The sequence below is a fragment of the Perna viridis genome, chromosome 6 (assembly GCF_037379345.1).
Source record: "Perna viridis isolate PV_CMFRI_1.1 ecotype Kerala chromosome 6, ASM3737934v1, whole genome shotgun sequence".
Taxonomy (NCBI): domain Eukaryota; kingdom Metazoa; phylum Mollusca; class Bivalvia; order Mytilida; family Mytilidae; genus Perna; species Perna viridis.
The window spans coordinates 9,061,485-9,122,773 of NC_142450.1; the positions used below are offsets into that span (position 1 = coordinate 9,061,485).

Here is a 61,289-nt window from a genome sequence, read left to right on the forward strand (position 1 = left end):
AAAATGCATATTTTGAAGGATTTTTGTAGTGTATTCCTCTCATGGCAAAGTTAACAAGATCTTCAAGTAGTTTAAAGCTATTTCAAGAAACTTTTCATTTTGCCATGGCTTCAACTTAAGGCTAAAAACCACTAATTCCACTTTCCATAGGCTTCTATGCTAATTTCACAATATTCAATGGCTTCTCTGGACTTTACCTTAACTTTAACCTGCAGAGGACTATATATCAGCATAATTCTACATATGTCAGCTCACAATCCTCAGAATGGCATGTGGGGTTAGCAGACTTGCAGTGCAGTACTGGTCACCGGAAGTGAAGGGTCTATAAATAGCATAGGAAATCCCAGTGTTTTCACAAGATAGGGGTATATTTAAAAATCATTATGGAGATTAGGCTTCACATCACAAGAAGCAAAATGCACCTATAAAATGTACAGAAATGTTTTTCCTTTCAGAAACTGTTTAAATTTTTTAAATAAGATGAGAACTTTTTTCACAGCACTATGAGGAACAGGGGTAATTTCTGCGTAGGACTATTTTTGCGTACGTTCCAAATGCTCATTGGTTGAATTGGTGGTCTGTAACCTAAATTAAGGCTAAAAACCACTAATTCCACTTTCCATAGGCTTCTATGCTAATTTCACAATATTCAATGGCTTCTCTGGACTTTACCTTAACTTTAACCTGCAGAGGACTATATATCAGCATAATTCTACATATGTCAGCTCACAATCCTCAGAATGGCATGTGGGGTTAGCAGACTTGCAGTGCAGTACTGGTCACCGGAAGTGAAGGGTCTATAAATAGCATAGGAAATCCCAATGTTTTCACAAGATAGGGGTATATTTAAAAATCATTATGGAGATTAGGCTTCACATCACAAGAAGCAAAATGCACCTATAAAATGTACAGAAATGTTTTTCCTTTCAGAAACTGTTTAAATTTTTTAAATAAGATGAGAACTTTTTTCACAGCACTATGAGGAACAGGGGTAATTTCTGCGTAGGACTATTTTTGCGTACGTTCCAAATGCTCATTGGTTGAATTGGTGGTCTGTAACCTAAAGAGTCACTTTTTGTCTTAGAAAAAATAAATAACTATACAGGTATCTTCCTACACACATACTGAATGCATTTGCAAAGTTTCAGTGAAATGTGACAAGCACTTTTTTAAATATTTGATTTTTAAATATAGGGTAACCAAGTTGTGCGAGCAAAAAAGTGACAATATTCTACCATACTTAAATGCATTAAATATTTGCAAAGAACTTTTTCTGACTTTTCAAATAAAAAATATCAATCACAACTTGTTTCTTAACAATATTAATGAAGAAATAGTTTTAAAAGTAATCATTTTCTGAGAAATTGGTCTATTTTTAAAAATTTATTTCTGACATGCCTCCCCCTTTTTCTTGATCACATGTCAAAAATCCTAAATCTTTAAATTTTCACAAAAGGTGATATATTTGGCTTTAAATTTGTAAATACAGTGTTTTCACATTAAAACATGACCAGTAAAGGGCACCTAAAGCAAAAAAAGTACTCAATAATGGATTTTCCATGTTGCCATAGGGGAATGCTGATATGGCCTTAACCGCGGGAATGAAAGTGAGTTTTTCCTCATTTCTAACCTAATTTTTGCCCAAATCTACACAAAACTTGATTTCAAGTGCTTATTGCCACCATATTTAGGTAAATATAGCCCTCAAAGTTTAATATTTGATATTTTTACTAAATTTTCTACATTTTTTACAAGATAGGACATAAAAATCAGCCAAAAAGACCAATTTTCCATAATTTGGACCTATAACTTAAAAAAATGCATATTTTGAAGGATTTTTGTAGTGTATTCCTCTCATGGCAAAGTTAACAAGATCTTCAAGTAGTTTAAAGCTATTTCAAGAAACTTTTCATTTTGCCATGGCTTCAACTTAAGGCTAAAAACCACTAATTCCACTTTCCATAGGCTTCTATGCTAATTTCACAATATTCAATGGCTTCTCTGGACTTTACCTTAACTTTAACCTGCAGAGGACTATATATCAGCATAATTCTACATATGTCAGCTCACAATCCTCAGAATGGCATGTGGGGTTAGCAGACTTGCAGTGCAGTACTGGTCACCGGAAGTGAAGGGTCTATAAATAGCATAGGAAATCCCAGTGTTTTCACAAGATAGGGGTATATTTAAAAATCATTATGGAGATTAGGCTTCACATCACAAGAAGCAAAATGCACCTATAAAATGTACAGAAATGTTTTTCCTTTCAGAAACTGTTTAAATTTTTTAAATAAGATGAGAACTTTTTTCACAGCACTATGAGGAACAGGGGTAATTTCTGCGTAGGACTATTTTTGCGTACGTTCCAAATGCTCATTGGTTGAATTGGTGGTCTGTAACCTAAAGAGTCACTTTTTGTCTTAGAAAAAATAAATAACTATACAGGTATCTTCCTACACACATACTGAATGCATTTGCAAAGTTTCAGTGAAATGTGACAAGCACTTTTTTAAATATTTGATTTTTAAATATAGGGTAACCAAGTTGTGCGAGCAAAAAAGTGACAATATTCTACCATACTTAAATGCATTAAATATTTGCAAAGAACTTTTTCTGACTTTTCAAATAAAAAATATCAATCACAACTTGTTTCTTAACAATATTAATGAAGAAATAGTTTTAAAAGTAATCATTTTCTGAGAAATTGGTCTATTTTTTAAAATTTATTTCTGACATGCCTCCCCCTTTTTCTTGATCACATGTCAAAAATCCTAAATCTTTAAATTTTCACAAAAGGTGATATATTTGGCTTTAAATTTGTAAATACAGTGTTTTCACATTAAAACATGACCAGTAAAGGGCACCTAAAGCAAAAAAAGTACTCAATAATGGATTTTCCATGTTGCCATAGGGCAATGCTGATATGGCCTTAACCGCGGGAATGAAAGTGAGTTTTTCCTCATTTCTAACCTAATTTTTGCCCAAATCTACACAAAACTTGATTTCAAGTGCTTATTGCCACCATATTTAGGTAAATATAGCCCTCAAAGTTTAATATTTGATATTTTTACTAAATTTTCTACATTTTTTACAAGATAGGACATAAAAATCAGCCAAAAAGACCAATTTTCCATAATTTGGACCTATAACTTAAAAAAATGCATATTTTGAAGGATTTTTGTAGTGTATTCCTCTCATGGCAAAGTTAACAAGATCTTCAAGTAGTTTAAAGCTATTTCAAGAAACTTTTCATTTTGCCATGGCTTCAACTTAAGGCTAAAAACCACTAATTCCACTTTCCATAGGCTTCTATGCTAATTTCACAATATTCAATGGCTTCTCTGGACTTTACCTTAACTTTAACCTGCAGAGGACTATATATCAGCATAATTCTACATATGTCAGCTCACAATCCTCAGAATGGCATGTGGGGTTAGCAGACTTGCAGTGCAGTACTGGTCACCGGAAGTGAAGGGTCTATAAATAGCATAGGAAATCCCAGTGTTTTCACAAGATAGGGGTATATTTAAAAATCATTATGGAGATTAGGCTTCACATCACAAGAAGCAAAATGCACCTATAAAATGTACAGAAATGTTTTTCCTTTCAGAAACTGTTTAAATTTTTTAAATAAGATGAGAACTTTTTTCACAGCACTATGAGGAACAGGGGTAATTTCTGCGTAGGACTATTTTTGCGTACGTTCCAAATGCTCATTGGTTGAATTGGTGGTCTGTAACCTAAATTAAGGCTAAAAACCACTAATTCCACTTTCCATAGGCTTCTATGCTAATTTCACAATATTCAATGGCTTCTCTGGACTTTACCTTAACTTTAACCTGCAGAGGACTATATATCAGCATAATTCTACATATGTCAGCTCACAATCCTCAGAATGGCATGTGGGGTTAGCAGACTTGCAGTGCAGTACTGGTCACCGGAAGTGAAGGGTCTATAAATAGCATAGGAAATCCCAATGTTTTCACAAGATAGGGGTATATTTAAAAATCATTATGGAGATTAGGCTTCACATCACAAGAAGCAAAATGCACCTATAAAATGTACAGAAATGTTTTTCCTTTCAGAAACTGTTTAAATTTTTTAAATAAGATGAGAACTTTTTTCACAGCACTATGAGGAACAGGGGTAATTTCTGCGTAGGACTATTTTTGCGTACGTTCCAAATGCTCATTGGTTGAATTGGTGGTCTGTAACCTAAAGAGTCACTTTTTGTCTTAGAAAAAATAAATAACTATACAGGTATCTTCCTACACACATACTGAATGCATTTGCAAAGTTTCAGTGAAATGTGACAAGCACTTTTTTAAATATTTGATTTTTAAATATAGGGTAACCAAGTTGTGCGAGCAAAAAAGTGACAATATTCTACCATACTTAAATGCATTAAATATTTGCAAAGAACTTTTTCTGACTTTTCAAATAAAAAATATCAATCACAACTTGTTTCTTAACAATATTAATGAAGAAATAGTTTTAAAAGTAATCATTTTCTGAGAAATTGGTCTATTTTTAAAAATTTATTTCTGACATGCCTCCCCCTTTTTCTTGATCACATGTCAAAAATCCTAAATCTTTAAATTTTCACAAAAGGTGATATATTTGGCTTTAAATTTGTAAATACAGTGTTTTCACATTAAAACATGACCAGTAAAGGGCACCTAAAGCAAAAAAAGTACTCAATAATGGATTTTCCATGTTGCCATAGGGCAATGCTGATATGGCCTTAACCGCGGGAATGAAAGTGAGTTTTTCCTCATTTCTAACCTAATTTTTGCCCAAATCTACACAAAACTTGATTTCAAGTGCTTATTGCCACCATATTTAGGTAAATATAGCCCTCAAAGTTTAATATTTGATATTTTTACTAAATTTTCTACATTTTTTACAAGATAGGACATAAAAATCAGCCAAAAAGACCAATTTTCCATAATTTGGACCTATAACTTAAAAAAATGCATATTTTGAAGGATTTTTGTAGTGTATTCCTCTCATGGCAAAGTTAACAAGATCTTCAAGTAGTTTAAAGCTATTTCAAGAAACTTTTCATTTTGCCATGGCTTCAACTTAAGGCTAAAAACCACTAATTCCACTTTCCATAGGCTTCTATGCTAATTTCACAATATTCAATGGCTTCTCTGGACTTTACCTTAACTTTAACCTGCAGAGGACTATATATCAGCATAATTCTACATATGTCAGCTCACAATCCTCAGAATGGCATGTGGGGTTAGCAGACTTGCAGTGCAGTACTGGTCACCGGAAGTGAAGGGTCTATAAATAGCATAGGAAATCCCAGTGTTTTCACAAGATAGGGGTATATTTAAAAATCATTATGGAGATTAGGCTTCACATCACAAGAAGCAAAATGCACCTATAAAATGTACAGAAATGTTTTTCCTTTCAGAAACTGTTTAAATTTTTTAAATAAGATGAGAACTTTTTTCACAGCACTATGAGGAACAGGGGTAATTTCTGCGTAGGACTATTTTTGCGTACGTTCCAAATGCTCATTGGTTGAATTGGTGGTCTGTAACCTAAATTAAGGCTAAAAACCACTAATTCCACTTTCCATAGGCTTCTATGCTAATTTCACAATATTCAATGGCTTCTCTGGACTTTACCTTAACTTTAACCTGCAGAGGACTATATATCAGCATAATTCTACATATGTCAGCTCACAATCCTCAGAATGGCATGTGGGGTTAGCAGACTTGCAGTGCAGTACTGGTCACCGGAAGTGAAGGGTCTATAAATAGCATAGGAAATCCCAGTGTTTTCACAAGATAGGGGTATATTTAAAAATCATTATGGAGATTAGGCTTCACATCACAAGAAGCAAAATGCACCTATAAAATGTACAGAAATGTTTTTCCTTTCAGAAACTGTTTAAATTTTTTAAATAAGATGAGAACTTTTTTCACAGCACTATGAGGAACAGGGGTAATTTCTGCGTAGGACTATTTTTGCGTACGTTCCAAATGCTCATTGGTTGAATTGGTGGTCTGTAACCTAAATTAAGGCTAAAAACCACTAATTCCACTTTCCATAGGCTTCTATGCTAATTTCACAATATTCAATGGCTTCTCTGGACTTTACCTTAACTTTAACCTGCAGAGGACTATATATCAGCATAATTCTACATATGTCAGCTCACAATCCTCAGAATGGCATGTGGGGTTAGCAGACTTGCAGTGCAGTACTGGTCACCGGAAGTGAAGGGTCTATAAATAGCATAGGAAATCCCAGTGTTTTCACAAGATAGGGGTATATTTAAAAATCATTATGGAGATTAGGCTTCACATCACAAGAAGCAAAATGCACCTATAAAATGTACAGAAATGTTTTTCCTTTCAGAAACTGTTTAAATTTTTTAAATAAGATGAGAACTTTTTTCACAGCACTATGAGGAACAGGGGTAATTTCTGCGTAGGACTATTTTTGCGTACGTTCCAAATGCTCATTGGTTGAATTGGTGGTCTGTAACCTAAATTAAGGCTAAAAACCACTAATTCCACTTTCCATAGGCTTCTATGCTAATTTCACAATATTCAATGGCTTCTCTGGACTTTACCTTAACTTTAACCTGCAGAGGACTATATATCAGCATAATTCTACATATGTCAGCTCACAATCCTCAGAATGGCATGTGGGGTTAGCAGACTTGCAGTGCAGTACTGGTCACCGGAAGTGAAGGGTCTATAAATAGCATAGGAAATCTCAGTGTTTTCACAAGATAGGGGTATATTTAAAAATCATTATGGAGATTAGGCTTCACATCACAAGAAGCAAAATGCACCTATAAAATGTACAGAAATGTTTTTCCTTTCAGAAACTGTTTAAATTTTTTAAATAAGATGAGAACTTTTTTCACAGCACTATGAGGAACAGGGGTAATTTCTGCGTAGGACTATTTTTGCGTACGTTCCAAATGCTCATTGGTTGAATTGGTGGTCTGTAACCTAAATTAAGGCTAAAAACCACTAATTCCACTTTCCATAGGCTTCTATGCTAATTTCACAATATTCAATGGCTTCTCTGGACTTTACCTTAACTTTAACCTGCAGAGGACTATATATCAGCATAATTCTACATATGTCAGCTCACAATCCTCAGAATGGCATGTGGGGTTAGCAGACTTGCAGTGCAGTACTGGTCACCGGAAGTGAAGGGTCTATAAATAGCATAGGAAATCCCAGTGTTTTCACAAGATAGGGGTATATTTAAAAATCATTATGGAGATTAGGCTTCACATCACAAGAAGCAAAATGCACCTATAAAATGTACAGAAATGTTTTTCCTTTCAGAAACTGTTTAAATTTTTTAAATAAGATGAGAACTTTTTTCACAGCACTATGAGGAACAGGGGTAATTTCTGCGTAGGACTATTTTTGCGTACGTTCCAAATGCTCATTGGTTGAATTGGTGGTCTGTAACCTAAATTAAGGCTAAAAACCACTAATTCCACTTTCCATAGGCTTCTATGCTAATTTCACAATATTCAATGGCTTCTCTGGACTTTACCTTAACTTTAACCTGCAGAGGACTATATATCAGCATAATTCTACATATGTCAGCTCACAATCCTCAGAATGGCATGTGGGGTTAGCAGACTTGCAGTGCAGTACTGGTCACCGGAAGTGAAGGGTCTATAAATAGCATAGGAAATCCCAGTGTTTTCACAAGATAGGGGTATATTTAAAAATCATTATGGAGATTAGGCTTCACATCACAAGAAGCAAAATGCACCTATAAAATGTACAGAAATGTTTTTCCTTTCAGAAACTGTTTAAATTTTTTAAATAAGATGAGAACTTTTTTCACAGCACTATGAGGAACAGGGGTAATTTCTGCGTAGGACTATTTTTGCGTACGTTCCAAATGCTCATTGGTTGAATTGGTGGTCTGTAACCTAAATTAAGGCTAAAAACCACTAATTCCACTTTCCATAGGCTTCTATGCTAATTTCACAATATTCAATGGCTTCTCTGGACTTTACCTTAACTTTAACCTGCAGAGGACTATATATCAGCATAATTCTACATATGTCAGCTCACAATCCTCAGAATGGCATGTGGGGTTAGCAGACTTGCAGTGCAGTACTGGTCACCGGAAGTGAAGGGTCTATAAATAGCATAGGAAATCCCAGTGTTTTCACAAGATAGGGGTATATTTAAAAATCATTATGGAGATTAGGCTTCACATCACAAGAAGCAAAATGCACCTATAAAATGTACAGAAATGTTTTTCCTTTCAGAAACTGTTTAAATTTTTTAAATAAGATGAGAACTTTTTTCACAGCACTATGAGGAACAGGGGTAATTTCTGCGTAGGACTATTTTTGCGTACGTTCCAAATGCTCATTGGTTGAATTGGTGGTCTGTAACCTAAATTAAGGCTAAAAACCACTAATTCCACTTTCCATAGGCTTCTATGCTAATTTCACAATATTCAATGGCTTCTCTGGACTTTACCTTAACTTTAACCTGCAGAGGACTATATATCAGCATAATTCTACATATGTCAGCTCACAATCCTCAGAATGGCATGTGGGGTTAGCAGACTTGCAGTGCAGTACTGGTCACCGGAAGTGAAGGGTCTATAAATAGCATAGGAAATCTCAGTGTTTTCACAAGATAGGGGTATATTTAAAAATCATTATGGAGATTAGGCTTCACATCACAAGAAGCAAAATGCACCTATAAAATGTACAGAAATGTTTTTCCTTTCAGAAACTGTTTAAATTTTTTAAATAAGATGAGAACTTTTTTCACAGCACTATGAGGAACAGGGGTAATTTCTGCGTAGGACTATTTTTGCGTACGTTCCAAATGCTCATTGGTTGAATTGGTGGTCTGTAACCTAAATTAAGGCTAAAAACCACTAATTCCACTTTCCATAGGCTTCTATGCTAATTTCACAATATTCAATGGCTTCTCTGGACTTTACCTTAACTTTAACCTGCAGAGGACTATATATCAGCATAATTCTACATATGTCAGCTCACAATCCTCAGAATGGCATGTGGGGTTAGCAGACTTGCAGTGCAGTACTGGTCACCGGAAGTGAAGGGTCTATAAATAGCATAGGAAATCCCAGTGTTTTCACAAGATAGGGGTATATTTAAAAATCATTATGGAGATTAGGCTTCACATCACAAGAAGCAAAATGCACCTATAAAATGTACAGAAATGTTTTTCCTTTCAGAAACTGTTTAAATTTTTTAAATAAGATGAGAACTTTTTTCACAGCACTATGAGGAACAGGGGTAATTTCTGCGTAGGACTATTTTTGCGTACGTTCCAAATGCTCATTGGTTGAATTGGTGGTCTGTAACCTAAATTAAGGCTAAAAACCACTAATTCCACTTTCCATAGGCTTCTATGCTAATTTCACAATATTCAATGGCTTCTCTGGACTTTACCTTAACTTTAACCTGCAGAGGACTATATATCAGCATAATTCTACATATGTCAGCTCACAATCCTCAGAATGGCATGTGGGGTTAGCAGACTTGCAGTGCAGTACTGGTCACCGGAAGTGAAGGGTCTATAAATAGCATAGGAAATCCCAGTGTTTTCACAAGATAGGGGTATATTTAAAAATCATTATGGAGATTAGGCTTCACATCACAAGAAGCAAAATGCACCTATAAAATGTACAGAAATGTTTTTCCTTTCAGAAACTGTTTAAATTTTTTAAATAAGATGAGAACTTTTTTCACAGCACTATGAGGAACAGGGGTAATTTCTGCGTAGGACTATTTTTGCGTACGTTCCAAATGCTCATTGGTTGAATTGGTGGTCTGTAACCTAAATTAAGGCTAAAAACCACTAATTCCACTTTCCATAGGCTTCTATGCTAATTTCACAATATTCAATGGCTTCTCTGGACTTTACCTTAACTTTAACCTGCAGAGGACTATATATCAGCATAATTCTACATATGTCAGCTCACAATCCTCAGAATGGCATGTGGGGTTAGCAGACTTGCAGTGCAGTACTGGTCACCGGAAGTGAAGGGTCTATAAATAGCATAGGAAATCCCAGTGTTTTCACAAGATAGGGGTATATTTAAAAATCATTATGGAGATTAGGCTTCACATCACAAGAAGCAAAATGCACCTATAAAATGTACAGAAATGTTTTTCCTTTCAGAAACTGTTTAAATTTTTTAAATAAGATGAGAACTTTTTTCACAGCACTATGAGGAACAGGGGTAATTTCTGCGTAGGACTATTTTTGCGTACGTTCCAAATGCTCATTGGTTGAATTGGTGGTCTGTAACCTAAATTAAGGCTAAAAACCACTAATTCCACTTTCCATAGGCTTCTATGCTAATTTCACAATATTCAATGGCTTCTCTGGACTTTACCTTAACTTTAACCTGCAGAGGACTATATATCAGCATAATTCTACATATGTCAGCTCACAATCCTCAGAATGGCATGTGGGGTTAGCAGACTTGCAGTGCAGTACTGGTCACCGGAAGTGAAGGGTCTATAAATAGCATAGGAAATCCCAGTGTTTTCACAAGATAGGGGTATATTTAAAAATCATTATGGAGATTAGGCTTCACATCACAAGAAGCAAAATGCACCTATAAAATGTACAGAAATGTTTTTCCTTTCAGAAACTGTTTAAATTTTTTAAATAAGATGAGAACTTTTTTCACAGCACTATGAGGAACAGGGGTAATTTCTGCGTAGGACTATTTTTGCGTACGTTCCAAATGCTCATTGGTTGAATTGGTGGTCTGTAACCTAAATTAAGGCTAAAAACCACTAATTCCACTTTCCATAGGCTTCTATGCTAATTTCACAATATTCAATGGCTTCTCTGGACTTTACCTTAACTTTAACCTGCAGAGGACTATATATCAGCATAATTCTACATATGTCAGCTCACAATCCTCAGAATGGCATGTGGGGTTAGCAGACTTGCAGTGCAGTACTGGTCACCGGAAGTGAAGGGTCTATAAATAGCATAGGAAATCCCAGTGTTTTCACAAGATAGGGGTATATTTAAAAATCATTATGGAGATTAGGCTTCACATCACAAGAAGCAAAATGCACCTATAAAATGTACAGAAATGTTTTTCCTTTCAGAAACTGTTTAAATTTTTTAAATAAGATGAGAACTTTTTTCACAGCACTATGAGGAACAGGGGTAATTTCTGCGTAGGACTATTTTTGCGTACGTTCCAAATGCTCATTGGTTGAATTGGTGGTCTGTAACCTAAATTAAGGCTAAAAACCACTAATTCCACTTTCCATAGGCTTCTATGCTAATTTCACAATATTCAATGGCTTCTCTGGACTTTACCTTAACTTTAACCTGCAGAGGACTATATATCAGCATAATTCTACATATGTCAGCTCACAATCCTCAGAATGGCATGTGGGGTTAGCAGACTTGCAGTGCAGTACTGGTCACCGGAAGTGAAGGGTCTATAAATAGCATAGGAAATCCCAGTGTTTTCACAAGATAGGGGTATATTTAAAAATCATTATGGAGATTAGGCTTCACATCACAAGAAGCAAAATGCACCTATAAAATGTACAGAAATGTTTTTCCTTTCAGAAACTGTTTAAATTTTTTAAATAAGATGAGAACTTTTTTCACAGCACTATGAGGAACAGGGGTAATTTCTGCGTAGGACTATTTTTGCGTACGTTCCAAATGCTCATTGGTTGAATTGGTGGTCTGTAACCTAAATTAAGGCTAAAAACCACTAATTCCACTTTCCATAGGCTTCTATGCTAATTTCACAATATTCAATGGCTTCTCTGGACTTTACCTTAACTTTAACCTGCAGAGGACTATATATCAGCATAATTCTACATATGTCAGCTCACAATCCTCAGAATGGCATGTGGGGTTAGCAGACTTGCAGTGCAGTACTGGTCACCGGAAGTGAAGGGTCTATAAATAGCATAGGAAATCCCAGTGTTTTCACAAGATAGGGGTATATTTAAAAATCATTATGGAGATTAGGCTTCACATCACAAGAAGCAAAATGCACCTATAAAATGTACAGAAATGTTTTTCCTTTCAGAAACTGTTTAAATTTTTTAAATAAGATGAGAACTTTTTTCACAGCACTATGAGGAACAGGGGTAATTTCTGCGTAGGACTATTTTTGCGTACGTTCCAAATGCTCATTGGTTGAATTGGTGGTCTGTAACCTAAATTAAGGCTAAAAACCACTAATTCCACTTTCCATAGGCTTCTATGCTAATTTCACAATATTCAATGGCTTCTCTGGACTTTACCTTAACTTTAACCTGCAGAGGACTATATATCAGCATAATTCTACATATGTCAGCTCACAATCCTCAGAATGGCATGTGGGGTTAGCAGACTTGCAGTGCAGTACTGGTCACCGGAAGTGAAGGGTCTATAAATAGCATAGGAAATCCCAGTGTTTTCACAAGATAGGGGTATATTTAAAAATCATTATGGAGATTAGGCTTCACATCACAAGAAGCAAAATGCACCTATAAAATGTACAGAAATGTTTTTCCTTTCAGAAACTGTTTAAATTTTTTAAATAAGATGAGAACTTTTTTCACAGCACTATGAGGAACAGGGGTAATTTCTGCGTAGGACTATTTTTGCGTACGTTCCAAATGCTCATTGGTTGAATTGGTGGTCTGTAACCTAAATTAAGGCTAAAAACCACTAATTCCACTTTCCATAGGCTTCTATGCTAATTTCACAATATTCAATGGCTTCTCTGGACTTTACCTTAACTTTAACCTGCAGAGGACTATATATCAGCATAATTCTACATATGTCAGCTCACAATCCTCAGAATGGCATGTGGGGTTAGCAGACTTGCAGTGCAGTACTGGTCACCGGAAGTGAAGGGTCTATAAATAGCATAGGAAATCCCAGTGTTTTCACAAGATAGGGGTATATTTAAAAATCATTATGGAGATTAGGCTTCACATCACAAGAAGCAAAATGCACCTATAAAATGTACAGAAATGTTTTTCCTTTCAGAAACTGTTTAAATTTTTTAAATAAGATGAGAACTTTTTTCACAGCACTATGAGGAACAGGGGTAATTTCTGCGTAGGACTATTTTTGCGTACGTTCCAAATGCTCATTGGTTGAATTGGTGGTCTGTAACCTAAATTAAGGCTAAAAACCACTAATTCCACTTTCCATAGGCTTCTATGCTAATTTCACAATATTCAATGGCTTCTCTGGACTTTACCTTAACTTTAACCTGCAGAGGACTATATATCAGCATAATTCTACATATGTCAGCTCACAATCCTCAGAATGGCATGTGGGGTTAGCAGACTTGCAGTGCAGTACTGGTCACCGGAAGTGAAGGGTCTATAAATAGCATAGGAAATCCCAGTGTTTTCACAAGATAGGGGTATATTTAAAAATCATTATGGAGATTAGGCTTCACATCACAAGAAGCAAAATGCACCTATAAAATGTACAGAAATGTTTTTCCTTTCAGAAACTGTTTAAATTTTTTAAATAAGATGAGAACTTTTTTCACAGCACTATGAGGAACAGGGGTAATTTCTGCGTAGGACTATTTTTGCGTACGTTCCAAATGCTCATTGGTTGAATTGGTGGTCTGTAACCTAAATTAAGGCTAAAAACCACTAATTCCACTTTCCATAGGCTTCTATGCTAATTTCACAATATTCAATGGCTTCTCTGGACTTTACCTTAACTTTAACCTGCAGAGGACTATATATCAGCATAATTCTACATATGTCAGCTCACAATCCTCAGAATGGCATGTGGGGTTAGCAGACTTGCAGTGCAGTACTGGTCACCGGAAGTGAAGGGTCTATAAATAGCATAGGAAATCCCAGTGTTTTCACAAGATAGGGGTATATTTAAAAATCATTATGGAGATTAGGCTTCACATCACAAGAAGCAAAATGCACCTATAAAATGTACAGAAATGTTTTTCCTTTCAGAAACTGTTTAAATTTTTTAAATAAGATGAGAACTTTTTTCACAGCACTATGAGGAACAGGGGTAATTTCTGCGTAGGACTATTTTTGCGTACGTTCCAAATGCTCATTGGTTGAATTGGTGGTCTGTAACCTAAATTAAGGCTAAAAACCACTAATTCCACTTTCCATAGGCTTCTATGCTAATTTCACAATATTCAATGGCTTCTCTGGACTTTACCTTAACTTTAACCTGCAGAGGACTATATATCAGCATAATTCTACATATGTCAGCTCACAATCCTCAGAATGGCATGTGGGGTTAGCAGACTTGCAGTGCAGTACTGGTCACCGGAAGTGAAGGGTCTATAAATAGCATAGGAAATCCCAGTGTTTTCACAAGATAGGGGTATATTTAAAAATCATTATGGAGATTAGGCTTCACATCACAAGAAGCAAAATGCACCTATAAAATGTACAGAAATGTTTTTCCTTTCAGAAACTGTTTAAATTTTTTAAATAAGATGAGAACTTTTTTCACAGCACTATGAGGAACAGGGGTAATTTCTGCGTAGGACTATTTTTGCGTACGTTCCAAATGCTCATTGGTTGAATTGGTGGTCTGTAACCTAAATTAAGGCTAAAAACCACTAATTCCACTTTCCATAGGCTTCTATGCTAATTTCACAATATTCAATGGCTTCTCTGGACTTTACCTTAACTTTAACCTGCAGAGGACTATATATCAGCATAATTCTACATATGTCAGCTCACAATCCTCAGAATGGCATGTGGGGTTAGCAGACTTGCAGTGCAGTACTGGTCACCGGAAGTGAAGGGTCTATAAATAGCATAGGAAATCCCAGTGTTTTCACAAGATAGGGGTATATTTAAAAATCATTATGGAGATTAGGCTTCACATCACAAGAAGCAAAATGCACCTATAAAATGTACAGAAATGTTTTTCCTTTCAGAAACTGTTTAAATTTTTTAAATAAGATGAGAACTTTTTTCACAGCACTATGAGGAACAGGGGTAATTTCTGCGTAGGACTATTTTTGCGTACGTTCCAAATGCTCATTGGTTGAATTGGTGGTCTGTAACCTAAAGAGTCACTTTTTGTCTTAGAAAAAATAAATAACTATACAGGTATCTTCCTACACACATACTGAATGCATTTGCAAAGTTTCAGTGAAATGTGACAAGCACTTTTTTAAATATTTGATTTTTAAATATAGGGTAACCAAGTTGTGCGAGCAAAAAAGTGACAATATTCTACCATACTTAAATGCATTAAATATTTGCAAAGAACTTTTTCTGACTTTTCAAATAAAAAATATCAATCACAACTTGTTTCTTAACAATATTAATGAAGAAATAGTTTTAAAAGTAATCATTTTCTGAGAAATTGGTCTATTTTTAAAAATTTATTTCTGACATGCCTCCCCCTTTTTCTTGATCACATGTCAAAAATCCTAAATCTTTAAATTTTCACAAAAGGTGATATATTTGGCTTTAAATTTGTAAATACAGTGTTTTCACATTAAAACATGACCAGTAAAGGGCACCTAAAGCAAAAAAAGTACTCAATAATGGATTTTCCATGTTGCCATAGGGGAATGCTGATATGGCCTTAACCGCGGGAATGAAAGTGAGTTTTTCCTCATTTCTAACCTAATTTTTGCCCAAATCTACACAAAACTTGATTTCAAGTGCTTATTGCCACCATATTTAGGTAAATATAGCCCTCAAAGTTTAATATTTGATATTTTTACTAAATTTTCTACATTTTTTACAAGATAGGACATAAAAATCAGCCAAAAAGACCAATTTTCCATAATTTGGACCTATAACTTAAAAAAATGCATATTTTGAAGGATTTTTGTAGTGTATTCCTCTCATGGCAAAGTTAACAAGATCTTCAAGTAGTTTAAAGCTATTTCAAGAAACTTTTCATTTTGCCATGGCTTCAACTTAAGGCTAAAAACCACTAATTCCACTTTCCATAGGCTTCTATGCTAATTTCACAATATTCAATGGCTTCTCTGGACTTTACCTTAACTTTAACCTGCAGAGGACTATATATCAGCATAATTCTACATATGTCAGCTCACAATCCTCAGAATGGCATGTGGGGTTAGCAGACTTGCAGTGCAGTACTGGTCACCGGAAGTGAAGGGTCTATAAATAGCATAGGAAATCCCAGTGTTTTCACAAGATAGGAGTATATTTAAAAATCATTATGGAGATTAGGCTTCACATCACAAGAAGCAAAATGCACCTATAAAATGTACAGAAATGTTTTTCCTTTCAGAAACTGTTTAAATTTTTTAAATAAGATGAGAACTTTTTTCACAGCACTATGAGGAACAGGGGTAATTTCTGCGTAGGACTATTTTTGCGTACGTTCCAAATGCTCATTGGTTGAATTGGTGGTCTGTAACCTAAATTAAGGCTAAAAACCACTAATTCCACTTTCCATAGGCTTCTATGCTAATTTCACAATATTCAATGGCTTCTCTGGACTTTACCTTAACTTTAACCTGCAGAGGACTATATATCAGCATAATTCTACATATGTCAGCTCACAATCCTCAGAATGGCATGTGGGGTTAGCAGACTTGCAGTGCAGTACTGGTCACCGGAAGTGAAGGGTCTATAAATAGCATAGGAAATCCCAGTGTTTTCACAAGATAGGGGTATATTTAAAAATCATTATGGAGATTAGGCTTCACATCACAAGAAGCAAAATGCACCTATAAAATGTACAGAAATGTTTTTCCTTTCAGAAACTGTTTAAATTTTTTAAATAAGATGAGAACTTTTTTCACAGCACTATGAGGAACAGGGGTAATTTCTGCGTAGGACTATTTTTGCGTACGTTCCAAATGCTCATTGGTTGAATTGGTGGTCTGTAACCTAAATTAAGGCTAAAAACCACTAATTCCACTTTCCATAGGCTTCTATGCTAATTTCACAATATTCAATGGCTTCTCTGGACTTTACCTTAACTTTAACCTGCAGAGGACTATATATCAGCATAATTCTACATATGTCAGCTCACAATCCTCAGAATGGCATGTGGGGTTAGCAGACTTGCAGTGCAGTACTGGTCACCGGAAGTGAAGGGTCTATAAATAGCATAGGAAATCCCAGTGTTTTCACAAGATAGGGGTATATTTAAAAATCATTATGGAGATTAGGCTTCACATCACAAGAAGCAAAATGCACCTATAAAATGTACAGAAATGTTTTTCCTTTCAGAAACTGTTTAAATTTTTTAAATAAGATGAGAACTTTTTTCACAGCACTATGAGGAACAGGGGTAATTTCTGCGTAGGACTATTTTTGCGTACGTTCCAAATGCTCATTGGTTGAATTGGTGGTCTGTAACCTAAATTAAGGCTAAAAACCACTAATTCCACTTTCCATAGGCTTCTATGCTAATTTCACAATATTCAATGGCTTCTCTGGACTTTACCTTAACTTTAACCTGCAGAGGACTATACATCAGCATAATTCTACATATGTCAGCTCACAATCCTCAGAATGGCATGTGGGGTTAGCAGACTTGCAGTGCAGTACTGGTCACCGGAAGTGAAGGGTCTATAAATAGCATAGGAAATCCCAGTGTTTTCACAAGATAGGGGTATATTTAAAAATCATTATGGAGATTAGGCTTCACATCACAAGAAGCAAAATGCACCTATAAAATGTACAGAAATGTTTTTCCTTTCAGAAACTGTTTAAATTTTTTAAATAAGATGAGAACTTTTTTCACAGCACTATGAGGAACAGGGGTAATTTCTGCGTAGGACTATTTTTGCGTACGTTCCAAATGCTCATTGGTTGAATTGGTGGTCTGTAACCTAAATTAAGGCTAAAAACCACTAATTCCACTTTCCATAGGCTTCTATGCTAATTTCACAATATTCAATGGCTTCTCTGGACTTTACCTTAACTTTAACCTGCAGAGGACTATATATCAGCATAATTCTACATATGTCAGCTCACAATCCTCAGAATGGCATGTGGGGTTAGCAGACTTGCAGTGCAGTACTGGTCACCGGAAGTGAAGGGTCTATAAATAGCATAGGAAATCCCAGTGTTTTCACAAGATAGGGGTATATTTAAAAATCATTATGGAGATTAGGCTTCACATCACAAGAAGCAAAATGCACCTATAAAATGTACAGAAATGTTTTTCCTTTCAGAAACTGTTTAAATTTTTTAAATAAGATGAGAACTTTTTTCACAGCACTATGAGGAACAGGGGTAATTTCTGCGTAGGACTATTTTTGCGTACGTTCCAAATGCTCATTGGTTGAATTGGTGGTCTGTAACCTAAATTAAGGCTAAAAACCACTAATTCCACTTTCCATAGGCTTCTATGCTAATTTCACAATATTCAATGGCTTCTCTGGACTTTACCTTAACTTTAACCTGCAGAGGACTATACATCAGCATAATTCTACATATGTCAGCTCACAATCCTCAGAATGGCATGTGGGGTTAGCAGACTTGCAGTGCAGTACTGGTCACCGGAAGTGAAGGGTCTATAAATAGCATAGGAAATCCCAGTGTTTTCACAAGATAGGGGTATATTTAAAAATCATTATGGAGATTAGGCTTCACATCACAAGAAGCAAAATGCACCTATAAAATGTACAGAAATGTTTTTCCTTTCAGAAACTGTTTAAATTTTTTAAATAAGATGAGAACTTTTTTCACAGCACTATGAGGAACAGGGGTAATTTCTGCGTAGGACTATTTTTGCGTACGTTCCAAATGCTCATTGGTTGAATTGGTGGTCTGTAACCTAAATTAAGGCTAAAAACCACTAATTCCACTTTCCATAGGCTTCTATGCTAATTTCACAATATTCAATGGCTTCTCTGGACTTTACCTTAACTTTAACCTGCAGAGGACTATATATCAGCATAATTCTACATATGTCAGCTCACAATCCTCAGAATGGCATGTGGGGTTAGCAGACTTGCAGTGCAGTACTGGTCACCGGAAGTGAAGGGTCTATAAATAGCATAGGAAATCCCAGTGTTTTCACAAGATAGGGGTATATTTAAAAATCATTATGGAGATTAGGCTTCACATCACAAGAAGCAAAATGCACCTATAAAATGTACAGAAATGTTTTTCCTTTCAGAAACTGTTTAAATTTTTTAAATAAGATGAGAACTTTTTTCACAGCACTATGAGGAACAGGGGTAATTTCTGCGTAGGACTATTTTTGCGTACGTTCCAAATGCTCATTGGTTGAATTGGTGGTCTGTAACCTAAATTAAGGCTAAAAACCACTAATTCCACTTTCCATAGGCTTCTATGCTAATTTCACAATATTCAATGGCTTCTCTGGACTTTACCTTAACTTTAACCTGCAGAGGACTATACATCAGCATAATTCTACATATGTCAGCTCACAATCCTCAGAATGGCATGTGGGGTTAGCAGACTTGCAGTGCAGTACTGGTCACCGGAAGTGAAGGGTCTATAAATAGCATAGGAAATCCCAGTGTTTTCACAAGATAGGGGTATATTTAAAAATCATTATGGAGATTAGGCTTCACATCACAAGAAGCAAAATGCACCTATAAAATGTACAGAAATGTTTTTCCTTTCAGAAACTGTTTAAATTTTTTAAATAAGATGAGAACTTTTTTCACAGCACTATGAGGAACAGGGGTAATTTCTGCGTAGGACTATTTTTGCGTACGTTCCAAATGCTCATTGGTTGAATTGGTGGTCTGTAACCTAAATTAAGGCTAAAAACCACTAATTCCACTTTCCATAGGCTTCTATGCTAATTTCACAATATTCAATGGCTTCTCTGGACTTTACCTTAACTTTAACCTGCAGAGGACTATATATCAGCATAATTCTACATATGTCAGCTCACAATCCTCAGAATGGCATGTGGGGTTAGCAGACTTGCAGTGCAGTACTGGTCACCGGAAGTGAAGGGTCTATAAATAGCATAGGAAATCCCAGTGTTTTCACAAGATAGGGGTATATTTAAAAATCATTATGGAGATTAGGCTTCACATCACAAGAAGCAAAATGCACCTATAAAATGTACAGAAATGTTTTTCCTTTCAGAAACTGTTTAAATTTTTTAAATAAGATGAGAACTTTTTTCACAGCACTATGAGGAACAGGGGTAATTTCTGCGTAGGACTATTTTTGCGTACGTTCCAAATGCTCATTGGTTGAATTGGTGGTCTGTAACCTAAATTAAGGCTAAAAACCACTAATTCCACTTTCCATAGGCTTCTATGCTAATTTCACAATATTCAATGGCTTCTCTGGACTTTACCTTAACTTTAACCTGCAGAGGACTATACATCAGCATAATTCTACATATGTCAGCTCACAATCCTCAGAATGGCATGTGGGGTTAGCAGACTTGCAGTGCAGTACTGGTCACCGGAAGTGAAGGGTCTATAAATAGCATAGGAAATCCCAGTGTTTTCACAAGATAGGGGTATATTTAAAAATCATTATGGAGATTAGGCTTCACATCACAAGAAGCAAAATGCACCTATAAAATGTACAGAAATGTTTTTCCTTTCAGAAACTGTTTAAATTTTTTAAATAAGATGAGAACTTTTTTCACAGCACTATGAGGAACAGGGGTAATTTCTGCGTAGGACTATTTTTGCGTACGTTCCAAATGCTCATTGGTTGAATTGGTGGTCTGTAACCTAAATTAAGGCTAAAAACCACTAATTCCACTTTCCATAGGCTTCTATGCTAATTTCACAATATTCAATGGCTTCTCTGGACTTTACCTTAACTTTAACCTGCAGAGGACTATATATCAGCATAATTCTACATATGTCAGCTCACAATCCTCAGAATGGCATGTGGGGTTAGCAGACTTGCAGTGCAGTACTGGTCACCGGAAGTGAAGGGTCTATAAATAGCATAGGAAATCCCAGTGTTTTCACAAGATAGGGGTATATTTAAAAATCATTATGGAGATTAGGCTTCACATCACAAGAAGCAAAATGCACCTATAAAATGTACAGAAATGTTTTTCCTTTCAGAAACTGTTTAAATTTTTTAAATAAGATGAGAACTTTTTTCACAGCACTATGAGGAACAGGGGTAATTTCTGCGTAGGACTATTTTTGCGTACGTTCCAAATGCTCATTGGTTGAATTGGTGGTCTGTAACCTAAATTAAGGCTAAAAACCACTAATTCCACTTTCCATAGGCTTCTATGCTAATTTCACAATATTCAATGGCTTCTCTGGACTTTACCTTAACTTTAACCTGCAGAGGACTATATATCAGCATAATTCTACATATGTCAGCTCACAATCCTCAGAATGGCATGTGGGGTTAGCAGACTTGCAGTGCAGTACTGGTCACCGGAAGTGAAGGGTCTATAAATAGCATAGGAAATCCCAGTGTTTTCACAAGATAGGGGTATATTTAAAAATCATTATGGAGATTAGGCTTCACATCACAAGAAGCAAAATGCACCTATAAAATGTACAGAAATGTTTTTCCTTTCAGAAACTGTTTAAATTTTTTAAATAAGATGAGAACTTTTTTCACAGCACTATGAGGAACAGGGGTAATTTCTGCGTAGGACTATTTTTGCGTACGTTCCAAATGCTCATTGGTTGAATTGGTGGTCTGTAACCTAAAGAGTCACTTTTTGTCTTAGAAAAAATAAATAACTATACAGGTATCTTCCTACACACATACTGAATGCATTTGCAAAGTTTCAGTGAAATGTGACAAGCACTTTTTTAAATATTTGATTTTTAAATATAGGGTAACCAAGTTGTGCGAGCAAAAAAGTGACAATATTCTACCATACTTAAATGCATTAAATATTTGCAAAGAACTTTTTCTGACTTTTCAAATAAAAAATATCAATCACAACTTGTTTCTTAACAATATTAATGAAGAAATAGTTTTAAAAGTAATCATTTTCTGAGAAATTGGTCTATTTTTAAAAATTTATTTCTGACATGCCTCCCCCTTTTTCTTGATCACATGTCAAAAATCCTAAATCTTTAAATTTTCACAAAAGGTGATATATTTGGCTTTAAATTTGTAAATACAGTGTTTTCACATTAAAACATGACCAGTAAAGGGCACCTAAAGCAAAAAAAGTACTCAATAATGGATTTTCCATGTTGCCATAGGGGAATGCTGATATGGCCTTAACCGCGGGAATGAAAGTGAGTTTTTCCTCATTTCTAACCTAATTTTTGCCCAAATCTACACAAAACTTGATTTCAAGTGCTTATTGCCACCATATTTAGGTAAATATAGCCCTCAAAGTTTAATATTTGATATTTTTACTAAATTTTCTACATTTTTTACAAGATAGGACATAAAAATCAGCCAAAAAGACCAATTTTCCATAATTTGGACCTATAACTTAAAAAAATGCATATTTTGAAGGATTTTTGTAGTGTATTCCTCTCATGGCAAAGTTAACAAGATCTTCAAGTAGTTTAAAGCTATTTCAAGAAACTTTTCATTTTGCCATGGCTTCAACTTAAGGCTAAAAACCACTAATTCCACTTTCCATAGGCTTCTATGCTAATTTCACAATATTCAATGGCTTCTCTGGACTTTACCTTAACTTTAACCTGCAGAGGACTATATATCAGCATAATTCTACATATGTCAGCTCACAATCCTCAGAATGGCATGTGGGGTTAGCAGACTTGCAGTGCAGTACTGGTCACCGGAAGTGAAGGGTCTATAAATAGCATAGGAAATCCCAGTGTTTTCACAAGATAGGGGTATATTTAAAAATCATTATGGAGATTAGGCTTCACATCACAAGAAGCAAAATGCACCTATAAAATGTACAGAAATGTTTTTCCTTTCAGAAACTGTTTAAATTTTTTAAATAAGATGAGAACTTTTTTCACAGCACTATGAGGAACAGGGGTAATTTCTGCGTAGGACTATTTTTGCGTACGTTCCAAATGCTCATTGGTTGAATTGGTGGTCTGTAACCTAAATTAAGGCTAAAAACCACTAATTCCACTTTCCATAGGCTTCTATGCTAATTTCACAATATTCAATGGCTTCTCTGGACTTTACCTTAACTTTAACCTGCAGAGGACTATATATCAGCATAATTCTACATATGTCAGCTCACAATCCTCAGAATGGCATGTGGGGTTAGCAGACTTGCAGTGCAGTACTGGTCACCGGAAGTGAAGGGTCTATAAATAGCATAGGAAATCTCAGTGTTTTCACAAGATAGGGGTATATTTAAAAATCATTATGGAGATTAGGCTTCACATCACAAGAAGCAAAATGCACCTATAAAATGTACAGAAATGTTTTTCCTTTCAGAAACTGTTTAAATTTTTTAAATAAGATGAGAACTTTTTTCACAGCACTATGAGGAACAGGGGTAATTTCTGCGTAGGACTATTTTTGCGTACGTTCCAAATGCTCATTGGTTGAATTGGTGGTCTGTAACCTAAATTAAGGCTAAAAACCACTAATTCCACTTTCCATAGGCTTCTATGCTAATTTCACAATATTCAATGGCTTCTCTGGACTTTACCTTAACTTTAACCTGCAGAGGACTATATATCAGCATAATTCTACATATGTCAGCTCACAATCCTCAGAATGGCATGTGGGGTTAGCAGACTTGCAGTGCAGTACTGGTCACCGGAAGTGAAGGGTCTATAAATAGCATAGGAAATCCCAGTGTTTTCACAAGATAGGGGTATATTTAAAAATCATTATGGAGATTAGGCTTCACATCACAAGAAGCAAAATGCACCTATAAAATGTACAGAAATGTTTTTCCTTTCAGAAACTGTTTAAATTTTTTAAATAAGATGAGAACTTTTTTCACAGCACTATGAGGAACAGGGGTAATTTCTGCGTAGGACTATTTTTGCGTACGTTCCAAATGCTCATTGGTTGAATTGGTGGTCTGTAACCTAAATTAAGGCTAAAAACCACTAATTCCACTTTCCATAGGCTTCTATGCTAATTTCACAATATTCAATGGCTTCTCTGGACTTTACCTTAACTTTAACCTGCAGAGGACTATATATCAGCATAATTCTACATATGTCAGCTCACAATCCTCAGAATGGCATGTGGGGTTAGCAGACTTGCAGTGCAGTACTGGTCACCGGAAGTGAAGGGTCTATAAATAGCATAGGAAATCCCAGTGTTTTCACAAGATAGGGGTATATTTAAAAATCATTATGGAGATTAGGCTTCACATCACAAGAAGCAAAATGCACCTATAAAATGTACAGAAATGTTTTTCCTTTCAGAAACTGTTTAAATTTTTTAAATAAGATGAGAACTTTTTTCACAGCACTATGAGGAACAGGGGTAATTTCTGCGTAGGACTATTTTTGCGTACGTTCCAAATGCTCATTGGTTGAATTGGTGGTCTGTAACCTAAATTAAGGCTAAAAACCACTAATTCCACTTTCCATAGGCTTCTATGCTAATTTCACAATATTCAATGGCTTCTCTGGACTTTACCTTAACTTTAACCTGCAGAGGACTATATATCAGCATAATTCTACATATGTCAGCTCACAATCCTCAGAATGGCATGTGGGGTTAGCAGACTTGCAGTGCAGTACTGGTCACCGGAAGTGAAGGGTCTATAAATAGCATAGGAAATCCCAGTGTTTTCACAAGATAGGGGTATATTTAAAAATCATTATGGAGATTAGGCTTCACATCACAAGAAGCAAAATGCACCTATAAAATGTACAGAAATGTTTTTCCTTTCAGAAACTGTTTAAATTTTTTAAATAAGATGAGAACTTTTTTCACAGCACTATGAGGAACAGGGGTAATTTCTGCGTAGGACTATTTTTGCGTACGTTCCAAATGCTCATTGGTTGAATTGGTGGTCTGTAACCTAAATTAAGGCTAAAAACCACTAATTCCACTTTCCATAGGCTTCTATGCTAATTTCACAATATTCAATGGCTTCTCTGGACTTTACCTTAACTTTAACCTGCAGAGGACTATATATCAGCATAATTCTACATATGTCAGCTCACAATCCTCAGAATGGCATGTGGGGTTAGCAGACTTGCAGTGCAGTACTGGTCACCGGAAGTGAAGGGTCTATAAATAGCATAGGAAATCCCAGTGTTTTCACAAGATAGGGGTATATTTAAAAATCATTATGGAGATTAGGCTTCACATCACAAGAAGCAAAATGCACCTATAAAATGTACAGAAATGTTTTTCCTTTCAGAAACTGTTTAAATTTTTTAAATAAGATGAGAACTTTTTTCACAGCACTATGAGGAACAGGGGTAATTTCTGCGTAGGACTATTTTTGCGTACGTTCCAAATGCTCATTGGTTGAATTGGTGGTCTGTAACCTTAATCGGAATATCGTGGAATCTCGCGTAATTCCGATTCAGGACGCGTCCCATTCCGGAATGGGCCATATTCCAATTTCGGGCGTAATAACTCCACCTGAAGAATTGGCGCTAAATGCGGTAAAATATTTACCGATATTTACATCACCGTGTGTGCTGCACTTGCCTAAAAGATACTTGTGGGGGTCTAGTTTTAAACTTTTCCCGATAAAACTATTTCACGAGCTCCATGATATACGTAATTACGAGGAAGAACTATTCAAGTGTTTAGGCAGCTTTTTGCGCTTATTAAGTAATATGTCGACTGCATATTATTCAGTTTCATACGTCTTTGATCTGTGTATCCCATATTCATCGATGTTTTTTTCTCTGATGTGTATTCAGAATTGATTATGATATATAATTTATGAACATTTACTTTCGACTGCTCTATCCTTCGGATTAATATCTCCTTTTCGGATTTACCGCTGTGTATTTGGATTCCTATTGGAGACCCCCATTCAAGATTATCATCAGAATATGATAGCATTAAAACTTATGGTTTTCAACACTGTACACCCCTATTCCCCATACCCAATTAAAATCCTGACTCAATCGAATTATACATCGTTGTTTCTCCAAAAAGATGGTATGTACATTACTGTATACTCCATCACAATTTTTTTATACGTTACCAACAAAATTCGCCCATATTTCAAAGACAAATCCATACCAATTATTCCTATACTTCATCCATTGCATCCAAAATTTTCAATTATAAAAGGCTATTGCAGAACCTCGAGATTGAGGACGTCAAGGCTAAACCACCTGACTATTCTTGCAAAAACTCTCCATTCAAATATGGTCCTTCTGGTCACGTCGTTACGGGAGATTTACATGTAACCATCATCGAAAACGAATTTCTACGTAATATCCTAAATCTAAAGGTCCTAAGTACTGTGAATCACGCTCCATAAATTGGAATTATAACTTTAAAGTTCTTATGGATGCCGTCGAGGACTATGCAAGAAAAAGGATAAAACGAGAACAAGAAGACATTGATTCTCAGTCAGAGTGGTTAAAAGCCGTGAGGTCTTTAATTTTGAAACGAATGAAAGTTTTAAGTAGGTCAATGAGTGCCAAGGCTAAATCTGTTTTCAAAGACCCCGATGTAGAGAAAACATTGTCTGCTATACATGACAAATATGTTGTCGTACCAGCAGACAAATCCAAAACAACATTGTGTTTGTCTGCCAAACTTTTTACATCCAATGTTTATTATCAGAGGTAGACGTAGAAAATAATAGCAGTGATAAGACCTATACTGCCACCACACTCTCCAAAGAAGAGATTGTGGTAAACCATAAATCTGTGCTATCCTCTTTTGGTATCTCTACCAAGGACGATGATTGTGATTTACCATCTATGTACTGGATTCCTAAACTACAAACAAATTTTTATAGCTGGATCTGCAAAATGTACCACCAAACCTCTTTCAAAACTTTTAACTTCTATACTCACAACAGTCAAAGAGGGTCTGCAGTCCTACCCCAACACTTGTTACTTCCGTAGTGGTATTAATTCAATGTGGATCCTGAAAAATTCGAAAGATCTTTTGGAGACAATCAGTTCAAGAATTATCTGAATATAATAGCATTAAAACCTATGATTTTTCAAAACTGTATACTTCTATTCCCCATACTCAGTTACAATCCCGACTTAAAACATTATATATCGTTGTTTTTCCAAAAAAGATGGTACACCTAGATACAAATATATAGTTCTTGGTAGAGATTCCTCATACTTTGTAAGAAATAATTCCAAATCATCTTCCAAATATACAGAGGAAGATGTTTACAAAATGCTGGAATTTTTCATCGATAACATATTTTTCCAGTGTGGTGGACGTGTTTTTCAACAAACGGTCGGCATTCAAATGGGAACAGATTGTGCTCCTGTACTTGCTGACCTATTCCTTCACTCTTATGAGGCTGACTTTATAGCTGATCTGATCCGAAAGAAAGAATATCGTTTGGCTGGATCCTTTAATCTCAGTTTCCACTCTATAGATGACGTATTTAAACAATCCTAATTTTGGGGACTTGATACATCGCATCTACCCCAAAGAACTTGAGATAAAGAATACTACAGACACTGTGAAGTCAGCCTCATATCTTGACCTACACTTAGAAGTCGATGGTAAAGGAAAACTATTGACCAAACTTTACGACAAACGTGATGTCTTTTCATTCAGAATTGTCAACTTTCCTTTCATCTGTGGCATTTTTATGGAGTGTTCATATCACAACTCATACGTTATGCCAGAGCTTGCTTGAAGTCATCATTACATGCATCGTTAATTATGGTGTACCCATCTGCACCATGAAAACTGATTTATTCAGCGTGTCATAGTTTTCCTTTCCACGTTTGTCTACCCCAGACTTGACTTTTTATGAGCAACTCGGCGGATATTTCTAGAAAAGCAGAGGACGCTTACCCTACCGGTGCACCTGGCCCATGCTCCCAGTTTTTAGTGGAGTCCGAGTTGCTCATTTGCTTTTGTTACTTTGTATGTATGATTTTAATTACTTAATGTTCTTTGTTGTGTATGTCGATTTTCCTTGTCTGGTCTTTGTCCCTAGATTACATTCTTTTGATTACTGCTATAACCTTGGTTCCCTTGATTACTCTAGATACAAATATATAGTTCTTGGTAGATATTCCTCATACTTTATTTAAAAAAATAATTCCAAATCATCTTCCAAATATACAGAAGAGGATGTTTTCAAAATACTGGAATTTTTTATCGACAACATATTTGTACAGTGTGGTGGACACGTTTTTTAACAAACGGTCGGTATTCCAATGGGAACAAATTGTGCTCCTCTGTTTGCTGACCTATTCCTTCACTCTTATGAGGCTGCATGACTTTATAGCTGATCTGATCCTAAAGAAAGAATACCGTTTAGCTAGATCTTTAATCTCAGTTTCCGCTATATAGATGCCGTATTATCGTTTTGGGGATTAGATACATCGCATCTACTCCAAAGAACTTGAGATAAAAGATACTACAGATACTGTGAAGTCAGCCTCATATCTTGATCTACACTTACAATGTAGAAATTGCTGGTAAATGAAAACTATTGACTAAACTTTACGACAAACGTGATGAATTTTCATTCAGAAGTGTCAGCTTCCCTTTCATCTATGGCAACATTCCTTCAGCACCTGCGTATGGAGTTTTTATATTACAACTCATACGTTATGCCATAGGTTGCCGTAACTACGCAAACTTTTTGTATTGCGCTAGACTCCTCACAGTTAGGCTTCTGGAACAGGGTTATGTTGCTACAAGAAGTTTTTTGGTCGTCAACTCGTGGATCGTTACGGTGTATCCATCTGCACAATGAAAACAGATTTGTTCAACGTGTCATACTTTTCCTTTCCTCTTTTTTTCTACCCCGGACCTGACTTTTTATGAGCGGCGGGGGTTTCTAGAAAAGCAAAGGACGCTTAACCTACCGGTTCACCTGGTCTATGCTTCCATTTTTTAGTGCATTCCGGGTTGCTTATTTACAGTTGTTACTTTGTATGAATTATTTTTCTTGAGATATGAAGAAGTTCATAAAAAAGTGGACAGATAAACGAACGGACAGACCTACAACCCAAAACTAATTGGGGTTATAGGTCTGCAAATGTAGCAAGCACATTGTCTACCATACATGACAAATATGTTGTCGTACCAGCAGACAAAGCCCAAAACAACATTTTTTTTAACTGGAAACACATTACATTCAATGTTTATTATCAGAGGTAGATATAGAAAAAAATAACAGTAATAAGACCGTAACTCCACACTCTCCAAAGAAGAGATAGTAGAAAACCGTTAATTTGTGCTTTTTTTTATCTCTATCAAAGACGATGATTGCGATCTACCGTCTATGTACTGGATTCCTTAACTCCACAAGAATCCATACAAACAACACTACATAGCTGTATCTGCGAAATGTACCAACACACTTCATTCAAATTAAACTTTTGACGTCAATACTCACAGCAGTCAAAGATGGTGTACAGTCCTACTATGACACTTGATACACCCGTCGTGGCATTAAGTAGTACTCCAGATAAGAATCATGCAAAATGTGATCATGGCTTGAATGCCTACATATGTTTATTTTTGATGTTTTGTTTAAAGTGTTATAGTTAACAAAAATTAACATTTGGCTTCTCATATAACCCTAGTTCTTCGGAGACATTATATAGAATGTTCTGTATAAAAATAAAAATTCTGTAAATAACACTAAAATACAACAGAAACTGATGGATTTTCAATATGGATTATCTCCTAAGAGCAGACAGATTGGGAAAAAATGATACATTTCATCATGTAGACCTATAAAGCAACTTTATAAGAAAAACAAAAATGTTTGACCCTTTTTTTTTGGGGGGGGGGTGTATCACATATTGCAGAATTTGCAGATTTTCAGAAAGACTACTACTTGATTAAATGTGGATCCTAAAGAATTCGAAAGATAAGGAAACCCCGAATTCAAAATTATTGTCAGAACACAAGAGCATTAAAACCTATGATTTTTCAACTATGTATACTTCTATTCCCCATAGTCAGTTAAAATCCCGACTCAAAAACATTATACATCGTTGCGTCTAGAAAAGACGGTACATCTAGATATAGGTACGTAATACTTAAGCCCCGTGCAGGTCCGGGTGTTAAAAGAATAGGCATGCAGCAGCGCTAAGCTTGTCGTTTAAGGCGACTAAATCGTGCTCAGAAACCTAGCCGGGGGCTAGGCGCTCTGCCCACAGAGCAACTGGGATGTGTGCCCCAGGTGGTGGAATGGGGTACCCCTGGCGTGTTACATGCTGGGGTTGTCAGGCTATAATACGGAAAACCTGACCGCAAACCATAGTGGTGCACCGTGTTGGGAAAGATGCCACGTTCCTCGCACGTTAAAGAACCCTGCTGTGGTATTCGATAGGAGTAGGAACCTTTGCGCTCCGCCACAGGAGGCTAAATTGCCTGACCTTACCCATTCCCCCTTTTTCCAGTGGCAATCAAAATTTGTCGACCATATTATCCTTGAGACCCATCCTTTTTTTTTCATTTCATGTTCATTTTATTATCCATTTCATGTTCATCGTCTGAATATAGCTGAAATATTGCTGCTCGGACGTTATTCAGTTTAGTAAATGATCATGTACATGTACTGCTTGAAATGCATTCATGCTAAAAATGGTTTTAGTGCAAAATTGATTCTCAAGTTGTATGACGCCGATATATAAATAGAATATCACATAGTTATGTCTTGTCTCAGATAATTGACTGTTGACCTAAATATATAGCAAGTCTTTGAAATGCCGATTCTTTCAGCCAAAAGCAGTATTTATTATCTAAAAAGAATTGTTGAACTTTTGTATGTCGTTTCATACAGTCTTTTAAAAGAAGTTTGCATAGATTTTTAGAATTTGCGTTTTTAAAACCGAGTTGCGAGAACACACTACCGATAAAAAACATCTGCATTAATTGGAAATAAAGGACTTCCAAACGACACTATTGTACCAACTAAATATATGACACAGCAAAGCACTCCACAGCTTTTTAGAAAGCCAATACTTGTGTTCTTTGTTATGTTTGTCTGTTTCCCCCGTCTAGTCTTTGTCCCTTGATTACATTCTTTTAATTTCCGCTAAATTCTTGGTTCCCTTGATTACTCTTTGATTTACATGCACTGAAAATTGAAAAAAAGACACCTAATGTGCCAACGAGCACAATATTTTGACTCCATTTACTTTTCGACAAGTAGAAAACACTGGTTCCACTAGTATTTAGGATAAGAGACCTCTAAACAAATATCATTTAAATTCATATGCTATTTATGTTTATTTGTTCATATTCGCTACTATTATTTTTTTTTACATGTCACAAATCTGTCACTAAACCATGTCACTAAAACTCACATGACAATAAAGTGTGTTTGTTTGAATGATATTTCTCCAGTGCTTCAGCGACAAAACAATTGTCTTTCCGAATTAAGGCGATCATTTGAATGTTAATGATTTTTGACATGAAATTTTTTTTTCTTTCTATGCCCGAATAAAAAAAAATACTTCCACTTCACAGCTACATTTAGGATACATGACTGAAAGATCGATCAATGATTTATATTTATTTTGATAAAAGAAACAAAACTGCTAAATTTCTACATATTAGAAATTTGCAATACATGTAATTGATAAGCAGGATATAACCAAAAACGCAAAAGATTTTCCAAACGGAATGGTGCTTCAAAGAAACCTCTGGCGTATCACACATGTCAATATAACAAGTTCCAGATTCATGAAACCACTATAAGCTCATTAAAGCTATCAACAACAAGTACAATTTATGTTATATCGACTGTTACTTAGCAAGTCAATCTTCTTAGTGTTCCATTTTGCATCTCCATATATTTTCAAAACGCAAAATAGCAAAAAGCCTTCTAAAGATGATATTGGGTTATTAAAAACGACACTGTATCATGATATGGAAGACAATATGACAATAATTATTTTTTTCTACAATCTTTAGATGAAATTTTGATGTAAACTCAAACCTTCGAGGTTTTTATATAGGACACATTAACAATTTAATTTACGTAATAAAACACGAGTACCGGAAAAGTGGAGAAATATTTTGATGCATTACAATAAAAGAATAAAAATAAATATTTTTTTAATTTCCTGAAGTTGTTTGGTAACTATGTTTCATGCAGATATGACCCATTGTTTTAGAAACATCAGCTGGATCGGAACCATTGATCCAAGACGTAAAATATGAATGATAGTACGCCTAATCGTTTCTAAATAATGGTTGCTGCTAACAAAACATTAGATACGAACATCACAGCCATTTGCTTGAACGGAGTATACCCATGTGAATAATCACATTCTGCTTGGACGAGGAAGATCCTGTGTTTTCCTCAACGATAAAAAGTATGGAATATGAGCTAAGTACTCTACTTTAGATATCTGTACACCATCAGCCTACAAAGACAGAAACAACACAAAAATAATTTAGACATTTAATATGTTACATAAGACACAATAAAAAAAAATTATGAACTCTAAATATTATTAATCAAGTTTTGTCACCTCTTTGCATTTCAGTTTCTCTTGAAAAATGAAAGTGATTATCGTTTGGGTTAATTTTACCGAAAGAAACCAAGGAGTCGGTTGTACAAAACTGCACTGAACAAATGTTATTCAAAGAACAAATCTAGTTTAGTGTAGACAATTAGCACAACATGATATTGTTGCTGTGTGAATAGGATTCTATAAGAAAATACGAGTAAATATACCGGGTCAACGATGACTAGGATATTGTCCCATAGAGGAGTGTTTGACCGTAGGTCAATTTCTAATGCAGCACATAGCACTTCTTGTAAAGAATCGATAGATATAATTCCACTCTGTTGTCTGTCTACAGATTGAAATAAATCCTGAAAGTAAAAATTAAGTGGTCTTGGCTTAGTTTCTAACTGTATCTGTTAAATGATTAGAATTATATTTTGGACAATATTTTAACGTGCTAATTCGTGGAGTTTAAACATTAATCAAGACGTATTATATTAACAATAGACTTAATATCTTAACTTGGTTTTGGTCTCTGACGAGACATTTCCAAATATGTTTCGTATAAGGTGTAACAACTACAATTAAGAGGTCGTCCATGCAAAAACCAGGCAGTGGGTGGCATATGACAAATTTTGTTTTTTTTTTTAAATTTCATCGATTTCATATCGCAAATGCATTCTTTTTCAAAATCGAAAGTTGGTTTTTTATTAACTGTAACGTTTAAAAAGAAACAAACTTCATAGAAAGCATTGACATTAATTGAAATAGGGGAGACAACTCTTTCATTTTGTGCTTTCTTGGGGAACTGCAAGATATTTTCTGAGCATTCTACTGTCGATCAAAAAAATCTTGGAACTATTGGACATACGTGTGATATAAACATTACCTTGGAACAAAAGAATTACAATATGTCATCCATATCACAGGAACTGCCTGGTTTCTAAATGAACAGTTTCTTAAACATGGAGGTATAAAACATTACCGGATCATGCTAGTATAGTTTGTAACACTTACAATAAACGTTACTATGTTATGGTGAAGTTCAGAAAAATCTAAACTACTATATGTTTCTTTTGCTACATCTCTGAAAAAGATTTAAATTAGTAACATTATTAAAATGATCAATGTCGTAAAAATTGAATTTGTAGTATTTTACACACATCTATTATTTATAGTTCAAAAAGTAACTCTGAAAACTAGGCAAATTTATTATTGAATGCATTGTTAAACCATACTCAGACAATTACACCGCTGTATCGATGTCAATTTTACGATGCTTTAATTATAAGGTAGCGGTATTAACTTTACTTCAAATGTGGTCCTAGTTTATATCTATAAAGGATATATGAAGACACACAGATGTTGAACTACATACTTACTTTTGATCCTCTACAATTTTAGTAAGCGATGACATTGTCATAAATTCTTCTATTCCAAAGAATGTACTGGAACTAGTTATGTCATACACCTGATTAAAGAGATACACAGGATAAAAAAACAATAGAAACACCATACTTTGTCAAACGTTAGTTAAAAAAAGTGATGCAGAGATAGCCTATCTGAATTTTGAATTTACTCTACAAAACAAAAACCTGGTAAGATCGTTAACCTCAACCACAAAACATATAAGTCATCGTTAGTTATTATCTTTTTGAAGTATGTTAGTTCCACCAATGACAAATAGTAATATTTTTATAACATGAATAGTTGGTGAATAAATGTCACATCATCAAATTAAAAAAAAACGCACCTGTTTCAGGAATCGCTCCTGTGCTGATGACAGTCTTGGAAGCTGACTTTGTACTTGATTAAACATCAAATGTCTGATATGTAACAAAAATGAACCCATTGTTTAAAAAAAAACCTTTCTGGAAACTTTAGTTTTATTTGAATAGATGACTAGATGGCACCAATTTTTATAGTTTGCCCAATTTAATAATTTCGTTGATTCGTTTAACTTGATTCTTTTAACCGTATATTTTACCTGTCGTTGAAAACTACACCGAATCCATGAAAGCAAGGATACTTGTACACGTATAGCATAATTACTATGTTCATCTCATAAAAAATCATACATTAAAAATTTGTATGGTAACAGCTGATAGAAGATTTAATTGGCAAATATTTCTGATAGGAATTCTTATGTATTAGTGGAGTCCGAGTTGCTCATTTACTTTTGTTACTTTATAGATATATGTATTATTTTGGTTATTTTACATTCTTTGTTGTGTGCGTGTCTGTTTTCCATGTCTGGTCTTGGTTCTCTTGATTACTCTTGTTAAAATCAGTCACACTTACCCATCAGCGTCTGAGTCAAGTTTTTTGAACGTTTCTTTTAACTTCATTTGCTCTTCTTCGGGAAGCTTTCGAGAAAGTTCTGTTCCCTGAAAACAACCAATTAATAAGGTAACTTTTGTTCTTTACAATAGCACAAGTATATTTCAATTACTCCATTTTTACATTCAGTGCTTGACTATTAGCTCCATCTAGAGTTGCAATGAAATAGCATTATGTAGGAATGTAATCTAAGACAAAATCAGCCGTTAGCATAATATAGTAGAAATACTGTGAGCAAACACACAAAGACATTATCCAGCGATTCCAAATCATTTTCCAATTGTACCGAAGATGTTCTCATAATGCTGGAATTTTTTATCGACAACAAATTTGTCCAATGTGGTGTGGACGCATTTTTCAATGAACGATCGGCATTCCAATGGAAACAAATTGTGCTACTCTACTCTCTGGCCTATTCCTTCACTCTTATGAAGCTGACTTCATAGAACATCGTTTGGCCAGATCCTTTGATCTCAGTTTCCAATATATGGATGACAAATTATTGTTAAACAATCCTATTTTCGAAGAATGTATACTTCGCATCTACCCAAAAGAACTTGAGATAAAGATACTTCAGACAATGGGAAGCATCACATCTTGACCTACACTTAGAGATCGATGGAATAGGAAAAATATTGACCAAACTATACGACAAACGTGATTACTTGCAATAACTACGCAGAGTTTTTGTACCGCGCTAGACTATTTACAATAGAGCTTCTGGAACAGAGTTTCTACAAGATTAAAGTCTCACTACAAAAGTCGTCATCACCATGAACTCGTGGATTGTTTCGGTCTGCACCATGAAAACCAACTTGTTCACTGTTTTCCTTTTCTTTTTCTTCTATCCCCGACTGTTCATGAGAAACTCGGCGGGTGTTTTTAGAACAGCAGAGGACGTTCCCTACGGGTGCATCTGGTACATGCTTCCACTTTTTATTCGAGTCCGAGTAGCTCATTTACTATAGTTTCTGTGTTTTTCCTGTCTGGTCTTTGTCCCAATAAACAAATTAACACGTAGATAAAATAAGCACTGACCTTCAGAGGATTGGGAGTGACAGGTTTCAATGGTGTTTCTGGTTTAAGGGATGTTGGTCGATCTCTTGCAGTCTCTAACGCTTCAAGTTCACTATCTCTGCAAAAAGAGTGAGAAATTATGTTATGTTGATCTAAAGTTTCATATGAACTTTGTTTCCTTTAAACGTATGTATACATTAAAGACGTTTATAACAAATATGCATTACAAAGGGCATCATGAAGAATCGTGTCCACATTTAGTCATTAAAGATAAATTGAATATAAGCGTGAATGCAAGCAATGTGTTTGATCAAATGCATCAATTGTGGCGTCGTAAACTTGTAAGATATTCGATACGTACACATCCGTGCCCTTCAAGTCTATTTCAGAAGGATGTGGATCTTTCATTGGTTCTAAAGGTCCAGTTATCTCCTCTGTGCCTATTGGTATTCTTGGTGTTTGACTTGCTGATGGAATTTCTACACGTTTTACATTTTCACTCTTAGGCGTTACTCTGAAAAGTAGCAAAATATTACTAGAAATCCCCTTTCTAATACCCAACAAATCACATTTCCACATTTCAGATTGTGTTTGAATGTTATAAAACACAAAGCTTTTACCTAAGAGTCATTCAAAACATTGAAGAAATAGATTTTCTTTTTTATAATCAACACATTTTAATTCAGAACTACAACAAAATTATTGTAGAAGTTGAAAAGTTATTAAACATCAACATACTTCAGTTCTTTCTGCGCATTCGTATCCGGGAACATCAATGATTTATTAGTAGTATCTTTCTGATGTATATTAGATCGTGAACGTCTAAGATAAGCTGGTGTCATGCCTAAAACAATAACAAAATATTATGAAACCCCAACACACACACAAAAAAAATAATTTTTCATTTCCACAAAGTTGATTGGCTTTAACAAAGCAGAGAGGTAATAAATTGACACGATAGTATACATATATCAATTTATTCTAAGCATGATGACAAGTTTTTCAAAATAATTACACTGGGTAAAATAAAAGGGACATGGTTATACATATATTTATGTATTTGGAAAATAGTATCGTAATAGGAATACAATTGCAATCTTTGGCATTCAACACGGATTACTTCTTGTCACTAATGTGTTAAACTCGAGTATTGCCAAATATGTTGTAGTAATATAGAAATGAAATTAATCCTAACGTCCAAAGCTTCTTCTTAACTTCATCATGGCGATATCATAATAATAAGGTAAAAGATTAGACACAAAGAACACAGTACCAATTATCATTGCCACCCATTATTAGCATCATGCAATGTGTGATAAAATATGAAACTATTCCTGTTTTAATTATACAACTCACAAAACAATACTTTACTAAAGTAAAGATTAACAAAATAAACAATCTATATTTTCGTTAGGCGTGTTATAAATTTACAGAATGCATCAGGAAGTACGTTTAAATGGGAAGATATTTTAGCGTCACCTTGTGTGAACTGACAAGAAACATTTCCTGTATAAACTTTTGGAATCTACACTTGTAAGAACACAGTAAAACCGGTTTAGACTTTAATAAACAGATTCAAAATCAATATAATCTGATGCAAAGGGGCTTCAGAAGATGTTGGCTTTAGCCAGGTTTCCGGTTCGTTAACAGTGCAGTTCAGAGAGGTTTCCGGTTCATTAAGGGTTCGGTTTAAACAGGTTTCACTGAAATACAGAGTTTAATATGAACGTATTCAGAACGGTACTTAAGTAAATATTAGAGGCAGAAACAACAGCAGTGAAATGAATGCATGCGTGCGAGCTATTTAAGTTCCAAAATATATACAAAATATTAAGATTCTTATTAAACAATGAATACTTACATAGTACACTGACGCGACCCGAATTCTTCATCTGTGTTATACCTGACCTTGCACTACGTATTTGGCATATTTAACAATTTTTTTGCGAATCATACATTCGATCCCTTTTAAGTAGCTATTATATGTCCTACTTTTTTCTTAGCCCATATTATTGCATAACTATAAAACCTTTACTTTAAATCTAACGGATTTATTAATTACCGGCACAAAGTCGGTTTACTATGTAGAAAATTTTAGAAGGAATAACCATAATCTTATGAACGGAATATCATCAACGATAATTGATCAAAGATCAAGGTATAATGTAGAGCTTGTAATCATTTTACTGGTTATGGTTGTTTTGTTTTGTTTTCCTTACTTTTAATTTGTTTTAATGTAAAAGTACTTTTTATCAATGTATTTCTTATCATGTATTGTTTTTTTTTTATTTTACAAAATCTTATCATGACAAAGTAAAATATAAATGTTTCTAATACAAATTAATGCAATATGTATGCATCAATGATAGTAATAACAGTTGGAAAATTAGTATACTTTTTAAAAATTTTGATACATATGCTTGAAGAAATAAAAGCAAGCAAAAGTATGAAATGATGACTAAGTTTGGTTGTGAATGTATATCATGTCAACATTTATCAAGCAACTGTCGGTATCTTTAATTACTATAATTCCCCCCCCCAAAAAAAAAACAAAAACAAAAACAAAATTAAAAAGATGTTTAAGGTAATGCAAAATGGTGACACTTGAGAAAAGGTATTCTAGTTCATTTTAGAAAACATGTCTTTGTCAAGATACCGATACGGTATAGACATATCATTGTCTTTTGAAAGAGAAATAGGGTACTTGCGTATGACATGATACAAGATGCTACAGTTTCGTAATCTAAATTTTGTACAGAATAAAAACACATTCAAATTTCAAAAATTGCTAACAGAAAAAGTGATCCTAGTAATAGATTATTACTTTACTCCTTTTCTGTGGTCAATAATTTGTACTTAGCAAAAATAAACCTTGAAGTGAAATCGCCACAGTTTATAGCTGATAGCACCAACTATATTTCCTTGACAAGAACATCTTGCATAAAACACCAATTTAAATTAAAAAAACATCTGCATCTAAAAGATCATTTCAAGCAAGATACAAGGGTCGCTAAGGTAAACAAAAATATAGATCAATTTATTTTTTTCGATAAGTGTTTGTTCACCATTTTTTTTCGTAACGTTTTATGTAATGTAATTGAAACACTGCATCACAATAGTGATAATGGCTTTATGGTCTATTTTTAAGATTGCATGTTGTGTGAAAGCTCAAGAAAGAAGTGACATTTTGTAATGAAATTTTTTTTTTTCTTTTTTGTATAAAGTTATTCATTCACGTTCACTACATATGTATCAATGTCTTATATAATACAGCATTTAGAAAATACCTTTTCAAAATACATCGTCTGTCACGATTGAAAGTGAACTACCATTGACAACTTATGGTGACAGTTAAATTAAAGAAACTGTTACACAAAATGATTTTAGATATGAAATATAGTGCGACATAAATAGAAGAAAAGCTATGAGTTATATAATAGTCAAATGAAACAACAGATTCTAGTTATTTTTGTACTCAGCATGCATAAGGTTAAAAACATCGCTTTTGGTTTGTTAAATGGAGACTGAATAATGTTTTGTTTTTCCTTAAATCGAGCCTGTATAATCTGTTGGACTGAAATGTTCATTTCAAAGGAGATATTTTATTCTAAATACGAATGGCAGATACATGTCCTGGAGAGACCAAATGCCACATCTAGCTAAGCTATTCAATTATCATCACTAATGGTTATAAAAAAGAGTATCACACTTAAGTATTACAGTTCTTGCAAGTTGAGCAAACAATTACAGAAATATACGCATGCTGTTACATATAAACCAAAACCTACTGCTTTTACATTCAAATAAAATTGAAAACAATGTAACCTTAAACGACACTCTCATTTATAATATGGTAACAGTTATGTCTGGTGCCATTAAATGCAATTTACAGATGTATAGTAGGTATGTTCTCATTTTAATTGTTGAGTAAATGTACCTTCTTTACTTTCTTTATTTTATTATACCATATCAAATATACTACAAGATAATCATCAAAATCAAATAAGATTAAAAACCAATAATTATGTCAAATCACAGGAAAATGTGGGACAAATGTACCTGCCCGTGCATTGGACCGAGATGTCCAGTAGCCTTCCTCAGAGAATCGATCCACTCGTCCTGGTTTAAATTCTTGCACTTTAGCAAATACTGGTACTTTCCCTGCAACTGCATGAAAGTAGAGCAAAGTTTGAAGAAATGTTTCCTTCTTTGCTTCTGATGGTAATAATGAACGTTAGATTTTATTTCAAGCTCAAAGCAGCCAGCAACCACTTGCAGAAGTTAGCGTTGGTAATATACATCAACACCAAAAAAAACCCTAAGGATTCACACGTTTTTTTCAACTCTGAAGTCATCACTGTTAGAATCAGCAAAACAGTTTAATTCAAGAAATCATACATACATGGTCTTTTTGAAGCCACATGATTGTTTTTGTTCAAATCAACTATAAAACAAGAAAAGTTTAGCTTAATTTGCTAATACGTTCAGGGGATTTCAAGATACAAATTTTGTTTATAATTAAGATAGCATGTCAGAAAAATTCAGAAAAAAAGTAGCATGGAGGGTGTAATGCGACATAGAAGTTGCACAGCACTATGATACACAATGATGACTTCCATGTTAATACATATGATAGAAATCCAAGACACTGATACAAGTAGGCAGCGAACTGCAACAGACGACGGAAATTTTGTTTTTACACTAGTATGAATCGAAATTTGTCTTTAAACTTAAAAATGATAGTAGTCATAAGTGTTTGCTAGTAATGAGTAGCAAAATCTACTATAAATGATGAACATTCCATTCAAAAATGTAAGCGCATCAGAGCTAGTGTTCCAAATCTCCTTAAAAATCCATTACACATCCTGTAGTTTGGACACAACGATTTGGATTAGAAATAAATCTTTTAAATATTACTTAACTAATTTATCATTGAATTTAAGCGAATGTTTAGCTGATCAGCGTTGACAAAGGTGGCCATAATTCTGTTGATGTTGCATTTCAACCCAGAAGCATTGAAGCAGGAAGATATACATACAGAAAAAAAAACAAATATGAATATACATAAAAACATCCTTCACCAAACTGAACTGAGCATAGCATCAACCAAAAACAATAAGCATGGATTTCCAATTTTGAAAGTTTGCTGAGTTATATTCGACCAGATAACATCAAACCTGTAGGTATGCTAATTCTAGCCTTTAATTGATCAACTGTTCGCTTTTCCTTGGACAGTAAAACTGGCGACGAACCAAGCCCTGAATTTGGAAAGAAAATGTTCCCGATTGTTACCATTTAGGTACAGATTGTTATTATTTTTACCCGAATATGGTCTTCAAAAGACAAAATTACCGAAATTACAACAAAAAAACCTTCGGAATCTTCGAGTTTAATATGATGCCTCGCTTCACAGAAAAGTAGAGTAAAAACAATTTCAAAGCAAATGAAAATAGCAGCAAAATAATTTTAAAGTTGAATTTTATCGTAGATATAAATAATACAGATATGTTAACGTTAACATTTAATAAATAATTTGCAGCATTTTTCATTGTGAATTATCATTAGCTGAATGAATGTTCCTGGTTTGGTCAGGGCTTGTGCAGACTGCTTTGGGATCAGACCGTGTGAATTTCGTCTGATAGCACTGGTAACTGAGAGATACTACTAAGATCAGAAGTACATTATAATTGTGAACGGTCTGACTCCAAAAAGTATTAATTTCGTCGTTAATCAACAATATTGTCACACGAGATCATACAGCTTTGAGGGTTAGTGCTTCAGTTAATATCATTAATAAGCTATGCAGATATGATGTATTGTACGTTTGTTTAAAGCAAGATTGTTCTTTAACATGTTCTAAAAAACTTGAAATAAAAAGTCTTTGAACGTTAATATATTCATAAAAAAGTTTCCTAAACAAGTTTACAGCAATGTGATAAAGAATATTACTCACCGCAGTCATAGTCTGTCGTGGTCGTTCTTACGTCATCGAAGGTTTTAACGATCAAGGCCATCGTGTATCATCGTGTGCACTATTTGTAGATCCTTTGAAACCTTTATATTATCATAGCTCCAAAGATGGATATAGCAAATATATGTTTTGACACAAACGGAAGTATGAAAAAGCACATAATATAATGAAAAGTAGCAAATAGATGAACACATGCATTCATTTCAAGTTTATAATTGGGTTATTTGTAAATCTCAAAAAGACTAATTTCCGTTGAACATGCTATCCGAAATGGTAGGGGGAAAATCAAATACTGATTATAAAAAAAATTGGAATTCGAAATAATCATAAATTGAATAAATTAACAATTGTGTAGGCTAGTTTAGTAATTCAACGGAATTAGCTTTTGGTGGGTGGTTTTAAAATACGTAAAGATAATTAAAGAGCGGAAGCAAAAAAATCAAAGAAAAAAGTAAGACATAAATGTTAAGTACACAGCAAACCCAGTGTGCAAGACTGCATATATAAGTACCTATCGTTGACGATCTATTACTGATCCGTGGTAGCTGGCTCTGTCGATAACCGAGATTTGATCTAGATTTTAGAAGGCCAACATCTGTGTTAACAGAATGTTTAGGAATACGTTGGAGAGATGCAGGAGCAGAACTAAATACTGAAAGAACAGACATACAGACATACACTAATTAGACAGGTAGCTTTAATCTCTACATTACCATTTCAGACATCTACTACATCAGTACTACAGTTGGTTGTAAATTACAAAGATATCACTTAAAAGGAAACATGTGCTACATAGATTAGCCAGTCTCGAAGAGTTTCTAATTCTAGCTTAATAACTACCGTAAATGGCACAGCACGCTAAGGTTCTGTAACTTCTGACAATTGTTCATGCTAATTAAGAGATGATAATACTTACAATCATCATCTTCGTAGTCTAGTGTAGGTGGTTGTCTAGGTTTGATTGATGCATGGTGCCTGTAAATTGGTTATATGGTACATTTATTAAATATGAAAAAATTATAACTGATAAATAAAGATTAAATTTATGAATTAATTTTTCATTGATTCTCATTTAATATAACAAACACAATCATTTTGGGAGCCTATGTTACTTGTATAGGGCACATTAAGCAATTCGTCTTAAAAAGCAAAGAAGGCCTTTACCTGTACAGAATACATATAGACCAACATTCAGTGAATAATGGTCAGAAAACTCGATCACAGCATGCAGTGAAGCAGTAATAATGTATTCTCTCTTGTGCAATGAAAATTCTCTAAACCGTTTGATTTCAAAATAATATTAACAACATATTTAAATGCATAGTTACTCCGGTAAGGTAAATCCTCGTCCATGAAACAAATCTTTAGCATGTTGAGGCATTATCAATGACTTCAATTTCTGTATCTCTCTTTGAATGTCAAACCTATGCAAATATAAGAACAAATCGGTATTATACAAGTATACTCTCCTCATACGTGTGACAACGACTTGAAGTGTTGACAGCAAAGTTTGACAAATTAGTTTTTAAATTTTGTTACTGAATATGACTGGCGCGAGTTTTTTTTTAATAATAACCTGTTTATTTCAAAATAAATTCATTTCGTTAATTTGTTCAAAAAATGAATCAATTAGTAATGTTATCAATAATTATACAAATACTAGTTAAGAAGGAAGTTTTGTTTGTAATTATCGAAATGTTGGTACTAAATTAAACAACTTTTTGGAACAAAATTTGAAAATTATTAATACTGTGTATATTGTACTCTATAATGATCATTTCTATCTTAAGATGGGTCGATTTTTTAAAGATAAGGCAGCAATCGTGAGAGAAGTGTCGAACGATGGAAACCCACAAATAAAAACATGATTCGGAAACATCAAAAGAAACGTTTTCACAAACAAACCAAACAGCACAATGTCGCTAAAATACATAAAACAAACGATCAGCCAACAAGAAACCTAAAAAAAACTTGTGAAAATAGCCATTATATAAGCCACTAAGCCCTAAACCCTAAACCTTACCCAAGTAGCCATCATATAAGCTTTTGAGACATAAACCTTGCCCAAGAAGCCATTATATAAGTATTGAGCCATAAACCCTTAACCTTGTCCAAGTAGCCATTATATGAGCTATTGAGCCATAAACCCTAAATCTTGTCCAAGTAGCCATTATATAAGACACTGGGTCCTAAACCTTGTCCAAGTAACCATTATACATGTATAAGCTACTGAGCCATAAACCTTGTCCAAGCAGCCATTAAATAAGCCATTGAGGCCTTAACCTTTGTGGAAGCCACTGAGCCCTAAACCTTGTCAAAACTGCCTTTGTGGAAGACATTGAGCCCTAAAACTTGTCCATGTAGCTTTTGTGAAAGCCACCGAGTCCTAAACCTTGTCCAAGTAACTTTTGTAGAAGCCACTAAGGTCTATCAAAAGGTCAGCAATACCTATTTTTCTTTACTATCTATTATGTACTACACATTTTGGTTGACGATGTCTTTGCAGTTTGATATAAAAGTACATGAAAGGCTGAACCTTCTTGACGTAAATACAACTGATATATTTTAACTTCAAATCATGTTTGTATTTTGGCTTTGTCGAAACTATCGTTTTGAGTTTTTATCCTAGCGCTAAAAGAAATTCACTTAGTCGTTAGGCTTCCTAAGCTGACATACATGTATACAAAGGTCGTTAAGGAGCATACAGAAAAAAGAATGATATAACAAGAGTCAAATGCTGAAGACAATAAAAAGTTGTGTCTATAATACAACAGTGCCGCTTGGCAGTATGGACTAAATTATATTTCTGTTCTTTTTTTCGGTTGAATGTATCGAATTCAGGAATGTAAGCGTGTTTAATGGCTCAGAAAATGTCTATATTTTGTTATAAATTAGATGTTTAAAGTAACTATAATTAGCAAACAACTAAACGAATTATATTGATAAAACGGACAATCGATTTAAAAATAATGATATGCATATAAGAATAAAACGAACGGATGGTACAATCATATTTAATATTCTTGATTTAATTGGTAAACTAATATACCCTACTGACACGGTGTACATAATAAAGACAGTAGAAGGTCATGGAATATCTTTTGTTTGATTTCAATGTGATTTTATTTTAACCTCCCTGGAGATGACCCATTATTTCTTTAAAATGATTTAATTTATCAAAAAGAAAAGAAAAATGATAATGCTAACAAAAGCAATGGTCCAGGTCGCCCGCCTCGCAAAAAAGTGATACTTTATGGAATATTAGTAATGAAAAGAAAAGTTCATTGCCGCAAAAGTTATGCCCCAGAAACCATTTTCGACGGACGGGCGTGTAAGTTTGATGAAATATTGTATATGAGGACGTTCAAAAGTTATCTCCAGAAACTAATTTTCGGCACAAACATTCTATTATTAAGTACTTGTCACCTTGACCTATAAAGCGATTATTGACTTTTAGCTATAATGTAGGCATACGATACCCTCTTTTTAATTATGGTTTTACCCAGTCAAAATTTTGACGTTCCTTCCCAAACGACAATGGCTAAAATAGACATCCTTAGTACTACATGTAATAAGCTATTGAATGTTGAGGGTATCACCCCCTTTTTGGACTTGGGACTTATGTCATTTTTAGAGTGTACTTTAGACTTAGACACCCAAGTCCATGGACTAACTTTTCAAAACAGCCGTACTTTGTACTTCAAATTTCATGGAATTTGGACTTTACCAAAAAGTAAAATTGTACTTGGAACTTTAACCAAAACATGGAATGTACTTTGGACTTGAAGGGGGACGGGTGATACCCCCAAAGTTACTTTGTCTTACCTTTCTGTAAGATCCACTCGTTTACCACCCATTAATAAATCAAGCTGAGCTCTGTGAGGAAGGACCTCACGTCGTCTTTTTATACCACGTAGTTTTTCCATATACTCTATTTCTGCTTTTAATCTTTCACGTTGACTCATACTGTAAAATGTTGTTAAAGCAATCATTGCAAGCTAAAAACAACAATGCGGATTAAACTCGTATATCATTCGTGTGATTACATTTATGAATTTTTGTCCGATGTTATGCGCTTTATAATTCAATTTAGGTCCAAAAAAAAACAACAGAACATAAAAATCATTTTAATATTCATGTTTAAATTTAATGCATTGTTATGGTGTTATAATACGGAAAGATACCTCCAATAGTAGTGCATATTCTCTCGGTAGGTAAATTGCTTGCAGGCGCCAATCAGTTTTCCTTAATTGTTCAAGGTTCCATTTTGTAATCTGTTCTATGTGATTTTGTGAACTCGTGAATAAAGTAAAACACATATACACACCAATACTTACGAGTCTAAACTTTTAGTACCAGCCCACTGAAATTGGAATGAAATGACAAGAGTTAGGTGAGATGAACAGCATGCTTTCAATTATGTGATGATATTAATGTTGAATCAGATAAACGTGAATGAAACGAACATGCAAGTGCATTCTCATGTGCAATGATCTTTTAAATATTCTTTAGTACGTTTATGAAATATCAAGTCTTATCTATTTGAGTTTCATTGAAATTAGCCACATTATTCACACCTCGTACTAGCTTCTATAACAAATGTGAGTTCATGTTAAAAACTTTACCTTTAAAGCGCCATCTTGCTACAAGAACAGAGAGCAGACGATACACAGACATTACATATATGGGATTTAGAAAGTAGGAAAACAGAAAAGTTGGAAGTAGCACAAAGCAAAAGGAAGACCTATGATTCATAATTTACATACGTTTATTAAATAGCAAATTCAATATATGAACAAACTGTTCATCACAACGTATATTTTCCTAAATAGTACTTGGCGAATAAAGTACGTGAAGTAATGATAGAGGACAATAGAATGCTGAATATGTCTGTTATTGAGAAATATAACTACAAACTTGTCTTACTTGGTATCTGTCTGTATGTAATATAACGCCACGTTTTGCTCCTAAAGTGTACTCATATCCAGCGAAGGAATCAAGATGGCGTTTAGGCACTGTTACTTTCTTTAACAAAGTTGAAGACCTAAAGTAGAAATGATCAGATAACGTTACCTTTTCATTCGGTCTCCTAGCTGGAATCATCTGATGACCTTTAACTACCAACGTAAACTTTTGGCGAGGATGATACGGACACCAATACTTAATTTCCATTTCTTAGTTAATGAATTATTTTCAGCTCGAAATAAACCTGATGAGGAATGTACTTAAAGTCTAAATTCAAACACATGTACAGCTCTTACTGTGAATACCGTGGACCATAGAAAGCCATCGTCAGTTTATATCATCTATACACAAACATATAAATTATTCAATAGATATTGAAGGCTTCAGAAAATACATTTAAATCAACTTATTTTCGCACCACAACAATTCCTTCATAAATATTTAAAACAAATTGGAATATAAAGTCGTAAAATAAACAATTATTATTACAAACCGTATCATTTTAAGCTGCCTAGGAAAAGAAATAATTACTCTTCCATTTTTTTTCAAAATAAGCCATCGTTAATAGTATTCTTAAGGCTGCATTCTACTTGATTTTCTTTTATATCTATTTGGTACTTTTTCTAACCGAGCTGTACATATACATTATAGCAACAATGTTAACCATTCATATAGTCAATATCAGATTTTGTAAGATAACTACAGATATTGTTAGCAAAACTGTTTACAAAAATGGTTAGACCGTTTTTAGTTTTCTGGAGACGACATGCATAATCACGATAGCTGATGTTCAACTATGCAACACATGAATTAAAAAGCATCTGGTTTCCATATTTTCAGTTTATTATAGACTATACAAATTTGTTTATAGTATAAAAAAAGAACATGCATGTGTAATTATCATTAATATTTTAAGTAATATTTTAGTACTTATGTACATCCCTAGTATACTCACTCGCTATCTAACCCATGATAACTATGTGGTCTCCTAAATATCGCAAGAAATCAAATACATTATCGCAGCTATAAAAACGTTATTATATGTTCTGTCTTGTTACTTAAAGGCTGTAATACAAGATATTTAACATAACAGGATCCGGTTTCTTGTTTTTTTTAATCCAATTCACTTACAATACTAGAATTTGAAATTTCAACTCAAACATTAAATAATTAGATTTATTAAAATGAACGATTTGCAGAAAATTTCACTTTGAATAAATCTATGAAACCGGACCTTTTAACATTAACTTGTAAACATCTACACGCTTCATCAAAATTTCAAAACAATAACCGATGTCACCTGACTGAAAATCAAACATTCCCTCAACCTTATCATGCATGATATTCATGCAATGATGCGTTAACAATAAAAAAAAACATGTACCAAGTACCTTAAATTAAAATAGCCCTGCCCTTAAACAACACGAAGCAAAAAAATGAGTGATGCTCAAGTGCTATTTTGATATATCGCCAAAGGAAGAAAAACATCCTATTTTGGAAATAAAGAATCGGTCATTTCTCATACCTTACATACATGATTAAAATATTTTAAATGTAAAAGTCGGTTGAATGAGACGATGTTTTTTTCTGCATTCTCAGGAAGTTCCGGATTACATGTTGTAATGCGATGTCCATATTTTTGAATAATGTTTAACGAACGTATGAACTAAATGAAATTTAAATTTGTAAATTTCATATTTCCCATGAAACAAGTACGGTATATTGTTTATTTCTTTAAAAATAATATAAGCTTTATGGTAAATATAAACTAAGTTTTTCTTTCACACAGACATAAACAAAATATAAGTGTCTGAAAATGAAAACATTTTAAAGCGTAATTTTATTGCAATATGGCATACTGTATAAAACTGTAGACCGAAGTAATTCATGATATGTATATAGAAAGTCAAAAAGCACATCGATTGGACTTGATCTTTTGAAATGAAAAGAAAGGTGACAACTTTATTTTAAATTCAATAAAAGCCAATGTATTGACATGATGTATTAGTGTTTAAAAAAAAGGCAAGTAATAAATTACCGTTTATACCTTTAAAGTAGATAAATAAACAGTTATGTAACAGTCGTTTATACACTTTCCGTTTATAACATCAAACAAGACATTTTTTTGGTATGCAACAACAAATAAAGAAAACGCACTGACGAAACAGATTCGTCGGTCTGAACTATAACATGCTTAATATTTTATTTCAGTTCACAAAACTTTATCTCAATAGGAAAAATTGCCCACAAAATATCAAACTTTAAAATAGGAAGACAGCGATGTACAATCGACATAATAAACAAACGAAAATAGATGGTTTGTACGAATTGAAAATCTATATATGAAGCAGAAAATGTTGGCGATAAATGATGAATGCGTATTTAAATAAAATATATATTTTTGAAATGAATCTAATACGGAAATATTAAGCAAAAGCGTGCTCGGTTCTCTAAGAAGGTTTCCTCAAATCCATCATTGAAATTACAAAGAAACTTTAGCATTAATATATTTTTATACTTAATATAACAAATTATTCGGTTGAATATACAGACAACATCAACTATGACTAAAAAAACAAAACAAACCCTTGACTAACCATAACCCTTAATTATGTACCAAAATAACATGAACTGTGAAATATACGAAGCGATATATAAATGCAATGCTCCATGGAGCATAGCTCCAGATATTAGTATACAGTTATAATACAGTTAAGTGACTTATAGCGAATATTCTCATACCGTTGGAACCTAGAATTCAAAACATAAAGTAGAATTTTTCTCATTGATACCAATATGTACGTAGTCTGGGTTTTAAAGACCCCCAGACGTTTAAATGTGCACAACGTAAAATTTATATTAACTACACATAAAAGAGACACACTTAAAATGTCAAGCCTTTTAAATGATAATGACATTTAACTTAAATATATTGATAAGACAAAATGAAAAGAATATTGAAATATATCTCGATGATCGTTGAACTGTACATAAATGTAACTGTATTTCAGCGGAGTCATTTAACGAATGTCAAATCCTCAGGAAGAGTGCATATTTTTAAATTGTTAATAATATCATGCTACATAGAATCTTTTTTACCCCGTCATGAAGTCAACAAATAATATAGACCCATTATTTGTCAAATAAATCTAGTACATGTCTTTAACAAAATTTGAATTGAACTGTTGATAGAAAAATAAATATTAGGAAAACTGCATGGGGTTTTACTCTTAAGTGTATGTCAGCTATTGAGACCAGGTCGATTCAGTACAAATAATAAATTATTGATATGTTATTTCTGTTTATATCGTATAGTTTGACTGATTATTATATTGAACGAAAGCTGAGTGTTAATGCTAAATACTTTTATACTTTTCTGTACTTACATAAAATTTTGAGGTTGGTATGGTACGGGATCTGGGTTAACTGTAAAATCTGTTTGGTCTGGTTCTCTGTTTCTACTGGTACTTGTATAGGACATCTGTCGGTACTGAAAAAGGTATGAATGCTACCGCTTAATAAAGACAACTTAAAGCAGACAGAAACAACACTAAAATATAGCAAATGAATGGCCTCGCATGTACGACAGTTACCCATAACTCCGTCTGCTTGGCCTGTTCTTATTGGAAATCGGCCATTTATGCGAAAAAAAAACCGAAAATGTTCACATGGTGTAGTATGAAGATGAACACAACTGCCGAACAACGGTACTGCTACTTTATAATATCCAATGGTGAAGATTAGCTTAATACCAAATAATAATAGATCCCCAGTGGGTTTAGAATAAAACTCTGGTGGGAGGGCAAAACCAAAATGGTTTCCGAGAAGTGCACGAACTAAATAAATAATATATAAACGTTTGGATTATTTAGAAACAATTTGTTGTTATTTTAAATGTTTTTAAAACATATCATGGTACCTAGAAGTCTTCATTTTTGAAGCTCAGTTGCCGTCGGTTTTATTTCATAGGCGGAACTTGGATAAAATTATTCATTTTTTTCTCTTTAAACAAAAAATGGATCCTTGTTTGTTAGTTTAGCGTGCATATAAATCCACAATCACGTAAAACTGTAAAGCCATTGTCATTACCCTGTTTTCACTTTTTACAAAAGAACTACTGCTGCAACTTTGACAGATAGAGAGGAAAGTATTTGTGTTGTCGTGAACTATTATGATCTGTCGCTTTAAAATCGAAGAAAAAAAAATATAACACAATATGAAGTAGACATTGTCAAGTCTGTACATTTATCTTTTGAAGAAAAAAATTGCAAAACGATGTGGATCGAGGCAAGTCCCTTAGCTAGCGGAAAGTGGAATAAAGGATGTGCGTTCTTAATTTTGAACCTTAAAGGTCAGTCAATGAAGACCGTAATCGGCAAATTGTGGGACAAACTTGATTGACGATGTCTCACAAAGGAAATATCTACATCGGTAAAACGTTATGAACCTTAAATTTCACTGGTGGCTAACGTTCATTTCAGCTGCTGAATATGAACCATGTTTTTGTCGCATGCGATCATAAATTTGTGATCTTGGGTTTTGATGCGAGACGACTGACTGATCGTGTTTGACTAGTGTTACAAATTAAGGCTTCAATGAGGCCAAGATAGAACAATTAAATTAAATTTAGATGTGTATACTATGGCGGTCGTTGTTGACGCGCATGTATAATAAAACAAATATAGAAAGTTCTAGTAATGAATATGCATGACAATAATAATAATACAAAATGTAATAGTGTGAAACAACTATTGCGAATGGTTTATTTATATTTGGCACTGGAATAATAAATAAATATGTGTTTCTCAATATATGGTTCTAAATTGGCCTTAAAATGATTGGCATGGAAAATACATAGACGAAAATACAATAACACAATAAAGAAACATATAATCCACAATATATACGCCGAGGGATGGGGATCCAGTTTTTTCTATCCCAAAAAACATGTCATAATTGTGTTTATATCGAATTCGAGTTGGCAGTGGCAGATCCCACAGGAGGGTTCAAAGCTGGGTACCCTTCTTTTGTAGGAGATTTATGAAAATTGTGTGCCTTTGGGAATATTAAGTGAACAAATTATGGCCTGAAAAAAAAAAAACCTTTTATAAAGTACTATATCTACCTCCCTGTCGGCATAGACTCGATAATACAATTTGTTTCAGTGATGATGCAAGGCATTCATATTTGTATGATAAATGTGAAATATTAGACAAAAAAAAAGAACATCCTGTTTTAAAATTAAATTATATCTACTTTTCTATCGTATTTTTCTATCGAACTTTCTTTGGCTTCATTCAATGAATAATTTTAAAATTTCTACTTTAACAATTATAGCTACTTCGTGTATAATATAGCGAGGAAATGTTCATTAGAAATATGTAGAAAAATGTAAAACTTCGATCATAGTTAAATAATAAAATCAAGGGCATGAAAAGATCGTTTCTCAAAATGTAATATATGATCATATGGAATTAATTTGAAAGTGAAATACAAGATTATATTAGTATAAACTAATTGTGAAAACATCCGATAAAACAAATACTTTTAATTATTAAAAAGGTTTAATGAAAACCTGTCGGACTACCAAACAAACCTGTATAACTATCATATAATATCCACATTCACAATATTATAGTATAACTGACTTGGTGATTCATAAATGGGGTAAGGATTTCGTTGTACTAATGTGGTAATTCTTCATTTTTCTCCATGTTACATTATAATTCTTTCAACGGTTATAAATAATGTATGCTTCATAAATGAATTATATTTAATAAAACAATTCCTACCTCCGGAGTTTTAAGTTTGGTCCCCTCAAGTATAAATGTTGTAATTGGCCCAGATTGACCAAGAGTCTGGGGATAGAGGTCATGGATGCTAAGTACTGGGTCCTCTACATCCATAATGTCCATAATCATGATAATAACACATATAATTTCACTCTGGTAACAATCATTGTGTTACTTAACGTTTGCGGATACCCGTTACTCCTAAGCGGCCATTTTATACTGCATTGTTTCTGTAGATACAGGTCTTTAAAGAGTATGAATAAGTTATAACAACTATTGAATTGAGTTATAAAATGGTAACTTGATATCAGAGATCCTTGTCTAAGGCACATGACAACGAGGCAGCCATTGATCGGACCATTTTAAACGCCTAAAAACCATCATACATGTGTGTATGTCCGTGTTTCGTGGAATTTTATATAAACCATAAATGGTAATTGTGATCAAAACATCTTATTTCCTTCAGTGACAGCTGAGACCGTACTGTTCCAGGGTGCAATAAAATTGTAGGACAGAAAGAAATAATACTTTATAGCAACATATGTATGTAACTTCTAAGCCCCGACACTCCGTGGACATCGCCTCATCGTCAGTTCGTCTAGTGTCTAGCCCTGTCTAGGTGCTTTTGTCAGTTGGTCTTGGTCTTAAAGCGTGTAAGTATGGCATGAGAAAAAAGCTGTGTTGTTAGTTACAGTTTACTATGAGTACATCAAATGTATACGTCTCTCATAATGGTAGAACCTAGATTATGTAAATCGAAGATGACCTTACTTTTCAAACATCTTTTGATATTTATCTCCTTTAGTATTTCTGGAACGCGTAAGAATTATCTGTCAAGTAAATCAATTCAGCTTATAATCACTAGTTGAATATGAATTCATGATACATCAGTCTAGTAAATGCATTCAGGTTAAACCCACTATACTATAGTTGTGCATGTATTTGGGTTGTAACCACAGGTAGTACATGTATTCAGGTAATAACCACTGGTATTATATGTATTCACGTTATAATCACTGGTTGTACATGTATTCAGGTAATAATCACTTGTTTCACATGTATTCACGTTATAATCACGGGTCGTAAATGAATTCAGGTAATAAAAACTAGTTGTACATGTATTCACGTTATAATTATTAAGGTTATAATCACAGGTTGTAAATTGAATTCAGGTGATAATCACTAGCTGGACGTTTCTTCGTGTCACATATTATACTATACTCCAGTTGTGCATGTATGTATTCAGGAAATAATCCCAATCTGTGCATATATTCAGGATATGACCACCACATATACTTATATATTTTTCTCTTATTTCTAGGCCGGTGATTAAAATTGCATGCAAGACCCACTAGTTGTATATGTATCTAGGTAAGAATCACTAGTTGCACATGTATCTAGGATAAGAATCACTAGCTGTACATGTATCTAGGTAAGACCCACTAGTTGTACATGTCTCTAGGTAAAAATCACTAGTTGTACATCTATCTAGGTAAGATCCAGTAGTTGTACATGTATCTAAGTAAGACCCACTAGTTGTACATGTATCTAGGTAAGATCCACTTGTTGTACATCTATCAAGGTAAGAATCACTAGTTGTACATGTATCTAGGTAAGACCCACTAGTTGTTATGTATCTAGGTAAGAATCACTAGTTGTACATGTATCTAGGATAAGAATCATTAGTTATACATGTATCTAGGTAAGAATCACTAGCTGTACATGTATCAAGGTAAGAATCACTAGCTGTACATGTATCTAGGTAAGACCCAGTAGTTGTACATGTATCTAGGTAAGAATCACTAGTTGTACATGTATCTAGGTAAGAATCACTAGTTGTACATGCATCTAGGATAAGAATCACTAGCTGTACATGTCTCTATGTAAGAATCACCAGTTGTATATGTAAAACTTTTTTTCATCATTTGAGTCCCGTGCAGGTCCGGGTGTTAAAAGAATACGCCTGCAGCAGCGCTAAGCGAAACTTGTCGTAAAAGGCGACTAAATAGTGCTCAGAAACCTAGCCGGCGGCTAGGCGCTCTGCCCACAGAGCAACTGGGATGTGTGCCCCAGGTGGTGGAATGGGGTACCCCTGGCATGTTACATGCTAAGGTTGTCAGGCTATAATACGGAAAACCTGACCGCAAACCATAGTGGTGCACCGTGTTGGGAAAGATGCCACGTTCCTCGCACGTTAAAGAACCCTGCTGTGGTATTCGATAGGAGTAGGAACCTTTGCGCTCCGCCACAGGAGGCTAAATTGCCCGACCTTACCCATAACCCCTTTTTCCAGTGGCAATCAAAATTTGTCGACCATATTATCCTTGTGTCCCATCCTTTTTTTTTCATTTCATGTTCATTTTATCATCCATTTCATGTTCATCGTCTGAATATAGCTGAAATATTGCTGCTCGGACGTTAAACCCCAACAAACAAACAAACAAACTTTCATCATTTGAAAAAAAAAATCAGTTAACTATGACGGTCCATTTGTGGAATAATTTTAGGATTTATTCATTCTAATCGGGTAAGTTACTGTATTTAATCATTTTCCATTGTAGACTAGACGATATTTCCACAAATTAGCCATTATTTCATACACAGTAAACAAAGAGACGGTTATTTGGGTCGTCAAATATTCCTACGAATAATTAACTAGCGATAATTTTCATTCTCACTCGACTGGCGTGAGATCGAAAATTATCATATAGCAAGATCAAAGGGATTTTAAACAAAATAACGATAAAACGTAATATTATAAAAAGTGTTAAAACTCACTATTTAGCATTACTACGATACCCTATTTAACACTGCCGACATGATAAATAGTACATTTTATTGATTTTAAATGCATTTGATCACAACTTTTTATGTTTTATAGCGTCATGAAATAAACTTGTTGGCATGTTGGCACAAAATCAGTCATATACAAACAAGTATCACATTGATTAGTAAGAAAAAAGATGTCATCGATTTCAATGCTACTTTACTTTTACAGTTTTGAGGTGACTTTTGTTCTTCTTTTTTTCAATGAGAGACATGTACACATGAACCAACTTGGCTTAATATGTTGATAATGGTTTAAAATGAAGTCATTCAACAGTAACTTGTTGTTGCATAGGGGTGAAGGGGTGATAGTTTTAGTTCTCTTTTTTTCCCGACGCATCGCTTTATACCCTTTGACCTAAAATAAGCTCTTCCATGGAAACGCAAGTCACCTGATCGCTATTCTGTTTTCTGATTGGCTTAATACTAATAACTTAGTGGCGTTCAAAACAAGGGGCTCCCAGGAGCCTGAATTGCTCACCCGGTTAAAGTTTGTCTTTCAAGGGTAAAAAATTTAACAAGGAGATGTCCAACAATTTTGACTCAAGAAGACTTTGGCAGGACTTATCATAAGGATCATTTCAGCAAATGAAAGTATCTATCTATTACAGGTTTCAAAACATTGGCTGAAAACTAAAAAAAATTCATCTTTCAAGGGCAATAACTATTACAAGGAGTCGCCTGACAACTTTGATCCCTGAAGACGTTTGAAGGCCTTATAATAAGGATCATTTCAGCAATTGAAAGAGTTTGACTAAACCTAACGGTTTTGAGATATATGCGAAAAACTACTGTCTGACCCCTATGTTCTATTTTTAGTAACGGGGGCCATGTTTTTTGATGGATCAAAAATTCCCACGTCAGTTCTATGCAGAATATCACAAGGAACATTCATACCAAGTTTTCAATTGGTTTCAATTGGTCAAGTAGTGTCAGAGGAGAAGATTTTTGAAAGAAATAACATTAAAAATAGCAAAAATCGTTGAAAAGGGGCAATAATTCCAGCATGGCTTCACGCAGTAAACCAAAATTTGACCAGAAATAGATCTCATCATGCTGAACACTTTCAACTCAGGTCGGAAATTAGCTAAACCTAATGGTTTTGGAGATATATTAAAAAATCTACTTTCTGACCCCTATGTTCTATTTTTAGCAATGGCGACCATGTTTTTCGACGAATCAAAAATCCCCACATCAATTCTATGCAGGATACCCTAATAAACATTCATACCACATTTGCTTTCAATTGGTCAAGTAATGTCAGAGGAAAAGATTTTTGAAAGAAATAACATTAAAAATAGCAAAAATCGTGTTTTTGTGAATAACAATTCACCAATTTTTTTTTAGGGGAGGGGGGGGGGTAATTAATAATCTTGCCAACCAAGACTTGAAAATAAATGTACAATCTAGCCTCTCTGAAGGATAATGAGAGACAAAATTTGAAAATTACATTTAATTACCTCAAACCAAATTATACGGGTTCAACACGTAAGTCACTGAGTACCGAACATGTGTTTCAACTCGTGGAGGTTTTGCAAGAAATATTTTACATGTATTTAATATAAATAATAAGTTATGTATAGGGAATGAACGATTATATTACAGACTGAAGTCAGTATGTATGCGTAATTGAACTTGTCTACTTTTTATAAATGATCAATCCACACAAGTTTTTTCTTTGAATACCTTTAAATGTTTCATGTATCTAGTCAACAAAATCTATAACTGAACACGAACTCAAAAAGAATATTAACCCAGAGAAGAAGGCTGTTTCTTAACTCGTTTGACACATTATTACATGAATTTAACCTGCCGTTATTGTTTTAGCTTTTGTTCCTAAATGTTTGCGGAAGATATTTCTTTCTACTAATTTGCACGAAAGATTGTCGAGTCATAATCTTCCATATAGAATACTATCCTTAGTGAAAGTCTTGGTCAGATCTATATTCATCAGGTAAAAGAGTGATCACGGAAAATAAATTTAATGCTGCTATGCTTGTTTGGAAAAGAAAGGAAAATTAACCACACCGTTGTTTGAGAAAGACAGAAATCAAATAAATACATTCCTTTATGAACAAATTGAATACAGCATTCCAAAAACGCAGAAATTAGCTGATGACTGGGGAAAGGTTCTGGTATGGGAACACCGGTTACCACACTGGTCCTGAGCTTACCTACTGATTGATTAAAGGTGTCTGGCATGTAAACAACCATGGCAAAACTGGTCGTGAAATTACCTACTGTCTGGTTAAAGGTTCCTGATATGGAAAACCGGTAACAAAACTGGTCGTGAAATTACCTACTGACTGGTTAAAGGTTCCTGATATTGAAACACAGGTAACAAAACTGGTCGTGAATTTATCTACTGACTGGTTAAAGGTTCCTGATATTGAAACACCGGTAACAAAACTAGTCGTGAACTTACCTGATGACTTGTAAAAGGCTCCTGGTTTGGGAGTACTGGTAAAGACACCGGTCGTCTAGAATTACTTCCGTCTGGTAAACTTTTCCCTGTCCCTTCCACACACAAAAAATCCCACATCATGACACTATCCAGACACAACCATATCCCTACACTAACACTCTGCTTAAAGCAATTATGTCAGTGCGGTTCTTATTTTATAGCTAACCTTGACGAGGCGTTTCGAGTTTTCAATAATTCAGTATCGGTTTTTAATTTTTTGAAAAGGTTTCATTAATGATAAACTGGATACGTTTAAAAGCCCCCACTTACTACTGTTTTACTAAGTCATCGAAGCGATCAGAACGAAAGACATTAAAAGTCTAGATAATAAAGTTATATATGGGTATTTTATCCTGATGTTTTCATTGTACAGATGGTAAGTGTACTGGAAAGCAGTATTGTCTTAATAAAGGAGCACAAGTGGTCTAATCGACTACTGTGAGACTTTTTCCCACCAATTTCAATATCAGAACAATGAAGATGAACAATTGGCGGTGTTGTCATAGATGTCATACCGAGTTGGAGTCCCGCTGATCAAAATTTACATTTTTAACATCTTTGGGAGAGATTTCAGTATATATATACAATGCATACACAAATACAATACATTACATTAACGAGTAAGCTAATACGCGACGGTATTAACTTATATGACAATTATAAATATATTTAACCGAAAAATTGTAATGCAACCGTTATTACATCTTAAATATATATACCTTCCAATAATAGTTCAAAGACAATACAAACTGAAATGCCCTTTCTTATAGATGATATAGACAGATTTTCTAAGGTTGAAGTTTACGTCAACCATCTTATAAAAGTACAATTAACAATCTATACTCCTAATCGGTCTTTGAAGTGTAGTTTTAATCCTCTTACATATTAAAGTTCTGTAAATCCTTATAATATTCTTCAGAAGTATTTTGCCACTTTGCCGAGGATTTGTGAGCTACAGCTGTAAGAGACAACGAATATGGCGCGGAGCAGTGACGGGGGACTCAGGTGGAGAAACGGAGAATTTGACTCTTCAGATGTTAACAATATAAGTTCAGAAATTTCAGCGTTGAAGCAACCTGAAAATACTATTCAGTCGTCGAACTGGAAAAAGAGTGACACAAAATAGCTATATGAATATAGCATTACAAGACGTCCTACGATATTAAACGAACCTCAGTGGTGTCCGAATCAAACGGCAACGACAAAACATGCCATTTCTACCGGGACCGACACCGTCAACGTATAATTAAATGACTGGCACTACTGGAATTTTGACAGATTGAATTAAAATTACTAAAACAAATCAATAACTAACAAAACCACACATGGGTAAATATTTAATCGCATTATTTGGGTTTACTGATAAAGCTTGGGTGTTGCTCTAAAATTTACATTTTAAACTAACAAAGCTGTACGCCACAATAAACAGCATTAGATATATAATTGGTATGATCTTAACGAATTAAGTCATAAGCAAAAATATCATAATTTATACAATACAAAAGGTGGTGAATTATCATGAAATTCATGTATAATAATATTGGCGGTTAATGAAATGGTATGACTCACATACTTTAAAGTTTTGTCTTTTAATTATACAAAATCAAAAGACAAACCATGCTCCTGTTATACCTTCTTTTCCATAAACTTGATATTGTGTTTCTGATGGTTTTTAATACGTAGTATAGTTTCAAGTAATTTCATCGAAGTCATCGACAAAAGATTATCAGAAACTGCAAATGTTACTAGTTTTCGTCTTTTTAAAGAAAAAAAAGATCAACGGTAATGGTTATGAGGTATACTGAGAGCACATGGAAGGCAGCATAAAACATCAACATAAACAAAATGTATAACAAATGTAAGGAAATCGTTCAAAATATGATAATAGTAGGATCTTAAGATGCATTTGCCTTGGCAACTCTATAAATTGCCGATACATGAAGATCGAGTCTTTCAGTTTTCCTCATGTCTTTGCATACAGCATAAAGTAACATATAATAGTAGTTTAATTTGTTAAGATGTTGCCCATTCTTGCCGGTTTTAGTTTCTGGTATTGCCTACTCGTACGGTGGTTTGTTTTTTTTGTCTGATGTTTCCGATTATGCTTCTTATCTAAGTATCTAAAGCGTACCGAAAATGTATCAAAAAAATAATAAGTCAAAAGAGGTCAATGATCATCGTCAATAGGATGTAAAAGGTAGGTGAGCTTACCTTGGGATTGATGTTAGATGCTCTGGAAACGGACAACAAAGGAGCAGATGAACTAACTGGTGGTAACTGTACATCTCCGAAACCAGCTCTTTTCATTGGCGATACTGAATGTTCATGAATTTTAGATATAGGCGTAATGTCAGATTTCCCAGCAGCTGGCGTTACACTCCCCGTTACACTAGTGCCCTTAATAGTTATGACGGTCGATCTAGACGTTGTCCCAGTAGACGGAGAGTCAGACGCAGCATCTCTCAGATTCAGAGGAGAAGGTCCTTTCCACAGTTTTCTCCGAATACCATATTTTGGACTGTTTTGAGGTCCATGGGTACACAACCAGCCAGACTTATCGACTTTAGCTTTGGCAGGTAGTGGCTTTAAAGCATTCTTCTTTATCAAGTTCTTCGTGGTAACGTCCTCAACAAACGTGTTAGCTGGCTGTATTAATTCCATATCACAGTTTTATCCAGAATCGATTATAAATTATAAGCCTGTAGAATTCAAACGGTAAGATAACTTACCAAAGACATTGAAAACGTATCTATTTTATCTTAAGTGATATGTGGATTAAGGTATCAACATAGAATCGATTTCGTTCCATTCCTCTAGTGTCCTTCGGGTCGAGTCTTTCATTCTGAAATAACAAACAAATAAAGAGCATGTAGCAAGTAATTTAAATATTTTCACTCACACTGTTGTTTAATCCGAATTAATGTTGGCAAGTTCTTATATACGCATGCGTTCTATCTTTTAAATCAAACTCGTTTTTTCTAAATAAAATACAATGAAATTTTATATGTATAGTTGGATTAAGTTTTATTGATTCTAACATTTTTGGATTCTATAAAAACCAATATTTAAATTATCCATTAACAATAATATTTGCAATTTAATTTAGCTATTTACTTTTTAAAGTGAATGTGTATGTATGGACTTTTCAGAATTTTATTTGTTCACATAATTTATGAATAGAACATCAAATTGAAAGAACATATTAGAATTATTACATCTTCTACTTTTCACTAAATGTAGTAGTTCGTTTCATTTTACATATATTAAGTTTATTGTGTAAATGCAAAATTTCTGTTTATAAAAAAAATAATTTATACCGATATTTAGTTATAATGCTGACAGAAAATATTGACGAAGATTTGAATATATAATTAGCATCTTATTTTACGTTTTATAAATCGAAGTACGCATGTGCTAAATCAAATTATATCGAGTGTTTGAATTTATACACCTCAAATGAGCATCAATT

General features: G+C 34.2%; 1 protein-coding gene across 15 annotated transcripts; it reads right to left on the reverse strand.

The window, feature by feature from the left end:
• Nucleotides 1-31,487: 31,487 nt before the first annotated feature.
• On the reverse strand, nt 31,488-60,732 carry LOC148613543 (uncharacterized). 15 transcript variants are annotated; one of them, XM_088586905.1, is made up of 21 exons: nt 60,032-60,732; nt 50,125-50,228; nt 47,694-47,726; nt 46,700-46,817; nt 46,399-46,416; nt 46,111-46,136; nt 45,599-45,739; nt 43,102-43,197; nt 42,690-42,748; nt 42,285-42,425; nt 40,980-41,060; nt 39,862-39,969; nt 36,541-36,646; nt 36,164-36,316; nt 35,824-35,920; nt 34,747-34,832; nt 34,199-34,271; nt 33,828-33,916; nt 33,463-33,532; nt 32,673-32,813; nt 31,488-32,358 (listed from the first exon to the last, which is right to left on the reverse strand). In XM_088586905.1, exons 1-21 carry the CDS (start codon nt 60,479-60,481, stop codon nt 32,257-32,259), a joined length of 2,292 nt encoding a protein of 763 aa, XP_088443031.1. In that variant the 5' UTR covers nt 60,482-60,732; the 3' UTR covers nt 31,488-32,256. The 15 variants fall into 15 exon arrangements, with proteins under 15 accessions (XP_088443031.1, XP_088443035.1, XP_088443043.1 ...); XM_088586909.1 differs by lacking the exon at nt 39,862-39,969 and adding an exon at nt 40,205-40,246; XM_088586917.1 differs by lacking the exon at nt 60,032-60,732 and adding an exon at nt 57,782-58,010.
• Between the last annotated feature and the right edge of the window lie 557 nt (nt 60,733-61,289).

Excerpts from the sequence above, each read along its gene's own strand:
- LOC148613543 (XM_088586905.1), bottom strand. The coding sequence starts at position 60,481 with ATGGAATTAATACAGCCAGCTAACACGTTTGTTGAGGACGTTACCACG. Across the intron at positions 34,833-35,823 it reads TCACTCCCAATCCTCTGAAG|GGAACAGAACTTTCTCGAAA; the intron begins GTCAGTGCTTAT and ends GGTTGTTTTCAG. Across the intron at positions 32,814-33,462 it reads ATAACATAGTAACGTTTATT|GATTTATTTCAATCTGTAGA; the intron begins GTAAGTGTTACA and ends TTTTACTTTCAG.